Source organism: Neomonachus schauinslandi, chromosome 5 (assembly GCF_002201575.2).
Source record: "Neomonachus schauinslandi chromosome 5, ASM220157v2, whole genome shotgun sequence".
In the NCBI taxonomy this organism is placed as follows: domain Eukaryota; kingdom Metazoa; phylum Chordata; class Mammalia; order Carnivora; family Phocidae; genus Neomonachus; species Neomonachus schauinslandi.
In genome coordinates this window covers 21,205,693-21,266,640 of record NC_058407.1, presented here as the reverse complement: position 1 = coordinate 21,266,640, position 60,948 = coordinate 21,205,693, and the positions used below count along the sequence as shown (strand labels likewise).

Here is a 60,948-nt window from a genome sequence, read left to right as displayed (position 1 = left end):
TGCTTGGCCTCTTTTTTTTGGCGGGGGGGACCTTGGGGTATTTCATCTTGGAAGCTCTGGGCTGGGTTTTATCTCCTTTTTGATGTTAAGTAGTTACCTCCATGAGAACTGACTTCAGGGTACTCATCGAGGAGGAGAGCAGAGTGGTCCCCACGCTGGAAATGAGAAAGGATGACAGTTTCTGAGACTTAACTGTTAGTGCTTGGAGGTCCCCCTCACCCATTCAAAATGCCTTTGAAAGCATTTGATACCTTCAAAGAAAAAATTCTGAAACCTGGAAAGGAAGGAGTGAAGAACGCCGTGGGAGATTCACTGGGGATTTTACGAAGGTAAAGTCTGAACGCAAACTTTAGGTTTATTTCTGAGTAATTTCACATTGCCAGTGTTTGAAAGACTTTGCTTCATATTTTAAAAGTCACATTTTTAAAAAGGAATGGGTAGGTCTGATTAGACGGCTTCTAGAGCCCCTTCCAGCTCCAATACACTGTGTCTGGAGGGAAAAAAAAAGAAAAAGATGCCTCAAAAGTGTAAGATTGAATTAAGAAAATAACAAGACAGACATTCTGCTTATATGGCAGAGATGGTGATGTTGCATATTGTGTGTTTGGCATTGAATTAGAAAAGATCTAGGGAGATAATATTTCCTGTTAATTCAATAATAATGACAAAATCAGGAACCCCATTACATGGTTATGCTTTCAGTTGAAGTAATTTTTAAGAAATTTTCACTATAAATGAAAATTAGATATGCGTTTAGCTTGTTATATAAACTATATAGGGTGGTTGCTGATTGTATGGGTTTGAAAGAAAAGAAGAGTTACACAATAGTTTGAAGAAAGTATCTTTAAAAACTAGTATTTAGGTAAAAAAAAAAAACTTACATGGTTACAGTGGGAAAATATTATGTACTATCATTAAAGTGAATGTTTTTGTCCAAACCAAAAAATAAATATTTTTTAAAGTAAAATACATTATTATTGGATGGAGAGTTTGCCACAAATGAATGAATTGATGTGACATTTTAATTTGTGATTTTTTAAATAGACATAGCCTTTCTAGGTTTTATAGATGAATTAATAAGCAGTCCTTATGTACAAGGTAAGATGACTTCTTTATACCCTCAGATATAAATAAATGTGAAAAATACTCCTGATAAGATTTTTATATGTTTGAATGACTATTTCTAATCCTCATGAGTGAAAATGCCATCTGGCATCTCCTTTTAACTTTTATATGGTATCCCTTAAATTAAAAAAAACTTTAGCATGCAAAGGACTATTTGTAGGCGCACAGAGATTCACTCCATTCCTTGGGTTTTATAACACAGGGGCTCCTGTCAGTGTTAAATTTCCCCTGTATCACTCTTGATGAACTTTCATAGTAAGAGAACTGGGTTCAGCCCTTCCTTTAATTTAAAAGTTAAAAACAAAAAGGTTTCAATTAGACCCACGCTGAATTATCTGTATAGATAAAAACCTAGCTGACAGCAGGATAAACTAGCCAAACATAGGAAGTGATTATAATGACCTTTTCTTTGAAGAATGTTCTAGCCTTGTGTTGCGTACTCCCCAGGTAAAGTCCATCTTACTGTGGTGGTGTTCATTTGATTAAAAACGAAAAAGGAAGGCACAATGGCTTGGTTGTCATATTCAAGTATGGGGACAAAGGAATCTGACAAAGCCAGGAACAAAAACCATGACTTTGGACTATAGTCAATTACAGTCCCCATTATAATCATCAAACTCTGTACCTTAGTTTATACAATATTTGACAAGGAAGCACTTAGGAATTTTCTTTCCAACATTAAGTTGAATTGCTTTTTTTTGGAATTAAATCACTTTCTTTGGTAAGAGACTTATTCTAAGAGCTGGTTTTACAGTGTTTGATTAGATGATCTACTTGAAGATTCTTTTGTTTGCCACACTGGTTTGCTTAGGAATATAACAAAATTCATAATTTCCAAGTTGTACGACCTCAACCCGAAACGGAGCTATGTGTTTAGGACTCTGGATGGTTTCCTTGGAAGTGAATCACAGCACAATAGACAAACGGCTAACAGGGCTTGAGATGCAGAATGCACTAAATGCATGCTAGATGTTATCACTGTTGGCTTAATAGTAGGATGACTTGAGAAAAAAATAGAGCCAAACTCGAACCCCTTCTTTCCGTGATCCTAGAAGGAAATTATTGGCAGAGGAAGGCAAAAAAAGGGCATTAATTGACTAGCAATCCAAGTTGACCCTAAGCTCTGACAGTCTTTGAGCAAAGCTCCAGAATTAGGGTTCCTCCAGGGAGACCAACTCTGACACACACTTGGTGTTCACCTTGTCTGTAAGATATTTATATATAAAGTGCCTTGCCCAGAGCCTGGTATATGATGAACATTCCCTCCCCTGGCTGATTTTTTCACCTAAAACCAGTTAGCAGAGTCCAATGGAAAAAAAAATCAGAAGAAAACTGAAACCATCATCTAAATGGAATTCTTGGGGTGCTTTTTAAAAAAAAGATTTTATTTATTTATTTGAGAGAGAGAGAGCACACACATGCACTGGGGGGAGAGGAGCAGAGGGGGAGAGAGAGGGAGAGAGAATTTCAATCAGACTCCGCGCTGACCGCTCGATACTCGATCTCACCACCCTGAGATCATGACCTGAGCGGAAACCAACAGTTGGATGCTTAACCGACTGAGCCACCCAGGCTCCCCTCTTGGGGTGCTTTTTAATTACTGAGAGTTCCTCATGATCAGGGGAGTGGCAAATGCATAGGGAAGCATTTGAAGTTCACACATGGGGCTGATTACAGTCAGGCATTGTTAGCCTTTCTGGAGAAGAGTCATTGATAAAAAGCAGCTGAACAATTTCATCAGCTAAAAGTACAATAATATTTCAGAAGTGTGGAAGAAAGAATATATTCACTTATAGTCCAGTATTAGAACAGATGACGTAGAAGGCATTAAATTTGGAAGTTGATATCTAGAAATTGACATGTAGATTTATTCAATTTACATGACAATATGGGTGTATTCTAATTGCTTATGTATAATAAAATAATAATGGCAGACATTATCTGTTCCAGGCCCTGTAAACACATTTAATTCCATTAAACCCTATGGGGTGGGGATTATTGCAGTTAACCATTTTAGATGAGAAAGCTGAGGCACAGAGAGGTTAAGTAAGTTACCCAAGGTCACATAGCTTATAAGTGGCAGAGCTGGGTTTCAGACCAGATGTTCTCTGCCCATCATTCTTAGTCATTATACTCTGTGACCTCTCTGTCTTTGCTCTTCCCGCTTACGGTGTTGAAACTTAATGACTCATTTAGGTTTAGGGAGTTACTTGGGCTGCAATGTAGCCAGCAACCTCTGGATCTTATGGCAAGTATGGGCTTTTCTCCTAATCAGTTGTAGTATTGAAGACTTCCCTAGGGAAACGGAAGGGGTGCCTGGTCTCCTTATAAGTGTTTATATCTTCCCTTTAAAGAGATGGAACCAATCCTTTTGTGTTGTGTCCATCCTCAGCATGCAGTGACCGTGTATTCAACTTATGTACCAGACATGCACTGTCTACTCCATTGCCAAATGTCAGTGTGTGAGAGCGGGCTCTGAGGTCAGGTGAGCCCGGGTTCTAATGGCTGTGCCATCATTTACTTTCTCCCCGCACAACTTCAGGCAACTTGGCTTCCGACTGGCCAGGGTAGTTCTAGTAAAGCAAAGTCAGGTCGCATCTCTCCCTTGCTCAAAACCTCCCCGTGGTTTCCCACCTCTCTCAGAATTAAAGCCAGCATCCTTTCAATGGCCTTTAAGGCCCTACCTGATCTGTGGGAACTTGAGAACTCTGACTTCATCTCTGGCCTTCTTTTCCTGCCTCACCCGGCTCCAGCCACACTCTGCACTCTTACGGAAACTCCCCAGACCCACTCCCATGCCAGCTTTTGCATCCTGTTTTTCACCCTGAAATTTTTTCTCTCTAATTGCCTGACGGCTTATTCTCCCATTTTCAAGTCTCTTCTCAAAGGTTACCTTCCCAGGGAGGACTTTCCTGACCATCCTATTTAAGGAGAAAGTCCTCCTTCCCTCCTCCTCTTACCTACTCCCTATCTCTCTTCCCTGCTTCATTTTACTCCACTTCTATCTTAGCTAGGGTTTCCTAAAAGTGGACCCTGAGACAGGGACTTGGAGAGCCTATGCTGTGATTTATGGAGTTGGAAATTGGGAGGCAGGGAGTAAAGCAGGATAGGAAAGGAGAAAACCAAGCAAGGATGTGATCTCAGGTAATACACAGGGGCCAGATCACAGTGGGAGGATCTGGAGCATAATTGGCACTGAGCTGTCCCTTTAAGCAAAGGGGCCAGTCTTTTGTGTCTCTGCATCAGTCAGTCATGGGCTGTGGGCTGCCCCTGCTGAAGATCAGGACCAATTCAGGACCAATCAGCCTTGCCACTATGGTGACCCCTGGCCTTGCCTTTTGGTCTTGGCATGAGGACCCCAACCTGACTGGGCAGCAGTGATAGCTATATTTAATGGGATTTTCATTGTATTCCCACGTGGAAGAATTCTTCCTTGGGCATCAGGACTCCTAGACCCACAGAGTCTAAAGTTGAAGAGATGAGATATTCTGTAAGTGAGTTACTGGGCATGATGGTAAGTGGGCTACTCCCACTTCCACCCTGTGTTTCTCAGACCAATAGATTCTGCCTGTTGGGGACCCAGCATCATTATAATAACTGTTGGTTTATGGAACATACTGCATCCTGAAGGACAGCACCCTATCTTCACAGGGATTCCTCTCCGAGCTGATGCCTCAGCTGCATCTCTAAGAGGCTTCCTTTGCATCAGCTTCTGCCCAGTGCGGCTTGTTGTAAGACCAGTGGATCCCATTGTCCTGTGCCGCCTTCTGTACCTCCTTTGCCATAAATTGTGTGTCTTGGTCTTAGGTGATGTTATGTGGGATGCCATGTTGGCTAATCAGGATTCTGTGAATCCTCAGGTAGTGATGCAGGCCAAGCCTTGCAGGCTCATATATGGAATATATGTCAGTCCCAGTCAGGATGAACTGCTACCCTTTCCAAGATGGAAGGGGTCTGATATGAACAATTTGCCACCAACAGGCTGGTTTGTCTCCTCAGGGATTGTGCTATATCAGGGCTCAGCATTAGTTTTGTTGCTGACAGCAGTGGTAGCTACATCAGTCTTGGTGAGTGGATCCTAGACATACCTTCCGTCTCTGTTGCCATGGCTACCCGACGTGCCACTCATCGTTCTGGAGGCCAGAAGTCCAAAATCAAGGTGTCAGCAGGACCACGCTCTCTGTGAAGCCTCTGAAGAAGGGTTTATCTTTGCCTCTTCCTCGCTTCTGGTGGCTGCGGGTAACCCTGGGCATTCCTTGGCCTGTAGACACGTACATCACTCTAGTCTCTGCCTCTGTTGTCACCTGGCCTACTTCCCTGAGCTTCTGCATCTGTGTTCAAATTCCCCTCTCTTTATAGGGACACCAGTCATTGGATAAGGACCCATCCTAGTCCAATATAACCTCATCTTCACTTGATTATAACTGCAAAGACCCTATGTCTAAATTAAGTCATATTTGCAGATATCAGAGGTTAAGACTTGAACATATCTTTTTGTTTTTATTTGGGAGCACTCTCCTGATTTTTAAACTCTGGAAATGAATCCAAATTCTGAAAAACCACACCCCCCTCCCCCAAATCATACAAACAAAACATGTCTACGGGCTAGACTGGACTTTGAGCTGCCTGTCACCTGAAAGCTTAGGCTTTTGGAATGAAAAAGCCATAGAGACCAAGTCTTTTTATTTTTGTTTTTTTTCTTATTGTCCATCTCATCATCCCCTGATTAGGTAATAATCACCGACTCTCTGCTTGAATGAGGGGAGAGGAAAGGATGAAATTACCAGGAGGAAAATCAAAACAGGTTAACACTTCAAAATCTGTGTGACTGTGGCAGGTGCTAGGGATATTTGGTTCCTGACTTTGAACTTATTATGGTCTACTGGAAGAGGGAAATATTAGTTTTAAAAATTAAAAAAATACAGGTAGTATGACAGTACTGACTGGGTAGGAGTTGAATTTTATTGAGATCTTTTAGAATTTGATGTCCTGAGAGCCACACTGTTGAGATCCTATTGCAAATCCCAGACTAGCTCTGGGAGTCAGATTTTAAGTACCTCCTCCCTTCTTTAAAAGTTACCATTTATTGATCATTTATAGAGTGCTAGGAATGATACTAAGTGCTTTATAAACCTTATCTCCTCTAGTGCTCACGTTAGTCCTGTCCCCTTTCAGGGAATCGAGGTTCAGAGAGGTTAAGTATCTGAAGTTCACACAGCTAATAAATACTGGACTCAGCATTTGACACAGGATTGTCTGACTCGAGGGCATATTTCCTCAATCCTTCTTCAATATTCTTTCTCCAAAACCTTTAAAAATGTCTACTTAGGTGAAGCACTTGATATGTGTAAGGTGCTTGCTTTCTAGTTCGGTCCTATGGCGTACTGGTAGGAGGGGGCTTGATATCAAATCTGGGTTGTGTTTTCACTTTCCCCACTGCAGCTGGGTGCCTCTTGGGCAAGTTTTTGAAGTATTCTGAGTCTCCCAAGCTGTAAGAGAGGGATAAATTCTACCTCTCAAGATTGTTCTGGGGATTAAGGGAGATTATGTATATAGATGTATATATAAATATGTACCTCACACAGTACCAGTGTGGAAGGTAGTCAGTATCCTTCAGCCCCCTAATACTGTATTAGTTTGCTTGAGCTCCCATCACAAAGTACCAGAGACTGGGTAACTTATTGAGAAATTTATTTTCTCACAGTTCTAGAGACTCGAAGCCCAACATCAGGGTGTCGACAGTTTGGTTTCTCCTCAAGGCCACCTACTCGCTGTGTCTTCACATGGTCTTTCCTCTGTGGACAGGCAGTTCTGACGTCTGTGTGTCCAAATTTCTTCCTATAAGGACGCAGGTCTTATTGCATTAGGGCCAATCCATATAATCTCATTTAATTCTCTCTTTTTTTTTAAGAATTTTTTTTTTATTATTTATTCATTTGAGACAGAGAGATACAGAGTGAGAGAGAGAGAGAGCGCAGGAGTAGAGGGGAGAGGCAGAGGAAGAGCCAGAAACAGACTCCCTGCTGAGCAGGGAGCCCAATGTGGGGCTTGATCCCAGGACCTGGAGATCATGACCTGAGCTGAAGGCAGACGCTTAACCATCTGAGCCACCCAGGCACCCCGACATTTAATTAGTCTTTAAAGCCCTTTGTCCCAATACATTCTGAGGTCCCGAAGGTTAAGGCTTCAAAGTAAGAATTCAGGCAGTGGCAGCACAATTCAGCCCATAATCAACATTTACCATAAGTGAGCAAGTTTTAAAAAGCCATAAAATGATCTGTAAGTCTGCTCGTTTTGTGTTCCATTAAATGTTGACCTTATTGCCTACAAAACCAAACCAAACCTGCTCCATAATTACTGGGTACATTTGAATTGTAAGTAAGTAGTTCTCTAAGTGCCTGAAGGCTATGGAGCATATCTTAAGCAATTAGACTCCTGGGGCTGACATGTTTACTGGACAATTGTGTTTGTGAACAGTGGGCTTATACTTTCCTAGTGTGTAAAGGGCCAGAAACCCACAGAATGTAGCTCTCTGCATTTGGAGAAACAACCAGACACATGTTACCCTGGCAAGAATGAAGATTCTCCGATCTTACAGACCGAGTGTAGGCAAACACCAAAACACCTAATACGATAAACAGCTCTTTTGGATAATTAAAGTCCTCCACTTCTTATGACCCCAACCCTCTTTAGAAAAATGAACAAACTTGTTTCTGGGCAGGGGTGAACAGATCTTTACCTCTGCGTGTAAGTGCTTCAAGTCAGGAGTGAAGTCTGGAAGGGGTCCACCAGTTCCATTCAGTTGAATAGGGATTAATCATGTCCAGGCCATATGCTGAGCCCTGGGAATAAAGAGGAGTCAGAAATTACTCCTGCCTTCAACATGCTCACTTCTCCTGGGGAGGCATTCATTCACTCATTCACTTTCTCAGATCAACAAATATTTACTCAACCCCTACTATGCTGATGAAAGCAAATAACTAACTCAATGTGATAAATGTTCCGACTGAGGAACGTGTGAAATACTTAGGACACATGGGGGATGCTGTAGGCCCTAACACTGAATCAGTGTCTACTCATTCGTGCCGGTAATGTTTTACTCACTGTTGTGTAGGCTCATTTAATCTCAACAACAGCTCTGTGAGATAAATACCGCATTCATTTTACAGATGAGGAAATGTGAGATTTAGAGAGGCCAACTTGCCTTGCCCAGAGTCCCACAACTAGTACACAATTTGGCAGAGCTGGCTATCAAACCTGGGTTGACTGATGGCAGTGAAGCCTGGCTTGTCCCATCATACAGGGGGAGGGGGCTGAGAATCTTCCTCTCTGAGCTTGCCTATACAAGAAATGTTCCACTATTTTACTGTTTTAAAACAAATCAAATCTGACTTTTAGCCCCCCTTGGTGGAAATGAACTTTCTGCTGATGTGGGTGGGCCCTTCCTGCCACAACTAGGTTGTACAAGGGACACACAAACAGCTCGGGGGGTCCCTCTAGCGGTTGATCCATGTTTGTGCCTGGTCGCACAGTGGCTTGAAGTCTGGTGACTCCGCGAGCGCTCGGGGCAAGGGAAATTGGGACCCAGCGCTCCAGTCTTCTTTCTATAGCTCCCCACATCCTGTCTCCAACTGGGGAGAGGCGGCTCAAGGTCAGGCAGCTGTAAGTTCTGCTACTTGGGGAGCCCATACCTCCTTCCGTGGAACTTACCTTCCCCTTTATCACACTACTTTTCTCTCTGCCCCTCTTCTATTGTGTCCTTCCTCTGGAAACTCTCAGTATATCCCAGATGGCATCAGGCACACAGACGGTGCTTGTGTTGGTTCAGGCCCTCTATGGAGACAGGGAGAGATGCATAAGAGATTTATTGCGGGAAAATGGGGAAAGAGACGAGGGGGGCTGGGGGAACATTTGGACTGTGATGCTATCTGTGTAGGAGAAAGGGAAGGAAGATTTTGTAGGAAGAGTCTCAGACTATACCCCAGTACTAGGAAGTTTTGCAAGGCCAATGGGGAGCCCTGGAGCCAGATGCCTGTCAGACGAGTCTTGCCTCTTACAGGAAAGGGCTTGCCCTCTATCCCTGCTGTGCTCAGTGCTTGGTGGGGAGCAGTCTGTGGGAAGGTAGTCCTGCAGCCAAAGCCCTGGTGCATTCAGAGCATAGCAGCTGGGGCTGTCTTTAATTAAGCTCCTCAAGGCTCCATGGTGCCTGAAAATGTTAGTCTGTCTTACTCTCCAAACATCTGCATGATGATAGAGAGATGCTGAGCTTATGACTTGTAACAATTTTATTAATAGCAATAATAGTAGTATTTACCATCTGGCAATAAAAAGCTCTTTCATGTACCAGGCACTGCACTAAATAATTTACGTGCGTCATATCATTTAATCATTAAAACAATCGATGAGATAGCTATGATCATTAGCCCATTTTAGAGATGGGGGTTGTTATATACTGAGTTGTGTTCCCCCCAAATTCATATGTTGAAGTCCTAACCCCCAGTGCCTCAGAATATGACTGTATTTGGAGATATGTTCTTTAAAGAAGTAATTAAAAGACAGAGAGACCAAGAGACAGACTCTTAACTATAGAGAACAAGGGCGCCTGGGTGGCTCAGTTGGTTAAGCGACTGCCTTCCGCTCAGGTCATGATCCTGGAGTCCCTGGATCGAGTCCCGCCTCGGGCTCCCTGCTCGGCAGGAAGTCTGCTTCTCCCTCTGACCCTCCCGACCCTCCCCCCTGTCATGCTCTCTCTCTCTCAGTCTCTCTCTCTCAAATAAATAAATAAAATCTTAAAAAAAAAAAAACTATAGAGAACAAACTGATGGTTACCAGAGGGGAGGTGGGTAGTGGTACGGGTGAAATAAGTGATGGGGATTAAAGAGTACACTTATCATGATGAGCACTGGGTGATGTATAGAGTTGTTGAATCACTGTATTGTACACCTGAAACTAATATAACACCATATGTTAACTATACTGGAATTAAAATTAAAAATTTAATAAAGGAATAAAAGAAGGTAGAGATTAAACGAAAAATAAAAGAATGTAGAAATCAAATAAACAAATGAAAGAGTTAATTAAAATGTAGTCTTTAGGGTGGGTCCTAATCCAAGTGACTGGTGTTATTATAAAAAGAGGAAATTTGGACACAGAGATGTGCAGAGGGAAGGTGATGTTAAGACAGCCATCTTTTTTTAAAATTCTTTATTCTTTTATTTAAATTCAATTAATCAACATATAGCGTATTATTACTTTCAGAGGTAGAGTTCAGTGATTCATCAGTCTTATATAACACCCAGTGCTCATTACATCACGTACCCTCCTTAATGTCCATCACCCAGTTACCCCATCTCCCCACCCCCCACCCCTCCAGCAACCCTCAGTTTGTTTCCTATAGTTAAGAGTCTCTCATGGTTTTGGCGATTTGCAGGTCAAGGAGAGAGGCCTCAGAAAGAACCAATCCTGCCAACACCTTGATCTTGGACTTCTGGCCTCCAGAACTGTGAAAACGTAAAAGTTCTGTTGTTTGAGCCACTCAGTGTGTGGTACTTCGTATGGCAACCCTGGCAACCTAATACCAGCATATTGTAGCTTCAAATGGTCAAGTGGCTTGGCCAAAGTCATAGAGCTAGCACATGGGAGAAATAGCACTCAGCTTCTCTCATTCCAGAGTCCGTTCTCTTAAATACTTTCCTCTACTGGGTTGTCCACGGTGGCTGGGGCAAGGTCCAGAATGCAGATGAGAAGGTGATGGGAAGCTCACTGAGACAGAACACAGCCTGGTGAGCTGGGAAGCACATGTGAGAGGGAATCAGTGGACCTGATAGTCAGGGGAAAGCCTTCCCACCCTGCCTCTACCTTCTTCTGGCTCTGGGGTCTTGGCCAATCCACTCTTGCTTTCTGGACTACAGTTATATTTGTGTCAAATGGAAGTATTAAGTTTCCTATACCTCACTGAGCTGTTTTAACCATATTGAGGTCATTATATGAAATGGGGAGAGAGAACTGAATTTGTTTTATATAAATATTAGTGTAGCTGTTATATATTATCCCTGTTTTAGCTAATACTGCTAGTACTATTGTAATGGTGTGTCAACATTGGAGAAGCAGTTTTTCATGCTATACAAATTATAAATGATGTTCTGATGCCAGAAATTCATGGAGACCATCGGGGCTATGCATTATAAATAGTCCTGTGATCCAAATGATTCTTGGACATCAGTATAAGCGGCAATACATGGCGTCAATGCTCAGTCTAACAGAATGGACTCATTAAATGATTGTGGGGATTAATGTAAAAAAAGTAGCTGGTCTATATTGAGTTTTTACATGTATTAAGTTCTGTTCTAAATGGTCTAAATATAATAATCCACTTATGATAATCCTGAGAAGAACCCCACGAAGAAGAAACTACTTTTATAATTCCTAGGTTACAGATGAAGAAACAGAAGAAGCCCAGAGAGGTTAACTAGGCCAAAGTCACACAGCTAAGCAAGTGGAAGGATAAACATTCAAACTAAGTCACACTGGCTCCTAGTTTGGGTATAGGTTGGAGAAGAAATGAAGCATTCAGGATGACTTCAAGATTTTTGCGTGAGCAACTGGAGGAACAAAATTATCATTACTTGGGATGGGAAAGATTTCAGGAATTAATTTTTTTTCAGGAAACTCAGTTTGGATATGTTAAGTTTGAGATGCTGATTGTGTGTCCAAGGAGATGTCAAATAAGTCTATTTATGAAAATCGGGATCTGTATCTAAAACCCACAGATGGGATAAGATCACCTACAGAGTGTAGGTAGAAAATAAAAGAGATCTGTGAGCTGAGCCCTGGACATCCCAGTGTTTACAGGTCAAAGAAGTAGGGAATCAGCTTACGAGACAAAACAGAAAGAATGGTCAGAGAATTAAGAGGAAGAGCACATGAGTGTGGTTTCTTGGGAGAAAATAAAGGAAGAACTTGTGTTAAGTACTGATAGGCTGATTACATGAGGACCTAAGATGACCATTGCATTGAGTCAAAGGTCAATGGAAGGTATTGATGACCTTAAGAAGAGCTGTTTTGGTGGACATTTTGGGGATGCCTGGTTGGAATGGGTCCAAGAGAGAATGGGAGGTAGGGAACTGAAGAAAGTGACTTCTGAGTTTTCTAAAAAAAGACGATGAGAGTGGAGGTAGCTGGAGGAGAAAGTGGTAGAAATTGATAGATTGTGCCTCCCTACCTCTACCTAATATTTTATTAAGATTTAGATAAAGAGGAAGAAAAGAATCTGCAAATGGATTGATTTTCTACTGTATATCTTTTTAGCATGCTTCAGGTGACACTAAAACCAAGGTCAAGTGCATCTATAGATAGCTAGGTCATGCAACGTGGATGAAATCTGTCAATACTCTTCTGGCAGGAAATTCAGTAAAGCATATTGTTGAGGACACAGACTTGGACTTGGATTTACATCCCACCTCAAGTGACTTAGTTTCCTGACCTATATAATGGCAAGGTAACACCATCTATGTCATGGAGTTGTTGTGAACTCTAAATGACCTAATGCCTAATGAAGTGCAATACAATACCCAGAATATCAGTAATTTTAGCCACTATTATTTATTTTCATGACAATAACAACTTTTAAAAAGGCAGGCTGCATCCTACTTTGGGTTTCCCCTTTTCTTCTTTGGTAGACCTTTTCTTTTTGCCTAGTATACTTCCTTTTTTTCTCTGAAATCCCGGCCTTTCTTTGACCATTTTTCTTCCACTATAGAAAAATTGATGGGACGAATGAGGAAGAAGATAACACTGAGCTGAATGAAGAAGGAAGGCCAGTGCAGACTTCCAGGCAGAGGCCCCCCCCTCTGCAGCTGCCACTGCTGTGGCCTTCCCAAGCGCTACCTCATTGCCATTATGAGTGGGCTGGGCTTCTGCATTTCCTTTGGGATTCGGTGCAATCTTGGAGTAGCCATCGTGGAAATGGTCAACAACAGCACTGTATATGTTGATGGAAAACCAGAAATTCAGGTCAGTGTCTGTGTTTGGTGGGAGCTCTTTTGGCCACAGCTGTGCCAATACTTTGTTATAGGAAAGAAAGCACTTCACCTCTTCCATTGATGTGACAAAAAGGTAGAATGGCTACCATGTGCCAGGCACTGTGCAAGGTGAAGGGAAGAGAATGATGAAAAGCACAGGTTGGGCCCTTGTCGTCATAGAGCTGTACAAGTAAGTAAGCATAATTCATGGTTGCAGGTGCTATGTTGGAGGTGTTCAGAATGCTGGGGGCCAAATAAGAGAGTGCTGACCCAGATATCAAGAAAGAATTCCCAGAGAAAGTGATGGCTGGTTCCGAAAGACAAGGAGGAATCGACCGACAAAGGGTGTTTTAGTGAAGTGCGAGGAAGAGTGAAGAAAAAGGAACATCTTATGTGAAAGACTGTAGGAGAGAAGGGGAGGGAGGGAGAGAGAAGGAAAGAGAGAGAGAGAGAGAGAGAAGGAGGGAGAGAGAGGGGGAGAGAGAGAAAATGATGTGTTTAGGAACTGAGATAGGAGTTCATCTTTTCTGAGCCATGGACCCCTTTGGCAACCTGCTGTAGACTTATGAACCTTTTGTCAAAATAATGTTTTAAATTCTTAAAATAAAATGCATAGGATTATAAAGGAAACCAATTATATTGGAATACAGATATCAAAGTATTTAAAAATAAAATTAACGATATGGAAACATATGAGCTTCTTTATAAACACATCGATGACAAAATTTAACAATGGGTCTAAAATTACTGTAACTTTGGGGCACCTGGGTGGCTCAGTCAGTTAAGGGTCTGCCTTCGGCTCAGGGTCCTGGGATCAAGTCCTACATCAGGCTCCCTGCTCAGCAGAGAGTCTGCTTCTCCCTCTGCCTGCCCCTCCCTCTGCTTATGCTCTCCGACAAATAAATAAATAAAATCTTTAAAAAATAAAATAAAATTACTGTAACTTTGAAGTTTGAAGTATAAACCATAGTTTAAGATAGTGGTAACAACTGTATGAACAGGTTTATAATTTCCACGTGATGGAGTCACAGGTACTGATAATACTACTGTGGTTTGTTGCCTACATTCATAACCACAGGAAATGCTAAATTTCAGCTAGCAGTTAGTGAAACTAAAAATGCTGATTTTTCCCATCAAAGTTCACAGATCCACAGCATTCCATCCTTGGACTCCAGGCTGAGAACCCCTGTAAGAGGGTAGAGCATGATTGAGCCTCAAGAGAGGAAGACACCAGGGTAAATAAGAGTTAGGCCAGGTAAAGCCTGATAAGCCACGTAGGGAGTCCTGGGTGGGCTTTGCACAGAGTGGTGGTATGATCAAATCTGTTCCAGAAAGATCGCTATCCAGCCAGTGGTCTCCCAATAGACTGGGATTGAATTGAGTGGAAGCAGGAGGCCCAGTTCAAAGGCTGTTGTAGTCATAAGCAAGTCTGATGTGACTTAAAAGCATTAAAGAGGGCATATGATGTGATGAGCACTGCGTGTTACACAAAACTGATGAATCATTGAACATTACATCAAAAACTAATGATGTGCTATATGTTGGCTAATTGAATTTAAATTTAAAAAAAGCACTGTTTTTATGAATCACTGGAAAGATAAAATCTGGCTTATTTCTTCCATGGTATGCCTAGAGAAGTATTGAGGCTATGGGGAAAAAACCAAAAGTGTATGCCCAATGGATACATGTTTCATTGTACTGAACACACGCACGGGAATGACTCATGGGGAGGTACTTGCACATTGCAGAGGGGCATCTAGTAGTTCTCTGGTCCCTGCCCATATGTGGAGAAACATTTACATCAGAGTTCCCCAAACTGGTGTTTGGCATATCACTGTTCTATAGGCTGTGCTAGGAAGAAGGTGCTGTATGAAATGGGAGCTTTTATTGTGCTGTGTCCTGTGAGAGTCTCCAAGAGGGGGCTGTGTATGCATTATTTCCCGAACTTTATTGTAGAACACTTTCTTTCATGCCACATCTATTAGCATTACCTAGAACAGTTCCTGCCAAGCACTGGTTTGGGAAAATTTGATTCTAATCCATTAAAAAAAAAGGTCTTTAGTTGGCCCTGCAGGCTTTTTTTTTTTCCTTTTAGCTAAGAGATTATTCCGCCAGAAGAAAAGAGCACAATGGAGAGTCTTCTAGCCTCTTTTTGATGTCGCAGCTGAATTTGTTCTAAAAGGATATGCTAGTTGTTTATTTTTTGGTGGGGAGGGAGGGCAGGAGAGGTGTGATGGGGCAAGCCATGCATTTTTTAAATAATGATATATATTAGTGAGGTTTCAGATGTGTATCACATGTATTCTCCCAGCCTTTTGTGAGCAAGGCCAGCTAATTAAAACTTGTCTGCTGAGGCCCAGATCAAAATGAGATGCTGGTGTACATTTCTTTGTTGCCTGGAAAGATAGGCCTAGGTCAACAGAGTCTGTTTGGAGGCATATGGAAAAGACATTTTGATAAACCTAAGGAACAATGCTAGTGTGTGCTCTCTAGTTTCTGTGGTTTTCTCTTTGGAGTCTTAGAGAAACTGATCGAGATCTAAAATATGCTTTGCATCATTTCTTCTGGTCTCAAAAATAGGAGTTTGGGAGCATTTCAGAAGCTCTAGGACAACTCCAATTTATAGCAGGCCATTTCTCTATTACTCAAATAGAACAAAGCTTACATGTCAACTGAGCATGTTCAACCTGATGACAAAGATTTTACTAATTGTATTAAGAAAGGCTCTGAATGACTGGTATTTTGTTTATTTGGTTTTTCATTTTATGGGGTGGACTAGATATTTTTCACTGAGATATTTTGAAATCCTCATTTTCAAAAGAGGGAGAGAAGTAAGCAGTATGAATATATAGGTCTTACAAATATTTGGCATATACTCACTAGTTGTATACAGGGTAGTTTTAGATGATGTGTGAATACTCATTTTTAGTTTAATGATTATGAATTTTAAAACACGTGAATCACTTAGAATAGCGTCTGGCATATGACAAGCCATAAATGACTGACATTTGAGAAACTTTGTGATTATCTCTTTTTACCTTCAGGAAAAGTCCAAACTCCTTCCCATGAATCATGAGTCCTATAGAGTTGAGAGGATGGGCTTTCGAATTGGCCAGACCCGGTTTCACACTTGACTTCTTTTGTTTATTAGCTCTGGGACCTTGAGCAAGTTGTCTTTATGTCCTGGTCAGGGATTGCTGGTTGCAAGGAATAGAAATGCAGTGGAACCAGGTCAAGTTAAAAAGGAAATTATGGTAGGGCTGTAGGGGATCTCATGAGAGTGAGGGTAAAAAAGCAGGTCTGATGTGTATATTTGTGCAGTCCGTGCCCTGGACAGTGGGGAGTCCAGCCTGCAGTGGGACTGAAATCCTGGCTGTACTCCATGAGGGGTGGAAAAGGAGTCTTTACCTAATTCTTTCCAAGGCATAAACAGAGGCTCTGCCAGGAAGGGCAGAGTGGAGCTGGCCCTCCTAGGAATGAGGAAATGAGGAATGAGGAAATCCTTAACTAAGGTCTCCAGCTTGCTTGCTTGCTCCACATGGTCTGCTTCTCTCTGAGTATGCTCCACTGTCCCAGGTCTCTCCATGGACTGTTTTCTTTCCTTTTCCATGGCTTCTTACTGTCCTCCAAAGCTGAAGTGTCTTGCCCGGGAGCTGACTTACTTCGGCCCTGACTAAAAGGGGACTAGTTTCAGTTCAAGTATTCAGTCTTGTCTAAGTATAATTTCTGGGTTCAGATTGGAGAGCCAGCCAGACAGACAGAGAAAGACAGAGAGAGACAGAGAGAGCCTGATTGGCCAGATGTCCAGTCAGCAGAGGAGAGACCCAGGGTGAGGATGGGGAATGCTTTCTGAAGGAAATGAGCAGGGAGGCAGGAACTGTCATTTCTAGCAGTTTTTTGCTGACCCTCACTGCCCTTATTGTAAAACGGGAATGAAAGACCTGCTTTATAGATCAAACAAGATAATTTGGTGCTAATACCTTAAGTACCTATATTAGTTTCCTAATGCTGCAGTAACTAATTACCTCAAGCATGGTGGCTTAAAACACCTGAAATTTATTCTCGCACAGTTGTGGAGACCAGAAATTTGAGATAATTTCACCAGGGCCACACTCACTCTGACGGCTCTACTGAAGAATCCCTCCTTGCCTTTTCCAGCTTTGGGGGCTCTGGGTGATCCTTGGCTTGTGGCAGCATAACTCCAATCCCTAGCTCTGTCTTCACATGGCTTCTCCTCTCTGTGTGTCTTCTCCTCTTCTGTCTCAAATCTCTCTCTGCCTTTCTCTTTTAAGAACACTTGTCATTGGATTTAGGGCCCAGCTAGATAATCCAGGATAACTCATCTCAAGATCCTTGATTTTATCACATCGACAAAACCCTTTTCCCAAATAAAGCAGCATTCAGAGATTCCAGAGATTTTGTGTATAAATCTTCTGGGGGTCTTTCTTCACCCCACACAGTACCTGACAGTGGTTGGCTTATAGTAATGGTGCATGCATGGGGCCATTATGATTCTAATGGGGCTCAAGTGATGATGAAATTCAGTTCTCAGCAGGCCCAAGTCCTGTTTGTCATGTATCATCTCCTTCAGAGAATACCTGGAAGAACCATCCCTTTAAGAGAGAAAAGTATGAGCAAGAGACATTGTGATTGGTAATTAGCCTCTGGATGAAGTGGATCCCTCTGCCTTCGATCTTTGGTTCCTTGAGCTTGGCTCTCCTTGTAACTAGTTGCATGACCTTGGGCAAGTAAATTAATCTCCCTAAGCCTTATTTTCCTTATCTACAAAAGAAGAGCCAAGAATTACCTCTAGGTGTTCTAAGAATTAAGGGAGGAAATACATGGACAGTGCCTAAATAAAATTATGTCCCTATTTTGCTCCAAGCTTCCAATGGTTTCCATCCCTCTTTGAGTAAAAGCCAAGGTCCTTTTGGTGACTTAAAGGGCCTATCATCATTTGAACCTCTCTTACTTTAACTCCTATTCTCATGTCCTTTACTCATTACCTTCCACCTATCCTGACATCTTGCTGTTCCTCTAACCTTAGGGTCTTTACACTTGCTATTTCTCTGCCTTGAAAGTTCTCTCAGATAATTAACAGCATGATTTACTCCCTTCTTTCCTATAGGGCTTTACTCAAAAATCACCTCCTCAATGAAGCCTTCCCTCTCTATCTTAAATTGCACTCTACCTCACTCCTATCCGGCACTTCCTGTCGCCTTCCCTGCTTTATTTTTATTCCTCACCCCTGATCACTATCTAACACAGTCTGTACTTGTTTACTTGTTTACTGTCTGCTGTCCCCCCTGGCGTCTTTGTGAAGAGAGCAATTACTGTTGTTCTGTTCACTGTTGTATCCCCAGTGCCTAGAACAATGTGTGGCACATAGTAGCACAAAATAAAAATTTGGTGAGCTGATTTGAATGAATGATTGTTAGTTTCATTTCATTTATTTATTTATTTTTGAGTAATCCCTACCCAACATGGGGCTTGAACTCATGACCCTGAGATCAAGTGTTGTGTGCTCTACCGACTGAGCCAGCCAGGTGCCCCAGTTTCATTTTACTCTTAAACTTCAATTTCCTAATTGGTAAAATGGGAAATACGGTATAGAGGACAGGCCAATGTTCCATGGACTGTGATCTCCTAGAACACAAAGGCAGTTCTTGTTTGAATTAGTATTTACACTGTCTAGCACCTGATCTGGGACACAGGAGGCACTAGGTGAATGTTGAATAAATGAGCAAATAAATACATAACAACTTGTGATGGGAAAATAAACTGACAAAAGTGGATGAGGCATAATATGTTGATAATTAAGAACCCTTCCTCCATAACAGGAACACCTTCCATTTTGATATCATTGCTTTTTTTTTTTAAAGATTTTATTTTATTTTATTTTTAAAGATTTTATTTATTTATTTGACAGAGAGAGACACAGCGAGAGAGGGAACACAAGCAGGGGGAGCGGGAGAGGGAGAAGCAGGCTTCCCGCGGAGCAGGGAGCCCGATGTGGGGCTCGATCCCAGGACCCTGGGATCACGACCTGAGCCGAAGGCAGACGCTTAACGACTGAGCCACCCAGGCGCCCCTAAAGATTTTATTTTTAATGGACTATGTTAATATAGTCCAGTACCGTATACGTTTTGCCGTGTGAGTAGAAGGGGCTTGCCTCTAGATTGCAAGATGTCTTTAATGCCCTTGAAATTCTATAGTAGATGTTTGAGCAATTAAAAGTATCCAAGACAGAATGAGCTGCCTCAAGGAGCAGTAGAGTTCTCTGTCATTAGAGGTATTCAAGCAGAATCTCTACACCCAATGTGGGGCTCGAGCTAACAACCCTGAGATCAAGAGTTGCATGTTCTAGGGACTGAGCCAGCCAGGTGCCCCATGTCCTCAGAGGAAGGAACATTTGCAAGGAGTCTGAAAAGAATGAGTTACTTTGGGAAGAAAGGGAGGAAAGGGGGTCTAGCCCTGGAATTTTCAATGGCTTAAGAGTTGTATCACTATTAAATACATATTTATATATTTAATACATACATATGTATGTTTTTAAGTTTGTACATAATCTCTCCTGCTCTCACTAGAAGGCAAGTTCAATGACAGCAGGGATTTTGTCATATTTGTTACTATATCCCAAGCATACAAGAAGCCCTCCACAAATATTTGTTGAATAAAAGAAGGAAAGAAGGACCTTGTGGGTTGTTATGTAGGATCATCAGTGAAAAATGGTAGGCAAGTGTTTTCTTATAAACACCACTATATCTGATTTCTCATTTCAGACAGCACAGTTTAACTGGGATCCAGAGACAGTGGGCCTTATCCATGGATCTTTTTTCTGGGGTTATATTGTGACACAAATTCCAGGTGGTTTCATTTCAAATAAGTTTGCTGCTAACAGGTAAGGCAAACTGAAATAACATGAATGCAGTACAGATCATAACATGATTTTGTGTTTTTATAAAATTTACATAGTTTGCTCTCAATTTAGAAATGCAGAATGAAAGACAGGAGCCATTCCAATAGATGTGATTCACAGATATTGATATGATTCTGTTCTCAAGAGTCTCTTGTTATTGACTTTTTTGTCTAACTTAATTTATCTTGTAATTCTTTTAGTGATTATGTAGTAAAAAGAGCAATTGAGTCTGAGTCAGAAGAAATAGTTCCTGGACCCTAAATAATTCACTTGGTGACCTCTACTGAGTCACTTTTTTTCCTTCCCTGGGTCTGTTTCCTCATCTGTGAAATAAAGCATGATTTAGATTGTGTTTGAGTTTCCTTTGACAAGTGACATTCTATGTACTATGTTAATATAGTCCAGTACCAGATAGATATTGTCATGTGTCTAGTAGGGGCTTGCCTCTAAATTGCAAGATGTCTTTAATGCCCTTGAAATTTTATAGCAGGTGTTTGAGCAATTAAAATCATCCAAGACAGAATGAGCTGCCTCAAGGAGCAATGGAGTTCTCTGTCACTAGAGGTGTGCAAGCCGAAGAAGATGGCCATTTGGAGGAAACGTAGGAGTATATGTAGCAGAAAAGTTGTGCTAAATGTCTCCAGTTTCCTTCCAATTGTATGTCCTGTGTCACTGTACGCATATAGATCTCATGAACCATACATTTTATAAAGCAGTGTTTCTCAAACTCTAAAACACAAATAATTAAATGGTAATGAAATCAACATAGTGATTTACCAATGAGCATTTTCTAAGAAAAAGAGAGAAAAATGGAAAAGAGGATAATCAAATAGAATAAAATAGAGTAGAAAATATCTTAATTCATTGCACACTTAAGTATTGGTTTTTGAAACTTGTTTTGGTTACATTTGTGTGTGTGATTATGTATTGAGTTGCAATATAAAATATATTTTGCTTTATGGGTGAAGGTCAAAAAGTTTGAAAGTCAATACCGTAAGATCTAAATATGTACAAGCATGACTTTATTTACTTAAGTTTTGGTCTAATTTGTGTCCTTCATTTATTATCACTTACCTATTGTATTCTTTTCAAGAAGTGATAAAATACTGGCTCACACTTCTGCCATAAAAGAAAATCACACATATTTCCCAACACGTTAAAAGGGCTGAAGCATCATTAATGTGTGAGAAAAGAAGAAAATGCTGCCTGCTCTCTTTTCCCAGGACACTCTGGTCCAGGCAGGGAGGAGAAGGCATGGGGGACTGGGCAGCGAGCTGGGGGCTCAGACAGGGACACAGCCTGTTTTGTGCTTGACTAGTCCCAGGACACAGCCTGCTTTCAGATAGTATGACCTTCTGGTAAAGTGACAGCGAATTGTGAAGCATGAGACACAATCCCAATGTGCTGATGTCATGTGGTAATAGGCAGAATGAGTCAGTTGGGTAGAACCAAGCAGAATGGTGCATCTCCAGCAAGCTCATCTCACGTTTGTCAGTCTCCAGCTTCAGGACCTCATTCAGGAGGGATATTCCTGTATTGCCAACAACCTGTCCGTAATGGGTCCGAGGATGAGCTCAGGATTCAAAGCTGCCCAACAGTCTAGCTTGGGACACATCAGACCCTAACAACATCATCTATTTCTCTTTTTATTAATTTCCATGGTAATTTTCCATGAATGGAGAGGTTCATTCCTGATGTGTAACTGAAGTGCCACATCCACAAGTGGGCCTGCCCCCTAATACAGTGTTTTGGTCCCTCAGGGTCTTTGGAGCCGCCATCTTCTTAACATCAACCTTGAACATGTTCATCCCTTCTGCGGCCAGAGTGCATTACGGCTGTGTCATGTGTGTCAGAATCTTGCAAGGTCTAGTGGAGGTGGGAGATTCTTTCCTTAATGGTTTTTGCTACTGCTAAATACAGAATGGTCCTGTAGATAATTCAGCTACTGAAGAAAACCCGCTTTATTTAGTTTTCTGGTCTTCCACCTTGTCCTGCTATTTCTACTCTCCGGTTTTAACTATAATTACGAATACTTTAATTAGAATGCCCTGTGTGATTACAAATGTATACACAATAAAGGACCGTTTCATAGAGTGCAGAATTTCACATGAGCCAGGAATGATCTTAGAGATAATCTAATCCAACCCCTGTCATTTAATGAATGATGAAACTGAAGCCCAAATCCTATAGTTCACATAGCAGGGGCCCTTTCCACTAAAACAATTTAAATGCATTTATTAATAAATCTGTAAATTTCCACGGTGTAGTGTTACACAGAGATTTAACTCAGGGAATTGTTGAATCACTATATTGTACACCTGAAATTAATATAACACTCTATATTAACTATATGGAATTAAAAAAAGACTTAATAAGAAAATAAAAATGTGAGCCTTGGAAAAAAATGTAAAAACCAGTCCTTCCTGAAGAGCAGTACAAAAACAGATGGTGAGCTAAATCAGGCCATAGTTTACCAAGCCTCGATGTAGAGCGTTGTTTCCCAAGCTCAGTCATTCGCCTCTAACCTCCGTTGCTTCTGTCATATCCATGTATAATTTGTACTATTATTTACCTACAGTTTTTCCCTAGATCAATTCATTAAAAAACAAAACAAAACAAAAAACCACACACAAAAAAGAATCTCATTGTAAGCAACAATATCTTTGCAATCATGGGTTTCATGCATCAGTTACAGTGTTTTCTAAAGCCTCTTAGAGCATATATGCACCAATTATGATAAAAAAGGTGGTTTGTTGTAGCAACTCAAATGCAACTCTAGTTCTACTAGAGGGACATACACTGCATTTTGGAAAGTACTGATCGGTGGAAAGAACATACTGTTCACAGCAATGAAGACCAGAATGTAGTCACTTAATGGCTCTTAGCCTCAGGTTCTGTATCTTGAAATGAGGGGATGGACCAGCTGATTGCAGAAACCCCTATCTACACCAATATTCTATAATAATATGAAATCCAAAGACCCCTTCCCCATTCCCCACCATTCTTACATTGGAACTGATATTCAGATTGTAGCGTACATGCTGTGAGTTAAAATAGCTAACACAGGCTACTTGGTATTTATGAATCGGGTTTTTTTTTTTAAAGATTTTATTTATTTATTTGAGAGAGAGAATGAGAGAGAGAGAGATCATGAGAGGGGGGAGGGTCAGAGGGAGAAGCAGACTCCCTGCCGAGCAGGGAGCCCGATGCGGGACTCAATCCCGGGACTCCAGGATCATGACCTGAGCCGAAGGCAGTCGCTTAACCAACTGAGCCACCCAGGCGCCCCATGAATTGGGTTTTTATCATGTAGCCTCTCTTAAAGGAGCAGGATCCACATTTTAAACACAAACAGAAACTGAGGTCAAATCAAATAATCTATTTTCAACCGTTTTGCCAGGGTGTGACCTACCCTGCCTGCCATGGGATGTGGAGTAAGTGGGCACCACCTTTGGAGAGAAGCCGACTGGCCACAACCTCTTTTTGTGGTAAGTGTATTGGAATCATCGGTTTTATTTAGGAATGCTTTGTCATCAAGTGAAGACCCTACTACATAAGATTTATTTTTTTCACATAACAGAAGTCCAAAGGTGAGTGATTGCTGGTTTTGGTTTTACCCCTCAATGATCCATCAGGGCCTGAGCATGCTCTGACTTTCTATTCCACTGTCCTAGAAGTGATAGCTCTTTACTCTCACACTTGTTCCTCAGGTTCACAGGATGGCTGTTACAGCTCCAGGCCTCAAGCCCACATTCTAGGCAGGAAGAAGTGGAAATGGTTGTCCTAACCACATCTGTTCCTTTTATCAGCAAAGCAAAGGCTTTCTAGAAACCCCTTATCAGGCTTCCACATATTTCCTTGGCCCTAATTGTGTCAGATGCTTTACCAACTGCAGAAGCAGCTAGGAATCCAAGTGCTAGCTTTTCCAGCACTGTTAGTAGAGAAAGGTCAGAAAGAAGGGGTTAGAAGTGGTTGTTGAATTTGCCAACACATGGTATTTGCCGAGGTGAGAAGCAGAAAAAGAGAATCATCAAACCTTTCTCTCTTCTTTTTACAGACAGGGAAACTGAAACTAAAGTTTAAAGTTTAGTTTCATTGAATGAAAATCAAGGTTCAAGATCACACTGGGCATGGAACGGGAACTAGACCCCCTGATGCTTTTTTATTTTCTTTATTTATTAGAGAGAGAGAGCAGGGGCAGAGGGAGAGGGAGATGCCCCGCTGAGCAGGGAGCCCCATGCGGGGCTCAATCCCAGGACCCTGGGATCATGACTGAGCAGAAGGCAGACACTTAACAGACTGAGCCACCCAGGGGCCCCTAGACCACCTGATTCTTAATTCAGAACTTTCCTCACTACACACTACTATGTACATATTGTCATAGAGATCTTTTAATTATTTTTTGCCATTATATTCCAGATGAAAATGGAGGCCATCCATCTTACCTGAAAGTACATTAGTGGTCCTTAAGCAGTGAAGTGACTTTAATTCCTAGGTCACCACACTTCACCTTGTTAAGGTTGTCTTACTCCAAGTCATGTTTCTGGGACTGGCCCTCTATGTATCTCCAGAATAATCAGTGTTTGAAGGGTCTACCTAGATACCAATCAATAATTTAACAAAGACAGTGCCTGCTGAAACCATCAACACAGTTGTAAAATATATTTTCCAATATTTTTTTTTTTTATGGGGAAAGGGGCCCAGGAAGATAAAAGTGCCTTAGGCCATTAAAGTCACAATGGGGACTGAGCAAAATTAGGATCAGAATTTAGCTCTGCCTAGTTTTTCAAGCTAGTATGTCTTTCCTAGGAAAAACCAACCTGTATTTCTTAGCAAAAGGGAGAAATAAAGCTTCCTCTTAATTTCTGTGAATATTTTAATTTATTTCTCCCTTGCTCTTTCTCTTTACCTCCTTGAATAATAATAATAATAATATTCTATATAATAATAATAATAATAATTATTATTATTATTATTTAGAATCCCTGGGACTTTGGTGTGAAGTGTTCACCAATGTGCCTATTTTATGCCTAGCTTGGAACTGCATGCACAGTTGAGATGTCTTTGCATCTTTAGCCTCTCTTGTCCATAGAAACCATTTCTGTCCTCTTGTTTGTAGTTCAAGATCATCTCCACTTCCAGTACTGACCTTGTGCCAACTCTAGATCCTTAATCTTATTTTCTTTGGATGGTTTATTTATAAGGCTTTTCATTTTGATTTGCCAGCAAAGCAAGAATGACTAGCTGCCACGCCCCATTCTCAGCGTCTTTATAACCCTTCAAGGGCTGGTTTAAGAAATGGTTGACTCTCACGATGGACTCTGAAAAACAAACAGGGTTCTAGAGGGGAGGGGGGTGGGAGGATGGGTTAGCCTGGTGGTGGGTATTGAGGAGGGCACATTCTGCATGGAGCACTGGGTGTTATGCACAAACAATGAATCATGGAACACTTCATCTAAAACTAATGATGTAATGTATGGGGATTAACATAAGAATAAAAAAAAAAAAAAGAAATGGTTGACTCTCAAGGAAAGTTACCTGATCAAAGTCATAGCCTTTATTACTTCAGCTAAGGTGTGGCCTTGGTTTGAAATACAGCCAAGGAAAAATGTCATTAGAAGGAAACCCAAATTTGAGGTTAATCTGCTCTTACACAAGAAATACTGGAGTTGGCAGGGACTTCAGGAGATACCCAGTCAAATAAGTTTTCCCAGCTAGTGAGGACAGAACTAGGGACCTGCCCACTCCTAATGGCTACTCCCCCTCCTCACGCCATTCAACAATCCTTGGAGGGCTCCTGTCTCCTCCACTGTCTACCCACAGAGGGATCAAAGTACAGTGAGCTCCCCCAGGGCAGTCTGGGTGGCACGCCCCACTGAGGTATGCTCAGGGGCTGTGGGTGTGACAGGAGATTACACTCAGCCATGTCTGGAAGGATGAGGAAGAGTTTGTCTACTAGACAGGGAAGGACAGTTTCAAGTGTAAAATTTCCTCAGTGAGAGAATGCTTCCTACTATGAAGAATTAATGGGAGTTTTGGAGTGGAGGACGTAGGACCAAATTACTAAATAGTTATGGGTAAAGGCTCTGGGTTCCTATAGACCTGGTTCCTGTCACTCACAGCTGTGTGACCTCAGGCAATTTATCTCCCCTCCCCCAGCCTTGGTTTCCGCTATAAAATGGAGATGATATTGGTACCGATGCCAAGAGGTTGAAAGAAGGGTTAACTAAAACCATGAGTCTGGAATCCTCCACATAGTAGTGGGCACACAAAAAGCACCCAATGCATCTTAGGCGGGGAGTTATCCCTGGACCCTCCCTGTCCTGGGCATTCCCCTACCCCTACCCCTCACTTCTAGGAAATTTGGCCCAGGGAAGTCCACCCTCTCCACACCCACAGCAGAGTCAGGCCTGCAGCTCTTTCTAAACAATATGCCTTGGAATGCTTGTCTTACTGGTTTGAAGAAGTCTGGGCTGAAAAAAAAAATGCATTGTCATTTTGTACATTAGAGTCAAGTGATAAGTTGGGGTTTGTGCGGCACTAATTACAGCTTACAAAACATCTTCACACACACAGTTTATTTAATTCTCAGAACATCTCTGTTCACAGCCCCAGAGGGAATTTCAGGGAGAAATGTTTTTGATTCAGGTAATACTGATTGGGAGTTTTTAGGGCTGTGTTTCTACAGCAGATTATCATGGAGCTGTAGGGGATGGTGGAGACCCATGGCCTCCAGCCTTCGTGATCTTGTCTAGACAAGATATAGCAACATATAGGTGAGTATTTACAAGGTTAAGTGTTTTTACAAAGAAATAAACTTAGAAATGGGCCCATTCTGGAGGTAGGTGGAGAGAGGAGCCTTCCTGTTCATTCTGCCATCCTGGAATAGAACTGTTTCCTGATTTTTTAAAAAAAATCATTCTGCCATTCTGGAATAGAACTGTTTCCTGATTTTTTAAAAGAAATCAAGGCTCTAGAAAGTATGATTTTCTTAATAGTTTGAAGTCCCTCATTTAAAGACTGAGGTGATAATTCTTCTGGACTGTGAGCTCTGAAAGGCAGATCCGTTTGTTCCTTTGCTTGCTATCTTATTTAGAATCCCTAATATTGTACCTGGTTGAATTTTTCAAATTTCTCTTAGATTTTTTTTTTTCTCATCTTTTTGTCCGATTCTTTCATGTAATTCAAAATTGCTGTGCCTGAGTATTCTTTGTCTCATCCCTCCATGGTACCTGGATAAAGTTAAAGGGCGTCCAGTGCCGTTTCTCTCCCGGAAGCCCTATTTTAAGGCACACGGGGAGTTTGTCCCTCCGCACGGAGGCATCTGGCTCTCGCTCAGTTGGACTCATCTGCATCTCCACAATAGGAACTCTGGAAGGGCCGAAGAGGCCCGTGTGGCAGTAGTCAAGTTTCGTCCGTGTTTTCTTATTGCAGGTTCCTATGCGGGGGCAGTGATAGCCATGCCTCTGGCTGGGGTCTTGGTACAGTACATTGGATGGGCCTCTGTCTTTTACATTTATGGTGAGTAATTTGACTTCATGAGTTCCCATGGAAGACTCACAGAGATGGTATTTTACTGTATAACGGGGTTGGCTAAGAATTTACTATATGAAGATAGAGATTATTAAAACAAGTTTATCATATAAATGGAATACTTGTCTGCTTAGGATTCTTTTAATGCTTATATTAAAGTTGAGTTTCTTAATGAGAACAATATTATCTTTCTTTAAATACCAGTTAACAACAACAACAACAACAACAACAACAACAGCAGCAGCAGGAAAAGCAACAAAATACTTTCTCCTAGATGAACATCGTGCCATCTGGGAATATTTTGAGAATTGGAATATTTAGAGATGGAAGACAAGGAAACCATATCATTAAGCCTTTTGTTTTTTACTGCAGGCATGTTTGGGATTATTTGGTACACGTTTTGGCTATTGCAGGCCTATGAGTGCCCAGCTGCTCACCCGACAATATCCAGTGAGGAGAGGACTTACATAGAGACAAGTATAGGAGAAGGAGCCAACGTGATTAGCCTCAGTGTAAGTATAGATGCAAAGACTTGTCTCTTTTCTATTCGTCTTCGTAATCGTGTTGTCCTCTTAAGAAAAATAATATGTCAATATAGTCACTAAAAGTCTCGTGGTATTTTTACTCTCTAGAAATTTAACACACCGTGGAAAAGGTTTTTCACATCATTGCCGGTTTATGCAATCATTGTGGCAAATTTTTGCAGAAGCTGGACTTTTTATTTGCTGTTAATAAGTCAGCCTGCTTACTTCGAAGAGGTCTTTGGATTTGCAATAAGTAAGGTAAACACAGAGATGCTTCAGATGTTCTTGAACTTCAAATCTCTCTCTTCTACTGAGAAAATCTTTGTGTGATAAAATAATTAAATTGCTGACCAGAATTTATAACAGTTTTATGACACCTAATACCCTAGAGGTCAGACAAGTTCTACATTTTGGGCACAGTATACATAGCTATTTAATTTCTTCTTCATAAGGATCAGAGCTGTATTAAGCTGCTTTTAAAGATTTATGTTCTATTCAATCTCAAAGTGGTTTTGAAGCTAAATTCAAGGACTGCATATTAGTAAGGATAAAAAGATTGGAAGGTAAGAGGTTTTTGTGGGTTTTTTTCTCCCCTATTAATTACTCAGTGAGTAGCAGTAAGAGCCTTAAAGCTCATTTTGCAGACTACCCCTCTCTCTGTAATGGTAGTTACAGCAATAACAACCATTGCCTTGTGTGGTTTACAAAGAACCTCTTTCAGTATCTCCAGCCATTGTCATTAGGTTGTCTGTGTTTCAGGGAGGAAAGATGTATATGGTGAAACATAAACCATCATCATGAAAGATGTAACCTCCTTTCTACAAGGGGAAGAAGAGCGGCCTAGTAGAGGTCAATGCCCGCACAGCTCCAGGCACTGTCTGAAGTGACCTTGGAGAAGCTAGTGTACTGGAGTCACAGTGGTTGCCATCAATGAATGCTCACTCTGCACCAAGTGTTTGACTAGCATGTGCCGGGCGCTATGGCAGGTGCTGGGCATCCTTGATGAACATGAGTCGTGTCTGCCCTCAGGGAGCTTCCAATCTGGTGGCCGAGACAGGTCTATACTTAAAATCATCCACTTGTTCATTATTTATTACAAAATTCAGGCCCATTTGGGTCCAAGGTAATTAGATAATTAAACTTGGTGGTGGGGGGGAAGGCAAGGAATTAGGGAAGTGCATCTCTCCAAAGCAGCTAAAAATAGCTCATTGTTTCTTTTCATTCCAGGTGGGTCTCCTGTCAGCAGTCCCACACATGGTTATGACCATCATTGTACCTATTGGAGGACAACTGGCTGATTATTTAAGAAGCAGAAAAATTTTGACCACAACGGCTGTCAGAAAAATCATGAATTGTGGAGGTACTATGGATTTCGTAGGTGTCTTAAGCAGCCTTTACAGAATGAGATGAAACTGAGCTGCAGAGCATATTTTGGAGGTTATGTCTACCCATTAGAAAGGATCTTGGGGCACCTAGGTGGCTCAGTCTGTTGGGAGGCTGCCTGTTGATTTTGGCTCAGGTCATGATCTCAGGGTCTTGGGATCAAGCCCCATGTCGGGCTCCACGTCAGTGGGGAGTCTGCTTCTCTCCCTCTTTCTCTCTCTCTGTCCCTCCTCCCCCAACCTCATTTGCACTCTCTCTCTCAAATAAATAAATAAATCTTAAAAAAAAAAAAAGAAAGGATCTTAAAGGCCCCTAAGTCCATCCTCTGGTAGATACTTGAGTGTCCATCACATCCCTGTCAATGGTCCTCCAGCCCATATTTGTGCAGCCTGAGATGGGACAACTTAGTTGGTAAATCGGTACACACCCCCACCTGCAGAAATGCTTCTTTCATCTACTCTTAAGCCAAAGTGAACCGAATTCCTGTGACGTATCTTTATCCTTTATCCTTCCCATACATTCTCCCACACACATAATCCTTTCGCACACATAATCCTTTGCTTATGTAGTTTATTCCCTAATCCCTTTCCCTTTCTACACATACAGGTTTTGGTAAGAAACACAAGAAAAATATTTCCTCTGAATAGTCTTCTTTCCTCTTAGCCTATGTTTGTGTATGGGGTACACACACACACACACACACACACATCTCACCCTCTTTTCTGTATTTAGTTCCTGTTTATGTTTTGATTTTGCAAAGACAAGGAAGCTGGATGATTTTCCAAAAGAGGTAGGTAAAAGTAATCGTGAACACTGCCATGTTTATGACTGCTCACCTTTTTTAAACCTTTCACTTTTTCCTTGTCTCTTTTTGTTTTTGTGTTTTAAATTAGCATTTATTGGATGCTTTCTGTGTGAGACACTAAGCGACATCTTTTATACACATTATCTTATTTAATCCTTATAACCACACTGTGGTTTGCAGTGAGGAAACTGGGGTAAAATGAAGTGACTTGCTCAAGTGGCAGATGCTGTGCAAGATCCCAGGTCTGTCTGAGCTCATTGCCAAAGTCCCAGTCACTGCTGCGAACTCCTCCTGGGGACTGGGTCGGGGGGGGGGGGGGGGGGGGGTCGGGGGGGGCGGGCGGGGGGCAGAGAATAGCGCCATGTTTGGGTGAAAAGTTGCAATAGATATTACATTGGAAAGGAGGGAAGGAGTGGACTGTCACTCTAGATTAGACGGGTCAGGTCCACTTAGAAGTGAAGATTATATGGAGGTTGCACAAGAGCAGACATGATCTGATCCCACAGTATTTCAGGTATAAAGTCTGACCAGGGAGTTTGGGAGTTGGCATCAGGTCTCCCAGCAGTTTGACTACTGGACCCAGGCAGAGATGTTTGGCTCTAATTGACATGAACTTTTTTACAGGAGGTTGGCAGGTGTGGACCTGCTCTCTGGTAGGTGAGAGGTGAAGCTCTGGGGTACTGGGTTTATGGTAGCTGAGGTAGACAGATTGATGCCCGCCTGAAAATGTTCAATTCTAATGTCCAGAATGTGTGCTTATGTTTCTCTACATGACAAAAGGGATTTTATAGATGTGATTAAATTAAGGATCTTGGGATGGGGAGATTATCTTGGGTTATCTGGGTGGACCCAATGTAATCACAAGGTTCCTTCTAAGAGGGGGCAGGAGGGTCAGAGTCAGAGAAGGAGATACGATGGTAGAAGCAAATGTCAGAGTGATACAGCCACAAGCCAAGGAATGCAGACAGGCTCTAGAGCTGGAAAAAGCAAGAATGGAGTTTCCCTAGAGCCTCCGGAAGGAACACAGCTCTGCTAGCATCCTGATGTTAGCGCTCCAGGACCCATTTTGGACTTCTGACCTCCAGCACTGTATGATAGTAAGTTTGTATTGTTTTAAGCCACTAAATTTGTGATAATTTGTTACAGAAGCAATCAGAAACTAATACAGGAACCAAATTCCTCTCCTCTGATTATCACATTCTGCCCCAGCTGAATAGCCGCCTCTACACCAGGCCCTGGATATCTTTTTCCATCTCTGACTTTGCTCACTCCCTTGCTCTTTACTGTGAGCTCTGCGCACCTTCACCTCTCACCCTAGTCCTCACCACATGTCCTTTCACATGGGTTCATCTTCCCTCCTGTAAAGTCGACATCAACCTCCAGTGACTGCTCCTTCCTATGCATACACTTGGGTGGTAACTCATCATATACTACCTTATTATAGCTCTTGCAGGAAAGTGTTTTAGGCAGAAGGAATAGCATGAGCAATGGCCCTGAGGCAGTCATGAATGTGGCATGTCAGAGAGCAGAAGGAAGGAAAGTCAGAATGGCTGGAGCTTAAGGAGTGAGATGGAGAGTAATAGGAGATGGGACCAGAATGCTCAACTGAGGCCAGATATTAGGAGGCTTTGTAGATATGCATAGAGCTTGGATTTTATCTGAGATGCCCTGGGAAGCAAATAGAGGGTTTAAAGCAGAGAAAGTGATGTGATTTGATTTTTGCTTTCAAATCTGAAGAATAGAACATAGAACATAAAAGAGTGAAAGAAGGGAGACCAGCTAGGAGGCTATTTCAGTTACTCTGTCAAGAGAAGATGGTGTCTTGAACTAAAGTGGTATCAATGGAGGTACAGAGAGTGGGATGGTTTCTAAATTATCTGAGCTTAACTTCCTTCTTTAAAATCTGAATAATAGTATTTACTTCCAATGATTGTTATGAATGTTAAATGGGACAAGGTACAAATTCACCTAGCATGAGTCCAACCTATAGAAGGTTCTCAATATATGTTAATGCCTTTTTCCTGTCCTATGTTTAAGACACTGACAAAACAGACATTTTTCTAAGGAGGCATTCAATAACTACCTGCTATTCAAATGTATTTCCCATGGCCAAAAATACATAAACTCTTAACCTGGAACTTGAAAGAAAATTCTGGATTTCAACCCCACTTGCACAACCGCTTCTCAAGCCACATGCCTTGAAGACTCTGAACATATTGTATAGGACTGTCTTGTTTATGTTTAATTTTGCTGCAGTTACTTCAGCCATTGTTCCTCCATAATCGATAGTGTCGGTGTTGGGTGGTGGTGGTGAGGACTCTCAAAGATTTTAAAGTGCAACGAAGTGACTGTTGAGAATAAATCTTTTTTTTTTTGTTCCAGAAACTAGAATGAAAACATAGAATCTCCCTAGCCTCTCTCCCATCTTTAAAAAACAAACAAAACAGCAACAACAAAAACCAACCCAAACCTGTTCACATGTCTTTTCATGTCATTTTATATGTTGAAATAGCAGGACCAGTGAGTTCTACATTGTATGTTTTAAAAAATGGTTGTCCTATTTTGCTTATATACAAAGATGCTAGAGATAAATACATGGAGAGTTTTGTGCCATCACTGAAGAATCCAGATTGCTTTGGACATAACGAAGCACTTGCATGATCTTCTAGAGAATTTAGTTGGTTTCATGTTCTCTAAGAGGAAATATAGAGGACATTTCTCATCTGAGAAGGAGCACACATTTCCTAGAGTCTGTCACCTTCTTTTCTTTCCATAGGCAAGGGATGTTTGCTGCTAGAAACAAGATCCTCAAAAACAGATGTCAAATCCTTGTACTTCCCTCTATAGCACATGTAAAGCGTGACTGAAGTAAAAAATTCTAGTCTGGCTGAATCGGTTGCCTGTGTGAACTTTAGATTGCCTAATATGAAATGAACATTTCTGACCTTTAAGTCCTAGTTCTGTTTCTCTTGTCAGCCTGATGGGTTCACTTTCAAGGTCTCTTGACCACTTCTGAAGTTCAAGTTTTATCCTCAAGCTCCTGAAACATAATAGTCCTATCTCTAGCATTTTTTCACTAGGAACCATTTAAGCTCTTAAATGTTTTTTTTTTTTCTCCCTTTGGAAATCTACTATTTGGCAAAGATCATTTTTCTTCCCTTACAGATGAACCAATGTATCATTTGTAAGTTTTCTTCTTCACAAAATGTCTCCATTCTGATTGCTCGGAGGAATTAATTTTTTGGTACAACTTTTGTCTAGAGTGTTAAGGAAGTGTCCCCAACAATCCTGCCCTTCCCTCCACCAGTGAAGTTGACATCTCTTTCTTCTTACTTGTTTTACAGCCAGATGCCTTGCTATTTAAGACAGGGCATTTCTAAAGCACATATAGTTAGTATATGAAACACTAGCAATTTCCCCTTATATTTAATTTAAAATGTTGAAACAAAATTGATAATAAGTAGCAGTGGTATAAAGCCCACAGTTGAGAAAAACCGCTTTTTCCATTTCATGTGATTCTCTTTTAAAGATTTTTTTAAAAAGATTTTATTTATTTATTTATTTATTTATTTATTTATTTATTTATTTAGAGGGTGTGAAAGCAGGGGGAGGAGCTGAGGCAGAGGGAGAGAGAGAATCTTAAGCAGGCTCCACGCCTGAGATCATGACCTGAGCTGAAATCAAGAGCTGGAAGCTTAACCCACTGAGCCACTCAGGTGCCCCATCATCTCTTTTAATGTACATCTAAAACAATTACCGATGCTTGCCCTGTTTCTTTGATAGTTTTCAGAAAATGAGCTCAGAAGGTAAGCAATTTACCGGTCTACAGAAAGTGTTTTAGCTTGTATTTCAACCAAACTATCTTGATTCTGAGTCCCATTTTCTTTACTTTGCATTAATTCATTAAATATTATTTATTGAATGCCCACTGCATGCTAGCCAGGCTCTGCGCTATATACTCGGTATCTTTGTGGGGGAGACAGAAACACACATGAAAAATTGCAAAGCGATGTTGAAAAGTTCTGTAAAACGAGTAAGAAGAAAGAGATGTCAGCTTCACTGGTGGGCGGAAGGGCAGGACTGTCAGGGACGCTTCCTAGAAGAGGCAATGTTTGAATTGGACTTTAAAGGATAGTAAGGTTTCTCCAGAAAAAGAGATATAAGTGGCAGGAGAAGAGTATCCTGAGCAAAGAGAGAGCCTTTGAAAATACGTTAGGGGCACGTAACAAGTGTTGGGAGTAGGAAATGGCTCCTGGATCTGCTTGACTACAACAGAGGGCTTTATATGGCCTAGGAGCAGGGAAGTGAGGGCTGGCAGATGGAACAGCAGGAAAGGCTCATTATGTGTGCTATACCAATAATGTGGAACCCTTGACGAAAGTTTTAAGCAAAGGGGCAATGGACTAGGTTTGTGGTTTAGAGAGAGAATGATGTGGAGAATGGATCAGAGGAGGAAGAGAAGGGGACACCAAAAGGAGTTTGGTCCAGGTGAGGGGTAATGGGACCAGGACAAGACAGTGGCAGAGGAGAAAGCAGAGGTGAGATTTGACACCCATAGATTTGTCTGTGAAAGCTGAGGAAGAGTGAGAATTATCCAAGGTGGTTCTGAGATTTGTATGTTTGACTTTTGTTGGCTTTTTTCTTTTTAAGATTTTATTATTTTTTTTTACGTAATCTCTACACTCAGTGTGGGGCTCGAACTCACAACCCCAAGATCAAGAGTTGCATGCTCCACTGACTGAGCCCGCCAGGTGCCCCACTTTTGGTTGACCTTTGAGCTGTGCTCATGTGATTTGATGCCTTATATACCCAATTTCATTTAATCTTCCAGCATCCTACAAGGTTGTATTATTAGCCCCATTTTGGGGCGTGAGGCATCTAAGGGGTGGAGTGACTTGTCCAGGGTCACGTAATCCGTGATTTGTTGTGGAATCTGAACCCCGGCTTGTGTGACTCTAAAGTCTGGGTTCTAAACACAGGTGGACAGATTAATTTAGAGAGGAAGAGAGAGCATGGTGGAGGTGATATGGTGGTGGTATTCTTTATTTAGAAGTAAAAAATAGAGGAACAGAGATTTGATTGAGTATATAGTTTTTGAGGTAACTACAGAACAGTCGGGTGATGTCTGGAATCAGCAGACAGTCTCCAGAATGAAGCATCATTGTCTTTCATCTCCCAGGGCACTTCATATACCTGGAAATGGCACTTACATCATCTTTCTGTCTACTGTTGACTGAACTTGTGTGTGTGTATGTGTGTGTGTTTTGTGAGAAGGAACATCTTCATAATTTCCTCATCCTTTTTATTGTACTGGATTCACTTATTCAGAATGAAAGGAACAGAAAGTACTTTTGTCCTGCTGTACTTCTGTGCAAATATCTCATGGCTTTTATGAGGAGGCCTGAGAGCTTGGCGAACTTCTGAAAGGGAAGAATTTTGTCTGATGTTTTACAAGAAGTGAGGTGCTGCTTTTTGTTTCAGATATTCACTATAGCTTTCTGGTCATTTCTGGCAATATATATTAGAGTGTTGTTATTTTTTTTTTTCTGTGAGAGGCCATCACTTATATAATCAAAGGGGGATCATTGACAGTATATAAGAGAGTTTTAGTATCTAGAAATGGCAGGGGCAACTACCCATGAAGCAACTGTTAATAAGCATTCCCCATCCTAGGGACATCATTGGAACCTGCTGGAACCATTCAGTATTCAGAGTGCACCAGGGTGTACAGTGGAAGGCTCACAGAACACCTGGGTAATGTTAACATAGTCATGTAGTCATGAAGCACCCAGGTAATACTGTAAGCAATGGGCCAGAATGTAGATACTAAAAACTTCGGTCTGTGGAAATAGGAATAGATTCTTATTTGATAAATACATGAATTGAGCTGACGGACCCGAAAACAATATATTTTTTTCCTGCTGTTTCCATTTGCAGGTTTTGGCATGGAAGCAACCTTACTCCTGGTGGTTGGCTTTTCCCATACCAAAGGGGTGGCCATCTCCTTTCTGGTGCTTGCTGTAGGATTTAGCGGCTTTGCTATTTCAGGTGAGATGTCCTTTGGTTTTCCAAATCTTTTCTACAGATTCAGCGAGTCTTGGGAGGAAGGAAGGGAAAGGGAATATTGTATCACTTTCCTTTAGTAGCTAGGCCATTCCTAAGGAACAGGCTCCTGGCTAGAGAGTTTCATCATGTGGGAATGACTTTGAGGACTAGGCTTAGGAGCCCAGGCAAGCTGGAATTGTCCCTACTTCCCTGCTTGGAAAAAAGACACAAAGTACAGATAACCCCCCTGAGCCATGGGCAGAGGCACAAACATGTGTCCCGGTGAAGTGGCCCTTTCATACTCAGGACCCAGGTCACCCCACCTCACAGAGGCTCTTGTGACGTTTTCGATCCTTACCTCCAACTAGAGAATGGCTAATATTAGCTCAAAAGTCTGGTAATGTAGTCATTTGACATCATGTTATAAAATCGGAAGTTTTTTTTTTAGAGTGGAAAGATTCTTTAGATTTTGTCTTCTCCATGGCTTTCATTTTCTCAAGAAGGAAATGCAGGTCCAGAGAGGGGAAGTGACTTTCCCAACAGGCGAGAGCAGGGAGTAAGAATAATAATGATGCCAGTGAGAGCTAACCTTGACCAACCACAGACTCCACCTGGGACTGTTCAAAGCTTTCTGTGGAATTCTCACACTACCCAAGGCGCCATCAGTCTCCCCATTTCACGAGAGCAGAGACCAGTCTCCTTACCGTGTGGGAAAGGCCAGTGAGCTGTCCCATCATGTCTTTGGGCTTCCGAAGCTCCCTATGCACAACTGGACGAGAAAGTAAAATTTAGTTGTTCTCCTACCTTTAAACCAGACTGACACCCTGACAGTGATCACCCACTGGACAGTTTACATGGACTGTGTGTATGTCACACCACTGTGAAGCAAGTAGGTAATATCACTAGTTCACGGATGAGGTACCTAAAACTTGGAACAATCAGGTATTTTTCTACTGTCATACAGTTGGTGGCAAAGGAAGAAGTAAAATGCAGTTCTGGCTGGCTCCAAGCCAGTGCTCTTTCTACTGTTCTAAGCTGCCTGAAAGATCAGAGTAAGAATATCCCGGAACAGAAAAATATGGAGTCTCTGATAGTTTTTTCAACCACCCTAAAATAAAGCCTTGATCTTTTCAAAATAAATATAGCTGTTGGACAGTGAAATTGGTGAGGGGGGAAAGTCTATTTTAAAAGTAGCATGCAGCTAAGAACTTGGGTTTGGAGGTGCATAGACCTGATTTCGAGGCCTCTCTTTACTATTTGCTATTTATAAAATAAAAAATGCTAAGCTATTTAAATTCTCAAGCCCTGGTTTCCTCACCTAGCAATTGGAGAGGTATAATGGCAACCTCACAGGGTTGTTGGGAGATAGCCATGCCCTTGAGATAAATCATGCATTCACTCACATTTCCTGTGAGCCAGGTGCTGTTTGCAGCAGGAGGAATGTTACAGCGGAAAAAAGTAATCAGATAGTGTCCTCATAAAGGTTACATTCTAGTAGAAATAAAGCATTTGAAACCCTTAGCCCAGAGCCAGATGCACAACAAAATTAGTAAGTATTCACTATTGTGAATTGTGTTGTTCAGTTATTATTCACTTTTAGCCTAGGGCTTCTCAAACTTTGATGCATGTACAAATCACCCCAGGATCTTGCCAAATACAGATTCTGATTCAGCCCGAGATTCAGCATTTCCAACAAGCTCCCCAGTGCTGCTGATGCTGCTGATCTATGTTCTATACTTTGAGTAGCAAAGAAAAAGCAATCATGACTTGTTTCCCCCAGATGTGAAGCACCTTCCTCTGATAGCTCCGTGAGGCAAAAAGGATTCATATCTGTCTCCAGAGATAATGAAATATTTAGGCTCACATTGTTCCTGGATTGCCAATTATACCATGATCAGAAGGAGAGAAACCCACTATACCAAAACACAGCACCTGCCTTTTTTTTTTTTTTAGCACTTACTCAATGCTAGCGACTTTGGGACATAATCTCGTTTAATCCTCCTGACAACCCAGTGAGAAAGATATTGCTATATCCATTTTACCAGTGAGGACACTAGGGTTTAGTGAGGTGACTTGCCCATGTAAATTTCCTGGGATTGGAAAAATGGTTTACATGATCCAACAGAGACACTGTGGGAGGGAGAAGAGCCCTGGGGGCAATGATTGCTCAGGATCTGCTATCTACCCACTTTATAAGTTCATAGGGATGCCAGGGAAGACTGGTACCATTTAGGAACTGATTATCAATAAGAGAGCCAAGACAGGTGAGATTAGGAAGATTTGGGAATGCGTGATGCTTACTTTGAGAAATGTCCTATGTAGAGAAGACAGACTCTCCTACCTCGTGTGCATTTTTTTTTAATATCCACTACAAAAAAAGCTATCAGTATCTCAGTTTCTCAATGATTTTTTTCTCCTAAACACCAGGATTGTGCAGCTAGAAATCTAAATGGCTTTTCTCACATTATCTTTAGCTGAACGCAGATGCCTGGGCTTTGTATCGGAATATAATGCTCAACGATCATACTAATTGCTTCTTATCTCTGGGTTCTTTTCTAATAAAGTGTTTATCGCTTTCAAATCAACAGTAAGATTAATTAATCTTGCAGCTGTTTTATATTCTGATTGTCTGCCACTGTGATCTGAAAGAGAAGGTATATTTATTACAAAAAAGGTTTTCTCAAAATTCTCCCTGAATCGGAGGTAGGGAAAAACAACCAATGTGCCAGATTAGGAAAAAAAAAGATTAAAAAAAAAAAATCCTATTTTCAGGTTCTTTGCACAGAATAGAGAATTAAAAAGCAAGGCAAAGGAAAACAAAAACATAAATAAACAAAACCTACAATCCCCTGCTGTAATTTCAGTGGCTCAAATGTGTAATTAAACAATAATTTATCAAGTGCGTACTATGTACCAGACACTTTGCCAGTTCAGGGAAGATAGTGGTAAACAAGACAGATGGATAACCAGCCATAAAGAACATTCATGTTGGTTTTCACTTCTATGTACCATGTCCTTAACATACATTATTTAACTTAATTCTCACAATAATTTTATAAGAATGATTATGCCAGCTTATAGATGAAGAAGAAGCAGAGAGGTTCGGAAGGTTTAAATCCTTTGTCCATGTTTGCATCTCAATTGGAGGCACCTGGGGGGCTCAGTTGTTGGGCGTCTACCTTCAGCTCAGGTCATGGTCCCAGGGTCCTGGAATCGAGCCCCGCATCCGGCTCCCTGCTCCGCAGGGAGCCTGCTTCTCCCTCTCCCACTCCCTCTGCTTGTGTTCCTTCTCTTGCTGTGTCTCTCTCTAATAAACAAATAAAATCTTAAAAAAAAAAAAAAAGCTGCCAGAGGCAGGTCTGTCTGACTCTAGAATGCTCCCCTGGGCAACACTAGTGGAGTTGGGTCCCAGGGCCGGTGGCCTCCTCCTCTTTTGGAGCCTAGTCCCTTCCCCTGCATTTGCTCCTCCCCCTTCATTCTTCATTCTTTTCTTTTCTTTTTTTTTTTTTTTTTTTGGTTAAGATTTTATTTATTTATTTGAGAGAGAGAGCACCAGCAGGGGGAATGGCAGAGGCAGAGGGAGAAGCAGGCTCCCCACTGAGCAGGAGCCCGATGTGGGTCTTGATCCCAGGGCCCTGGGATCACGACCTGAGCCGAAGGACCGCTTAACCAACTGAGCCACCCATTCATTCTTCTCTCTTGATAAATAGTGAGGTATTGGCAATTTAGTATCTTACCACTCCCAGCAGCATTATCTTCTGATAGAAGACCTCAAAGAGAGGGAGACCTAGCCCAGCTGCCGCAGTGGGTGATGCCCTGGTGGTGGTAGCCGTGCTGGTTAGCAGAGTTAGCTGCTTGCCAAGGGCTCTTGCATACGTATTTCCCCAGGCTCATCTCACAGCGTTTTTAGGAGTTAAGTAGTCATTTTACCCCCCTATTAGAAGAAAACAAAGGCCTAAAACTTACTTAAATGGTGGAAATAAGATTCAAATCCAGATTTACAGACTCCAAATGAAGTATGTATGTGAAAGTCTTTGGTAAGTTACAGAGGATTCTGCCAATGTTTGTGCAAATATTTGTTATCAGAAAAGGACCTTTCCCTTGTGCCATGTGGCCACTAAGACGGGCTTACCTCTGGTGGCCTTTCAGGAGTGAGGGTATTATGAGGCCAGGTTTGGTTCTAATCATGCTGTAAACAATCAGTGCGATAGTTTACTCTGAGTAAATGTGATCCTTTCGATTTTTTCAGTATTGCCCAAAACACTGTTATTTTGGAGTTCCACCTAGGAGCACAGGTGTCATAATTCTCCCCACAGGGAACCCATGGGAGCCACTGCTGATCAATCACAGCACATTTTCCTGCTAGGTGCAGACACAGCCTGACAATCCTCAACCTAGCCATCTCTGGAGAGGTGTCCATTAGTCATATGGTACAGGGAACCAAATAGATTGATGAGAGTTGGGAAAAGCCGTGTAGTTCCCCAGATGTTCTTAACTCTGATTTTGAGGTTTTGGCTTCACTGTAGGTTTTAACGTCAACCATCTGGACATTGCCCCCCGCTATGCCAGCATTCTCATGGGGATCTCAAATGGAGTGGGGACCCTTTCTGGAATGGTCTGTCCCCTCATTGTCGGTGCAATGACCAAGCACAAGGTAATGGTCTCCTTTGGGGCTTTGGGTTGCAGTATCAGAAGACTGAACTACTGTGTAAACTTGAGATCTCAAGGCCCTGCCCCAGCCTGTGAATGTGTATGTCTTCGACCGTGGCTGTGTTGTTTGAACTTTCTTCTTCCTTCTTCTTTTTTTTTAAAATTATTGTTTATTGATGGCAACAGGGCTGATTGATGTTTGGTTCCACATTTCCTCAACTGAGAAGTAAAAGGGGTGTGTGTTGGGGTGAGGGAAGGAAAATGAACACCATAGGGACTATTTAGAGACACAAAGAAGAAACTGAGGTGACCAACTCAGGATAAATAATTTACCCAAGATTGTTTTATAATTAAACTTTATAGCCCATTTCTATCTATTACTTAGCATGTTCCAGAGTAAAGATATTAGTGCTGTTATACTTCCTTATTATGAAGAAAATGAACAATACATTAATGGCCTAACCTAAGAACCTACAAGGGTGGGGCACCCAGTCATTACTGAGCCTTTGTGTATTTAGACGAGGGTGGGTAGTAGAGGAGGATCCCAGATCTACCCAGAGTTCAACCACAGGCCACATGGTTTTTCTTAATCTCTGTCATTGAAAAGGTTTTAGGATGCTGCTTCCCACAAACAAGAATTTTTTGATTCTATGGAGTTTCTACCTGACTATTTTCTTAGTTGGATTGCCTATTATTAATATGATTTCAGAAAGTCTTCCAGCTTCTTGGAGAAAAAAAATGTAGGTTAACTTTTCTTCTTCTTCTTATTTTTTTTTTAATAGAAAAGGAAGGTGGGCTTTGGGGATTTTATAGGCAGAGGATCTGTTTTCCCTCTCTGTTCATGAGATGATGGGATAGGTAACATGACCACTAAATCTCAGATATTGACTTCACCTAATTTTAAACACAAATTCCCATTATTTTTTGATTTACTGTATTTTTCACAGATAATATGATTATAAATAAGCTATTGACAGTCAAGAGTGAGCATTTTCATAGTTCAAATATTGTTATGTATCCAACAGCAAGCAAGAAGGAGACCTCTGGTGTTATGCCGAGCGAAATAAGTCAATCAGAGAAAGACATGTATCATATGACCTCACTGATATGAGGATTTCTTAATCCCAGGAAACAAACTGAGGGTTGCTGGAGTGGGGGGTGGGGTGGGAGGGATGGGGTGGCTGGGTGATAGACATTGGGGAGGGTATGTGCTATGGTGAGTGCTGTGAATTGTGCAAGACTGTTGAATCACAGATCTGTACCTCTGAAACAAATAATACATTATATGTTAAAAAAAAAAAAAAGAAGAAGAGAGCAGGAGGGGAAGAATGAAGGGGGGGAAATCGGAAGGGGAGACGAACCATGAGAGACGATGGACCCTGAAAAACAAACTGAGGGTTCTAGAGGGGATGGGCGTGGGAGGATGGGTTAGCCTGGTGATGGCTATTAAAGAGGGCACGTTCTGCATGGAGCACTGGGTGTTATATGCAAACAATGAATCATGGAACACTACATCAAAAACTAATGATGTGATGTATGGTGATTAACATAACATAAAAAAAAAAGGAGACCTCTGATATTTAAAATGGTGGGTTACTAAAGCAAGTTTAATGTAACCTAGCATATGAATGGAAACCCCATTTGTATATTTAAAAGACCTGTGAAATGCTGCTAGATGTATTTTTACATATTGTTTATTTTAAAAAATAGTTTTCTAAATTAAAAAAATGCACATTCATTAGTGTTTTTATAGTCACTGTAGTGTTTTTTATATTCACAGTAGTGTTAGCTTTCATTTTTTATTTTTATTTATTTATTTTTTAAGATTTTATTTATTTGAGAGCGAGAGAGAGAGAGAATGAGAGAGAGAACACGAGAGGGGGTAAGGTCAGAGGGAGAAGCAGACTCCCCGCCGAGCAGGGAGCCCGATGTGGGACTCGATCCCGGGACTCCAGGATCATGACCTGAGCCGAAGGCAGTCGCTTAACCAACTGAGCCACCCAGGTGCCCAGCTTTCATTTTTTAAACACTCAAATTCTGTTTGGCTCCTGGGCATTCATCTGACACATGCCTTCCCTAGAAGCACGGCACTGCCACTGGGTGTGGGCAGGAGATTTTTGTCCCAGTGGAAGCCTCTAGAACAAACTGCTAATCTCTATCTTTGGTTAAGACACTAATTGGTACTGTATTTCCTTGTCTAGACCCGTGAGGAATGGCAGAATGTGTTCCTTATAGCTGCCCTGGTGCACTACAGTGGTGTGATCTTCTATGGAGTCTTTGCTTCGGGGGAGAAGCAGGAGTGGGCTGACCCTGAGAATCTCTCTGAGGAGAAGTGTGGAATCATTGACCAAGATGAATTAGCGGAGGAGACAGAACTCAACCACGAGAGTTTTGCAAGTCCCCAAAAGAAGATGTCTTATGGTGCCACCTCCCAGAATTGTGAAGTCCAGAAGAAGAAATGGAGAGGACAGAGGGGAGTGACCCTCGATGAGGAAGAGCTGACATCCTACCAGAATGAAGAGGGAAACTTCTCAGATACAGCCTAATGTCTGAGGGGCACTTCCGTCTTCTCTTAACCTAGAGCCAGAAAGTATCCATACCTATTGCCTTTCCCACAGCCCGGCTTGCCAGAGGGTCAAATATGGTGACACTGGAGGTAGGAGAGGAAAGCTAATCAGCAATAGAGAAAGAAAGGAAAAATATTATCTTGCAATGACATGTTAGGGTATGGAGCTTGCTCCCAGTTGACAAAATGGGGATAAATATATAATTTTTTTTGGATTGGCAGTTGACTCTTCTCAAAGAAGTGTTCTCAAAGTTTCTCAAAGAACTGAACTTATTTAGAAAGGAATGACTAGAAGAATAAGGGAGACAGTACCATGCTGTTCAAAGAAAAATCGAAGGAACTGAGCGTATTTGGCCTGGAGCAGAGAAAATAGTAGCTGTCACCTCATTTCTGAGGGCAGCCATGTAGAAAAGGGTTTCCTATTCCCAATAAAGCCTGCTGCTCATGGAGGCCCTGCATTGTGCCAGGTGCTTTGTAAACATTCTCATTTAATTTCCACACCACTGTGACATACCTTTCTTGTCTTTATTTTACAGCTAAGGACACTAGAGCAACAAAATATTGATTTGCCCAAGGGCCAGGGCTGAGACTGGTGGGGTCCAAAATAGGTGGCAGTTTTGGGAAAGAAGTTTTCACGTCAAAGTAGAGAAGACTTTTTTTTTTTTTAAATGAAAACTGAAACTGGAGAGGGTTGTCTTGGGGATAATTCCCGATTTTGCAGGCATGGGGGATGGGAAACATCTGGGTTGGTATGAAAGCATTGGTATTTATGAGGGGCTGGATTCAAAGATCCTGGGTTTGGAGAGAGGTTAAAACATAACAAAGAAAAGAAAAAAAAAAAAAGGAAAATAAGCTAAGTAAGATAGCTAAATTTTTAGGAATCTGATGTCCAGAATGGCTGAGAAGTAAACAAGGGCTTGGCTAAATTTTGACCCTTCATGGTGTCAAGAATGTAGTTAAATAATGCCCCAAATTACTTATACATCTTTAAGACATTTAGTAATTTAAGAAGTTGGTTCATGTGTTTTATTGGGTAAAATTCTCTTGGAAGAGTCTTCTGTTTTAAAAAATGTATGTCTTTAGCCATTTCTGCTAGTGATATTTGGAAGTTTGATCAAACTATGCACAACTATGGTTGAAGTATTCCTAATGACTGTATTTGGAATGGTATTGGGGAAAATCACAATAATATAGTAGTAATTGAAATGAAATGGGAAATGAAATGAAAGCATGAATGAAAGCACCTGTGACAACTAGACCCATAGCTAATGTTGAAAAATTCATCTTTGATTGCATAAGGCAATAACATGGATACTCTCTGGATATATTTTAAAATCTAATGGTATTTTAAAATTTAAAGTTGGCATGTAAAGGATTGTTTGAAAATAAAATTACTTTCCTGTTCATTGGTTTTGAAAATTTTATTTCTACTTTCAGAAGAAAAATACAATGTCAAGGAAAAATTATAGATTTACTTGTATAGCTTACTATAAAGTGTTTTTTGTAAGTTCTCCCATATACATTTATTGTCCCTAATTATACCAGTAGAGTTGCAGTGTATTTTTAAAAAAGAATAATTTTGAGAGAAAAAAAATTGCCTGACTCTCTAGTAAATAATATTCTATATGTCATTGGTATATAATTTATGTTATCCTGTATCTCTAAATCTCTTTAATGAGTGAATGCATGTAAGTCCTGTAAAACAGTTCCTGGCATGTAGAAAGTGCTCAATAAACATTAGCTATCATCATCATGATCATCTTGCAACCTTTCTGGGAACTTTTCAGTTGATAAGAAAGCATGCTATATACTTTTCATCCATTAGCCACAGAATTTATTGTGAAGGTCGTGCTGTTTTCTAAGTAAAAAAGAAAGAAAAAGAGAGAGAGAAATTTATGGTAGCCATTGTTTTATGTTTTCTTCTGTTAATAAAGTCAAATAACCATTTAAAAAACTCATGATAATCCTTAAGGTAATATCATAGACTGCAATACAAAGTTGTATTTATTCCATCATTTAAAGTCAACGTCATATGCAGAAATCCCACATTTTGAGAAATCAAAGCATTTAAGGTGCCTGTGTAACTTGCCCTTCTAATATTAAAGAAAGAAAAAAGAATGGAGCCCTGGATCGTGGTGTTGAAAATGAAAACACATTATTTTGTTGTGATGGGTTTTGCAAAGGTTGCATTGCACAGATAATTACATTTGAATACCAGGCAGATGCAGTTTTCAAGTCCATGTATATTTTGCTGCAAATATCCATTTGGAGGTCAACCCTTGGAGGCAAACCATAGATTCAGCAGAAGGGAATGGAAAGCCTGAGCGTGTTGGATTCTTGAGACAAGAAAGGTTTGACTGGCTCTTTTTAAAGAATGCAAGTCTTGGAGACTCCTAAATATGACCAAAAAAAAAAAATTATTCAAGAAATCATGGCACATTTGTTATCCCTGTGTGGATGTTAAGTTCAACAGGCAAAAACTGGAACGTACTGTTTCTCTTTCACACTGCCTCCTCCTGACCCAAACACACCTGTTCTTCCTTCTCTGTTTCTTATCTAAGCGAATCACATCACTCTATTGCTGGAGCTAGAAATCTTGGAGTCATCTGTGACTTTTAAAAATGTAATCCTTTCTCTCTCTCTTCCCTGCCAAATCTATTGAATTTTATTTTCAGTCTGTGGATCAATGTCTTACATTGGTTTTGGAAAAATTTCAGCTATTACCTCTTCTGATACTGCTTTTGCTTCACTTCTGAGCAATTTTTAAGAGTCCAGTTACATGAATGCTGGACAGGGTGTGGGACAGTCTCTTCCATATCTCTTCTACATTTTCTATATTTTCCAGCCTTTTTCCTCTTTCTGTGTCATTCTGGATATCTGATTTTTTTTTTCCCCAGATTAGACTTTGCTGAAGAGAGAAGTAAAGAACTTTAAAAAAATCAGAAATAAAGAACTGAAAAAAAAAATCCATCCATTGTGTTGTTCATTTCAGTTATTGTATTTTCAGTTTGAACACTTTTATTGATTCTTTTAAAATTCTGCTATGTCTTTTAAAAAATATTTCTAGTTCTCTACTGACATTTTCAATCCTGTATTTTATTTCCTGGAACACAGTAAGCTAATTATTTTAAAGTCTGATCAGTGCCAATATCTGGAGACCATGTAATTTTGTTTCTATTTTCTGTGGGTTTTGCTGATGCTTTTTCACATTATCTTATCTCTGTCTGTACTTGGTTTTCTCTGTATCCAAAATTATATTTGAAAAATTGTTTGTAGAGGGGTGTCTGGGTGGCTCAGTGTGTTTAAGCGTCCGACTCTTGGTTTCGGCTCAGGTCATGATCTCAGGGTCATGGGATCGCCTTGTGTGGTCGGGATCCACACTCAGTGGGGAGTCTGCTTGAGATTTTCTCTCTCCCTCTCCCTCTGCCCTTCTCCCTGCTCACGCTTGTTCTTGCTCTCTCTCTCTCTCTAAAATAAATAAATAAATCTTAAAGAAAAACAAAAATTGTTTGTCGAAATGATTTTAGGTTTAAAATTATTCCTTTTTTTTCCTCTCTCTCTAGAAAGGATTTTTGTTCATTCATCCCAAGAGCCCAAAGACTTTTCCAGTTGCAAAGTCTGAGATCTTCTGGGCCACCCAGATGACTCAAAGCTGGGCTACAGGCAGCATGAAGGCTCTTTTACTTTCAATTCAACTTTATTCCTGGAGTACAGCACTCCAGGGTCCCAGCCCATACTAATGTGCTTTATGGGCACCCAACTTTTGTCTCTACAGCCAGCCATCAGACTGCTCAGCTGTCAAACACTGGCTTTGTTATCATTAACAGATGCTCCCAGGAGAAAAGTGGCCTCAAATGTCAGGCTCACTTCTCTGGATTTTTATCTTCACCCAGATGGCCAGATGGTAGCCAGGTAACTTTTCACTTCCATGCTGACTCTCCAATGCTGTTGAATAGACATTTAAAAAAAATTTTTTTTGTTTGTTTTTTTGTTCAGCTTTTCTAGTGTGAAGGTTCACCTGAATTATGTAGCCTGTCATTAATGGATGCTGAAGTCCCTTTTAATTCTATTTTCACAAGTTCTCTTGAACAGATTTGTCTCCTTAGAGACAGTGTGGTAATAAACCTCCAATCTCAGTGGCTTAATACAGCAAGTGTTGATTTCTCTCTTATGTTACTAGTCGAGTGTGGGTTGAGTTGGGTGGCGTGGAAGCTTGTTTCAGACAGTCACTCAGCTACCTAGGATTTGTTTTTTTCTCCACTCACATCTTATAGTTCACCATTTGGAACCTATGACCCCTGATATCGCCATGCTAAGAGGAAGGAGGCACACTAGCATTTCACTGCCTCACTTGGAAATGATACTGTCGTTTCTGCTTCTAATCCATCGACCTACACTAGCCATATAGTCCCAACCTAATTTCAGAGGTGGCTGGGGAATAAAGGGGAGCCTGTGGATCCCTAGAGTGAACACTAATTGCATCTCTACTCAGCTCCAGCCTAGGTTCAGGGTCTTTGAACTCTCACTTGGCATGTTGAATTAGTCCCCTAACTCCAAGTGCCATAAATGATGTGATTCTGCTATGTGGCAGAATCACATAGCAGAATCAGTACCTAGATAATAGCAGATAGATCTGCTATTCTGGAAGACCTGAACTAGGTTGTAGGGAGCAAATTTGGTATGCGAGGGAGCTTGGAGCCCCCCTCCACGAGAGACCACAAAAATACCAATTCATTAAAGCAGAATAGGTTCTGGCCTGACTCAAACCTGAGTTAATAGCCTCATGGACCTATCTGAAGGACAAGGAAAACTAAGCCTTTCTTTAGATTTCATGTATTACTATGTCCCAGACCTCATGCTAAGGCCTTTCCATACATGATCATTTAGTTTTCATGGCAACCCCATGAGCAAAGTTCAACTATTTCCAAACATTTATTAATAAATGGTGTTTCAGAGCAGAACTTAAATGCAAGACTCTAGTGGCCATATTTTAATCTTAATTCTTAATTTTTAATCTGTTCTCCACTGCTTCTCCTGGCTGCAGTAATTCCAGACAACGGTGATTCTCAAAGTCAGGAGAGTGTCCCAGTTATTTCAGCGAGGCATGAGCCAGCGGATGGAATGAGCCCTGGTACTTTAGTCTAGACCCACGTACAGGGACAGGTGAAATAGCAGATGAACAGGTGAGATCCCTCTTCTCACCAACTGCCGACTAAAGTGAGATTAAGAACTAGAGGCCCTTGTCTTTTCCCTATTTCCCTGGCTACACAAACAGTAACATGCAAAGTTGGAACCCAGTGCTCACTAGGCGTCTGTGTCTTGGGGAGTGGGGTGGGGGCAGGTTCCAGGCCAGGCACCCCAGGTATGGAAACACAAACACAAAAGAAATAGTGAAAATTGTATTTAGGAAGTTGAATGGGGATACATCAGCCTTAACTGACCTTAGCAGAGCCGAGGGAAAAAAGAAGGCAGCTGTTTTGAGTTACTGCGCCCATGGAAGCTGAATAATGGAAGGCACGGGCACAAGGTACCTTTGGAGGACAGGGAGGGGCGGGGATAGAGTGAGATCAGAGGAAGGGGGCTGAAAACACAAGGACTGGTTGAAAGTGAGAGTTGCCAGATTTCCCAACCCTGCTGAAAGTCCCTGACCAGCTCAACCAAGGAACTGCTTCTCCCTGTACCTAGTGGGAAACAGGAGGTTTATCTTCTGGACGGGGAATCTCTGGACTCAATAACACCTGTCATAGCTCAATATAAGCTCCAAAAGGTAGAGATTTTAGTCTGTTGTGATCACTGATATATCTCAAGTACCTAGAACAGTGCCTGGCTTTAATAGTCACTTGGTAAAGATTTGTCTAAGGAATGAACGAATGAACCTTACTAAACACAGGGAAATTAATTAACAGTTTGCATACTGAACACTGAAAGCTTTCAGCTGCCTTTGTGAGCTGAACTTCCATAAAGCTGGTGGTCAGGTTTATATCCCCTAGGCAGGAGATTGGAGGAATCCCAGGGTGAGGGGTGGGAACTCCCTAACAGAAAGGCTACAGCCATTGACATTTGGGAGTTTGTTTCCCACATCAAAATAACCGCCCAGTCACTCTCAGTGGAGGCCAACCACTGAGTCCTGCCATGGGAATAGAAATTCCATTATTCATTCATTCATCCTACAATTATTAAGCACTGATAATGAGCACCTCAATAATTGAGTGCTTACAATGGTCCAGAAACTAGGGATAGAAAATAAGTAAACAAAATAAGTATCTGTTCTTATGGAGCTTGCATTCTAGGGGGCAGACAAAAAAATAAGCAGGTTGATGGGTAACTCAAGTACATAGTATATCAGAGGGTGATAAATGCTAAAAACAAACATAAAACAGGGTAAGGGGGATAGGGAGTGTGGGGGTTGTTGGGTTATGTTGAGTGTTCAGGGATAAAATGAACTTTGAGCAGAGAAAGGAAGGCAGTGAGGGAGTAAGGCAGAAGCATATTTGGGCAAAGAGTTTCAGGAATAGGAAAAAGCAAGTACAAAGACCCTCAAGGGGGGACACACTTGTCATATTCAAAGAACACCAGTTCCTTGAAGTTCTGGACACATTTTGAAGGAAGATGGGACATTTACTGGGAGGCAGAAGACTGGGGAGGATCAGGATTGGTGAGGAAGGGATCAGGAAGTTGGACATGTTTGATTTTGGAATTTTACTTGCCTATTGATATCTATGTGGCAATATGAGGTGGACAGTGGAAACAACCTGAAGCTGTGTACTTGTGAGTCATCATAACATCTCACAGTGGTAGTTAAAGCCATGAGACCAGATGAGATCATCAAGATTTGAACATGACTGAGCCCAGGGAATGCTCCTACATAGAGAGATCAGGAAGATGAAAAGGAATCAGCAGAAGAGATGGGAAAATGGGGGATAGAGGGGAGTTGGGAGGTGGGCTGAGGAACCTTGCAGCCAAATGAAGAAAGAAAGCATGGCTCAGACGGAGACATGGGGTAAGGACATGATCAGTTGTGTCAAAGGAGGGTCAAGGAAGATGAGGACTGAGAATGGATGATTGAATTTAGCAACACGAAGATTGTTGGTGACCTTGACTAGAGCAGTTTCAGTGTTGTGGTAATGACAAAATCCTGAATGGATGGGTTAAATAAGGGGTGGGCTTTTTATTGTCTATGCAGGGATTAGAATAAATCCTAATCTAAAGGGGAAGAAAAAATATTGCATGCATGACACAAAAATAGAATTCTATTTTTTAAAAAGAAAGAAATATCCAGAGAAGCAGATTGGGCTAGATAAACTCTTGAGTTTGGGACATCAGTTAGGAGTCTACTATAATAATTTAGAAATGAGGGCAGAGCCAGGATTGGAGCAATGGAGATGGGGAGGAGAAGGTAGTTACAGGACACTTAAAAAACTTCTTCTCCCTAAAAAATATATGCTCCTTGTAGAAAAATTTCAAAATATAGAAAAATATATTGAAGGGAATAACAGTTACCCTAATATTATAGCAGATTTAATTATTCTTACCATTCAGCACATGTGCCCCCAGTCTTTCCTGCACACGTATGTATTTTTGAACAATTTAGGATCATACTGCAATACACAGTTTTATGTCCCGCTTTTTGCAGTTAACCTTATATAATAAATTCCTGTGTCTTTAAATATTCTTTGAGAACATGATTTTAAAATAATCACTGAGAAACAATTTACATAGAGTAAAATGCACAAATCGTAGGTTTGCACATCAACAGATTTTTACTTATGTATACATATACCTGCATACTACCCCTACTGGTAATCACTATTCTGATTTCTATTATTGTGGGTTAATTTTACCTGTTTTTGAGCTTTGTATAAATGGAATCATATAGCATCAACACTTTTGAATCCTACTTCTTTCCCTTAGTATATTTTAAAAATTAATATATGTTACTGTGTTTATCAGTAGTTCCTTTTTTTAAATCAGTGTATAATACTACATAGTATGGATATAACAAAATTTGTTTATCCATTCTCCTATTGATGGCCATTTGGATTTTTTCCAAATTGTGGGGGAGGGGGCTACTGTGAATAAAGCTGCTATAAACATTCTTGTCCTTTTGTAGACACATGTTTTTATTTCTCTAGAAGTGGGACTGCTGGGTCATACAGTAAGTGTATAACTTTGTAAGAAGCTGCCAAATACTTTTCCACAGTGGCTATTTCATTTAATTTCCCATCATTATATGTAAGTTCCCATTGCTCCATATCCTTGCAGATGAAAACACGATTTTTAAATTATTTTTATTTATTTATTTTTTTAAAGATTTTATTTATTTGACAGGGAGAGAGAGCACAAGCAGGGGGAGTGGCAGGCAGAGGGAGAGGGAGAAGCAGGCTCTCCACTGAGCACGGAGCCCCACATGGGGCTTGATCCCAGGACCCTGAGATCATGACCTGAGCCGAAGGCAGACGCTTAAGCGACTGAGCCACCCAGGCACCCTGAAAACACGAGTTTTTAAAATGGTTGATTAGTATTATTTCATCTTCTGTGCCTAGACCAGTTGTTAGACGTTTTAGGCAATTTCTAAATTTTCACTATTTAAATAATAGTTCTTGCTTATAAATCCTTGACTTCATCTGTAAGAGATATTTTCCAGGGAAAATTAACCTGACTTTCCATTTCTACTTATCATTTAATAAGTAACCAGTTAAGCTTATTAGCAGCAACAACAGAACAGATGACTCAAAAATGTGGCTGTCTGAAAAACGATTTCAAGGTGGCTTTGAAATACATTTTTTTTTTTACAGTTGTTAAAGAACATTTATTTGTTTTGGATGCACACACACACATATAAGATTTGTTTTTAAGGCATGCCTAAAGATTATTTTAATTCTGTGGTATTTATATTTTTGCTTTTTTATTTATTATTTGTTTATTATTTATTTATTTTTATTTCTTTAATAGTTATATTTGAAGAGACTAGCTAACTAAAATTCCAGGGCCTGAAAGTACTTCAAACACAGGAATAGCACGGAGTAATAGTGTTTTTCTCTTATCTCTCCCTTCCCTTCCCTTCTCTGCCCCTACTCTCTCTTCCCCCTGTCTCTCTCCTGTCAAATGATAAAACTAAGCAATTTATTTACTTTTATTTTAAATTTTCTAAAAACTAAAACAGTTCAGTAATGAGTTTGGTGACCTTTATCCCAGGGAAAACAACCCTGAGATTAGGGGAGTACAGTGCCTCACAACAATTGGGACACTGTTCCTGAGGGTTTGGGACAAGCATGAGTTTTAGGGTACATTAGAAGAGGCAACATGGAAATAGGGCATGACTGGCTAGGAGGTTGGGGATTTTCCTATAAGGCGAGCAGGTCCTGTTTTCTAGGGTCAGGTAAGCTGGCTAACGCTGAGTTGCAGGATTGTGATTGGTGTGTGTTAGGTTTCCCTGACAAGTGTTTTTCTGTATGTGCAGGCTGGCTTGGGTTTAGATTTGTGGTGTGGGCCAGGCCACTAGGGCTGCCTTCATTTTGTGGGTCCTGATATATGAATTAACTTTATTATTCCACATACACACTTCCACTCATAATGTCTGGATTCGGAAATAAAGTTTGAGTTCAGTCAAATAACTAAGACATACCACCAACTTAAGAGACTTTCAACTCTTTCAGCCATGGCCTGTGGCAGAACAGATGTAACTGCCTTTACCCAAACTAAGGGAGGAGGCTGAGCTTTTCCCGCAAGGTGAGCCACACATTTCATGTGAAGGGAGTATCACAAGGGAAAGAGGAGCAATTATAGTTAGATCCTGAAGCCAAGTAAAGCCACAGTGGTTTCGGATAAGGTTGGTGTGGGAGAAGCTACCTGAGTGCCTTGATTTGAGACCTTGAAAGTTCTCAATTTGGGATAGAACACCAAATTTCATAGAACACCCTCAGAAAATATGAAGGAAATGGTAAGCGTCTATGTTCACTTCTGCCCAGAAAGATGATCTATCTATATTTTATAGCTCTCATCATATTCTCAAAGTTGTTCATGATCCAAAAGAGGCTAAGGTTTGCCCAGAATGAGCTACAGGTACTAAATGGAAGGCAACCTAATAGTTACACGATGGCTGTAACTGACATGCCGTTTGTGAAAGTCGAATTCTCTCACTCAAGCATCTGGCCTCCTCTCCCTTTCTCTTTTCCTCATCTAACTTCCTTTGTTTATTCTCTATTATTTTCCCCCTAGTTCCTTCCTTCACTTGGACTCTCCTTTCTTCATTTTTGTCTGTTTCTATACTCCTTTTCTTCTTCTTTCTCTACTGTCATAGACTGAGTGGGGGAGCTTGGCTTCAAGTGGTGGGGCGATCAGGTAGGTGAGAACTTCTCTAATTTATTTCTCTCCCATCCTTTCTGAATATTCTTATAAGATATGATTATAAGACATTGGGCTTAAATAGGTAAACTCATTTTGAAAGTACTATGCATAGTTTTCTTTCAAGCCATATACCATTTGACCATAATATGTGATCAAACATGATGATCAACACCCCAGGAAGATAATGTTAACATCCTTGAGAAATTAATGGAAAATACTATGAGGTACTGTGAATAAATAGCCATAAAGCTTGGTTAAGTATTATCACTTAAAGAACCATTTACAAAATCATGCTATTTATATAACAAAAGTGAATCCTATTTCTCTGCAGATCAAATAATTATGCACAGCAAGAGCAAACATCTTGGCTTTTACTAATTACAGAATTTTTCCACAAAACAGCTTTTTGTATTTTAAGAGTGCTTGTTGTTTTAAAGTTGTTTCTGAGATTGTGCATTCAAAGATCATCTTTTAATCTTTCACATTTTTAAGAATGATGTATGTAATGCTTCCTTGATTATTTCAGCATAACATGGAATTGAAACTCCACAGTTTAGGGTTCACAGATACTTCCTTTTTAATCTTCTTTAGAAACATATTCCATAATGAATTCTGGTCTAAAACGCTATCCTTGTTTTCATCAGAATTTTTCTCATACTATTCTTAGCTGAAATGGGGTAAAGAGTCAAATGACTTTTGGCACCTTTTTTGTCTAGTATTTGTGGTTTCACATGGTTTTAATATGCTTGAGGATAAGATTTCATTTTGAAGAGAAGGGTTTAAGACCCCTGTGGTCCAACATAGACCTGTAAGCAGCACTCTCTCTAATGAAGGCCATAATATTTTTATCTTTTTAAGAAAGATTGAAGACCATGTTTTATTTTTTTTATTTTTATTTATTTACTTTTTGAGAGAGAGGGAGAGAGAGCATGTGCATGTGCAAGCAAGGGAGTAGGGACAGAGGGAGAGGGAGAGAGAGAATCTCAAGCAGGCTCCATGCCCAGCATGGAGCCCATGTGGGGCTTGATGTGGGTCTCACTCCCACGACCCTGAGATCATGACCTGAGCCAAAATCAAGAGTTAGATGCTTAACCGACTGGGCCACCCAGGTGCCCCCAAAACCATGGTTTTTACAGATGGATTCATCAGTGTATTTGGGATGAAATTGGTTTTTTAAATGATAAAAATTTGATTTTGCTCCTTATTTAAAACTCCAAAGATTTCTGTAGTGCTTGTCTATCACTGCAGAACAAGCCACCACTAAATTTTTATGTTTTGAAACAAAACTATGTAATGGCCCACACATCTATGGGTCAGCAATTTGGGTTGGGCTCAAGCAGGTGGTTCTTCTGCTGGTCTCCCCTGGGGTCATTCATGTGACTTCAGCCATCTTGCGTTTGATGGTGTTTGGATGTTCTCATCTTCCAGTTGGCTGGTGGCTTCTTCTTCATGGACTCAGGGCAGTATTATAAGAAGGAGAGTATGGAAGCTGCAGGGCCTCTTGAGGCCAAGTCTCTGATGTCCCACAATGTCACTTCTGCCACATTCCCTTGGTTCCAGGGCCAGTCTCCTCAGTTCAAGGAGAGGGAAAGTAGACTTTGCCTCTTGATGAAAGGAGTCTCAAAATCATTTTGCAAAGGGGCATCCACATAGAGATGCAAGGATTATAGTGGTCATCTTTGCAAACAATCTACCACAGCTTCTCATCACATTTAGAATAAAAACCAAAATTTTGCCATGACCTACAAGTTGCTACATCATCTGCCTTCCTTAACAATCTTGTATTGTTCCATGCTTCCCTTTGTTCATTGCCCTCTTTTCTGTCACTCACCTTGTTCTCTCTGCCTGAATTTCTCCTTCCTTATATCTTGACTCCTCTCATCATTCAGGTCTCAGTTAAATGTCACTGAAAATCTTTTTTTCTTCTTAAAACCACTTTATTGAGGTATGTAAAAAACTGTATATATTTAATATGTACAACTCTATGAGTTTGGGGATAGGTATACATCCATGAAACCATCACCTCCATAAGACCAAAGACATGTCCATCTCCAAAAATTTCCTCACATCCCCTATTATTATTATTATTATTAGTGTGTGGAACACTTAACATAAAATCTACACTTAGCAAATTTTAAGTATACAGTATAGTATTGCTAGCTATAGGCACTAAGCTGTATAGTAATCTCCAGAACTTATTCATGTTGCATAACTGGAACTTTGTACCCTTCGACCAACACCTGCTTATTTTCCCTGCCCCCTCTCTCAGCCCCTGATAACCACCCTTCTACTCTTTGCTTCTATGAGTTTGACAGTTCTAGATTTCACATGTGAGAATTCTCATAATACTTGAAGTTACTCTGTCTAAAGTTATCTCTTCCAACTCTCTTAGCTCCTCTTTATTTCATTACCTATTTGCTTTAATCTATTTTTAAAATCACTCTCTGAAAAAATATGCTTATTTTCCCACTGCAGTATGAGTTCTATGGGAGTTAAGGCTTTGTCTGTCTTGTTTATTCCTACATATACCAGGATAAAAAATATGCCTAGCGTAATGGGTTTCAACCTTGGTGACACTTGAAATCTACCCAAAGGGTGTGGAGTAATGCCCAGACTACACTCTGGATAACTGGTAATGTCAGCAGATTCCGAAGAACAGCCAAAGTGAAAGACTACTGGCCTAGCCTGAAAACTTCACAGAGGAGCAGGAACCAGGGCTGGGTCTTAAAAAGAAGGCAAGATTTAGAACAGTGGAGGGAGGAAGAAGGCCTCCCTATCAGAGCAGACATAAGACGAGCAAGGAAGAAAGGAAAAGGACTGTTGTAGAATTAAAAAAGCCAGGAATAGTCTGGTAAACTGATTCAATAAACAGTTGGTACATCAACCTTTCTTCCTAAATTTTCTAAGCTAGCTCTGATTTGAAATACTGTATTCCATTTTCCATATAAACCAACAAAACTTCTTTTAACATTTTAGCATCTAAACTCACTTCTAAGGTGGAAGCAATACAAAAATCATAGATGACAAATCTCTCTTTGTTTTCTTTAGAAAATACATTCTCTGACATGGGAAATGCATTGAGTAAGCAACTTCAGATTCTTTTTTTTTTTTTTAAGATTTTATTTATTTATTTGATAGAGAGAGTGAGAGAGTACAAGCAGGGGGAACAGTAGAGGGAGAGGGAGAAGCAGGCTCCCCGCCAAGCAGGGAGCTGGATGTGGGGCTTGATCCCAGGGTCCTGGGATCAAGTCCCACATCGGGCTCCCTGCTCCTTGGGAGCCTGCTTCTCCCTCTGCCTCTCTCTCTCTCTGTCTCTCATGAATAAATAAATAAATAATCTTAAAAAAAAAAAAGAACAGATTGGATATTAAAGAAAGGAAGGAAAAGAGGTAGGTACCCCAGCAAGGCTGATGCATTTATCCATGTGAAATAGATAAGGGTCATGGTGATAGGGACATATAGTCAAGGGTAGATGTGAGAGGCATTTGGAAGAAAGAAACAAGTCACAATTACAATCCACTCTCCTGGATTAAATTATTCTGGCTGACCACCGACTAGTTTCACAGAATTGACTTTATTTAGTGCTGCGTGTTTCCTGAGGGGAGGAGGGTGACTGGGCAGATAGCAGAGAGAAGTAATTTTCTTGGCTGTGCTTTCCAAAAGCCAAAATCTTTTATTAAAAAAATTGTGATTAATTCACATACCATAAAATTTACTCTTTGAAAATGTAAAATTCGGTAGCTTTTAGTATATTCACAAAGTTATGCAACCAACATCATTATCTAATCCAGAACATCTTTTGTCACCCCAAAAGAACCCTGTACCCATTAGCAGTTGCTCCTCATTCCCCCTTTCCCCATTTCTTGGCAACCATTAATCTACTTTCTGTCTCTGCAGATTTGCCTGTTGTGAACATTTCATGGGATCATATATGGCCTTATGTGACTGGCTTCTTTCATTTAGCATAATGCTTTCAAGGTTCAACCATGTGGTAGCATGTTTCAGTACTTCATTCCTTTTTATGGCTGAATAATATTTCATTATATAGATATACCACATTTTGTTTATCTGTTCATCAATTTATGGACATTTGGGTTGTTTCCACTTTTTGGCTATTATTAGTAATGCTTAAGCTCTGCATCTTTGAGATAGCCTTTACTACTTTCATGAGCCCTTTATATTTTAATTTTTTTAACAAAGCAATTTTGGAAATTCTTATTTAAAGATTTTATATTTAAGTAGCCTCTACTCCCAAAGTGGGGCTTGAACTCACAACCCTGAGATGAAAAGTCATATGCTCCACTGACTGAGCCAGCCAGGCATCCCTCCTGTGCCTTTTTTAATATTTCAGGGTACTACTGGAAACATCCCACTGCCTCACACAACTGTTAGAATGATGCCATTAAAATGGAAGATCAAGCCATTGCTTTTCTCAAAACCTTTCAATTGTTCCCTTCTCACTAATAGTAAAAACTGATCCTAAGCACCAATTCCAAGACTTTCTTTGATCTATTCTCCTGTGTCTCCTGCTTATGTCCTTGGTCTTAGCTGTCCTGGCCTTAGTTGCTCCCCAGAGATACTGGGCATGCTTCCTCCTCAGTGCCTATTCCTCTTCTCTCAGATGTCTCAAGAGATCACTCTGTCACCTCCTCCAGATCTTTGCTCAATTGTCATTTTCTCAGTCAGAACTTTTCTAACCTCACCATTAAAAAGAGCAACCCTGTACCCCTACCATGTTTTGGACATCCCATTTTCCTTCCTGCTTTATGTTTCTCTTAGAACTTATGCTATCTATGTATTTTATTTATTTTTCTTCTTTATTGTATCTTCATTAGAATGTGAACTCCACGGCGATAGGAATTTTTGTGCATTTTGTTCACTGCTTTATTGCAGCACCTAGAATAGTGTCTGGCAGATAATAGGTGTTCATCAAGTCTATGTTGAATGAATGAATATAATTCCAGTTAGGCTGCTCAGGCTGTGTAAAACCTCACATTTCTTTGTTCGTGGCTCAAAGGATAACCATGCAGTGTGAAAGTATGTCTACCTCATGCTGATTGGAAGTTCCAATGAGTGTAAGTCTTTGACTATACTCACTAGTTTGACTAATGTAAAATACAGGAATTATCACTTGATACATCAATTTATTTGGTAGAAAGAACTTTGGAGACCTGGGTTTATGTGGGGGAGGTTGTGGGAAGAAAAGGGGGGATGTCTAGTGGTAAGAAGTTTGGAAATAACTACTCTAAACAGCTGTCTGGAAGGGTCTTGGTTAGTGCAGTTGGTTAATTTTGAGAAATTCCAGTGGGGAAAAAAAGCTGCATTCTAAACAAGTTTAACAGTCTGTGCCATTTGACTGGTCTCCTGTTCAAAGGTTCCTGTTGCAACTCCTTTTGCATCACTTGCATAAAACTGAGGCAGCAGTAAGTGACAAAGGTTTTATTTATCTCCTGTTATTATCTGTTGACTTTTAAAGGGCTGGGTAATGAAAAGAGGCAGATTAGCTAATCCACTGGAAAGGATGAAGCAATGTCTTGTGAGGCCCCAGGTTCCCACCAGTCCCCTTGGAACTCTCCAAGCCCTGGTCATGGGCTCCTACTGGGAGAACATGGCAAGGAACTCTTTCATTACCTAGCTCTGTGGACCAAGGCTCTAAAGGGCAAGAAATGTGTTCAAAGCCATGCTGTTAAGTAAGAATCTGGCCGAAGTAAAACAAAACTGCTACTTGAGTATTAGTTTGAGAGAGTCAAGATTAATTATGCTTGGATTGCTCCACCAGACACTTGGTACATATCACATCACTTCATCCGTACTGTAACCTTGTGAGGTAAGTATTAGTAAAGTAAATGGCAGAGCTAGGATTCACATCTAATTATCTTTGACTATGAAAAGTTTTCATCTCCTTCTCTGAAGTTTAGTGTCTCCAAGTGAGAAAATCTTTCTCTAAAAGTCTCATAGTTCCTGCCCCTTGACATTCACAATAAGAGCAATAATAATTATTATTATAATGATTATGCATGCTGCGTGCCTGTAATATGCCAGGTATTATTCTAGTTTCTGGGAATACATAAGAAAATAAAAGGAAGAGAGATTCCTGACTTTGTGGAAGAAGAAAGACCATGAAGATAATATAGAAATAGTTTATATAGTTTTTTGGAAGGTGGTAAGTGTGACATGGAAAATAAATAGAGCATGGTAAGGGGTACCCGAATTATCTGAGAGTGCGGCAAGTTCAAATAGAGTGCTCAGGGCAGCCTCTAAGAAGATAATACTTGAGCGAAGACATGAAGATGCAGATATCTGGGGCGAAACTTTGAGGCAGGGAGAAGAGCTGGTTCAAAGTCCCTGGGGTAGAAACATGCCCTGTGGGTTTGAGAAACAGCGAGGTCAGTGTGAGTCAAAGAGGAGAATGAAGGAGATGTTTTCAGGTGAAGTGGGGGCCAGATTGTGCAGGGTCTTGTCAGCCACCGCAAGGATGCTGGCTGACTTTTACTCTCAGTGAAATGGGGGAGTCTTTGTAGGGTTTTGGACAGAGAAGTGACAAGATCCAACTTACATGTTAAAAGGATCCTTCTGGCCATTGTGGTGAGGGAAGTGAAAAGGAAGAAAGACGGTGGACACCTAGACAAGAGATGAACAGGGCTTAGGCCAGAGTGTAGCAGTGGAGGTAGAGGGAGGTAACTGGGTTCTGGGTAAGATTTGCTGAGGGCAAATCTTATGATTGGGAGAAAGAGTGGACTCGAAGTTGCCTACAGCTTTCCCACCAGGAGTCTCCCTATTGAATCCTCTAAGCAACACTGCCACAAGGGAATGGAGGGTTCAACCTGCACACTGTGTGTGTGACACATGGCAAAATATTCTACAGTCTGAGGGGAAACCAAAACACTGTAAACTATTTCATTTCTATATAAGGAGATCTCTTTATACAAGTTACCGTGTTTTAAATTTTAAGTACCAAGACTTAGAATCTAGTGCCATTATCTCTGATCATGATCGGAGTCTTTTAAGCAGTCTGAGCCTCAACTTCTTTA

The 60,948-nt window shown here is 40.8% G+C and overlaps 1 protein-coding gene across 1 annotated transcript; it reads left to right on the top strand.

The window, feature by feature from the left end:
- The first annotated feature begins 228 nt into the window (after positions 1–228).
- On the top strand, positions 229–43,550 carry SLC17A8 (solute carrier family 17 member 8). The gene is given in 13 exon segments (XM_021687550.2): positions 229–329; positions 12,884–12,962; positions 12,964–13,137; positions 19,928–20,046; positions 21,825–21,939; positions 23,465–23,552; positions 27,499–27,585; positions 27,970–28,109; positions 28,230–28,379; positions 29,349–29,481; positions 36,247–36,357; positions 40,881–41,008; positions 43,206–43,550. Coding segments are annotated over 13 exon segments (1,770 nt in total).
- Positions 43,551–60,948: the final 17,398 nt, after the last annotated feature.